The sequence below is a fragment of the Oncorhynchus tshawytscha genome, linkage group LG16, assembly GCF_018296145.1.
Source record: "Oncorhynchus tshawytscha isolate Ot180627B linkage group LG16, Otsh_v2.0, whole genome shotgun sequence".
Lineage (NCBI taxonomy): Eukaryota > Metazoa > Chordata > Actinopteri > Salmoniformes > Salmonidae > Oncorhynchus > Oncorhynchus tshawytscha.
Window position 1 is genome coordinate 55,331,633 of NC_056444.1, and position 72,089 is coordinate 55,403,721.

A 72,089-nucleotide genomic window follows, 5' to 3' on the forward strand; every position below is an offset into this window, starting at 1 on the left:
CAAAACTCTCTGCCCATAAACGTTCAACGCTACACTCTTGAAATACTAAACAAAAATCTAAATGTAACATGCAATATATTCAACAATTTGACTGAGTTACAGTTCATATAAGGAAATCAGTCTATTGAAATGAATTAAATAGGTCCTAATCTATGGAATTCACCTGACTGGGCTGGGGCGCAGCCATAGATGGGCCTGGGAGGGCATAGGCTCACCCACTGAGGAGCCAGTGTAACAGTATAACTTTAGACCGTCCCCTCACCCATACCCGGGTGCGAACCACGGACCCTCTGCACACATCAACAACAGTCACCCACGAAGCATCGTTACCCATCGCTCCACAAAAGCCACGGCCCTTGCAGAGCAAGGGGAACTACTACTTCAAGGTCTCAGAGCAAGTGACGTCACCGATTGAAACACTATTTAGCGCGCACCACCGCTAACTAAGCTAGCCGTTTCACATCCGTTACACCAGGCACAGCCAATCAGAATGATTGTGGTTACACGTGGTCTACAGTTGTGAGGCCAGTTGGATGTACTGCCAAATTCTCTAAAACAACATTGGAGGCAGTTTACGGTAGAGAAATTAACATTCAATTCTCTGGCAAAAGATCTCGTGGACATTCCTGCAGTCAACATGCTAATTGCACTCTCCCTCAAAACTTGAGACATCTGTGGCATTGTGTTGTGTGACAAAACTGCACATTTTAAAATGCCTTTTATTGTCCACAGCACAAGGTGCTCCTGTTTAATTGTCATGCTGTTTAATCAGCTTCTTGATATGCCACACCAGTCAGGTGGATGGATTTTCTCAGCAAAGGAGAAATGCTCACTAACAGGGATGTAAACAAATTTGTGCACAACATTTGTAGATTTGAAATGGATCTAAACTGGCATAATTGTCCTGTGTATTAAACTGTATTATAATATTGCAGCGACCTTAACACAACATCTAGCGACCTCATTAAGCGGTTCCTACCTGATGGCGTAATGGTTAAGGTGTTGGCTTGACAATTGATGGACCCAGGTTTGAGTCCCAGTCAGAGCTACCCCTGAATTCGCCACAATATAGTAACAGATTAAAGAGTTAGCTGCACTGACAACATGTGGGAGGTATTGTAAATCTATCTTTGAGGTTTATAGTCCAATCTCTGTCTGCCAAGCATATTTAAATGACTCAATTACTTCCTCTTGATCCTTTCAAATAATAGCCTAGATCTGCCATTCAGTTGCTCTGTACACAGAAAATCTGGTCTACATTTGTGCTCACAAGTGGAATTACACATTTTAATAGATCAGCAGATGTGGTGTTTTGTGCAGGTAACTAATTGAAACCCATAAGCAAACTGAGGTCGTGTTCCCCTGCTCAGACGTTGCATCCATCAACCAATGGCTGCATGCCACTTCATCAACTGTGTCGTCAACTGACAGATTGCTATAACATTTGATGAGGTTAGCTGATACAATGTCTGGATAGGTATTTTAAGATCTGTCAGGCGTCAGCCACGACTGAGCAGAGGAACGCACCCTGAGTCATGTGCTATGACTCACGCATGGGAGGCTTGGCTTCTCTGAATCTATGAAGGAGGGGCTGCCTCAGCCAGCAACACCCACTCTACCTGAGTCACACCATATATGGAGCGAGACGGGAGAAAATAGAGCTGTATCACATTAGTGGAAACCAAGACTGTTCTCAGGGCAGGTCTGCCGGTTTTGACTTTTTGTAGCAGGTTAGGAGAACTGACACAGCAGGTTAGGGGAATTAACGTGGCAGGTTAGGAGAATTAGGTTAAGAAAAAGATTAAGGCTAGATAAAATGCTAAAATTTTCCCTGACTCGACTCAAACATACAGTATCTAGCTACAACCAGGCCTGCCCTGAGAACAGTCTTTGTTTCAACTAATGCAATGCAGCAAGAAATAGAGAGGATTTCCGCCAGAGGAAAGGGAGATGGGAGGAAAGATCAAAGCTCTCAATACCATGGTATCAAAATCACTGTTGGATGAAAAAGGAATTTAGCCATTATGACAAAAAAGCAAGGAAGTCTTGAAATGTAAAAGCTTAGTAACAGCTTATATAACATATTTAATTAAATGACAGTGATTGTCATTTAAACCATCTCTAAGTGCACCACAAATAGATGAACAAACAAGTATAAGTACTGATTAAGCAAACAGGGATGAATACTATCAATACATTGCAATAATAATAGTGATACTAAATGGAAAAACGATAATCATAAATCAACTGAATTAAAAAATGGATCCAAGTACCACAAGCAAATCTAGTATGCATACTGTATTCTCCATGACCCAGTGCAATAACAAACATTATTTTATTTCAAACAGTAAAGTAAAAACTAGACACAGTCATTGATGAACACAACAGGCTGTGCATGTTCCTATATCTTTTGTCTAACAAAGCCTTTTCCATTCCTTATGTCCAACAACACTGCACTGGCACTCCCCAAAATCAATAATATCAAGGCACAGAGGAGCAACATGTTCAAACAAATGAATGTAGGAGATTCTTTTCTGCAGAGTACATTACACTCTTAGAAGTAAAGAAGCCTGGAAGAACATTTTGGGGTTCTAAAAATTGCCACACAGAGGCAACCTTTCCGATTCAAAAAGGTTATTTGAGGAATACCTGTGTAAATGTTCAAACCGGAACCTTTTTGTGATGGGAGGGGTTAAATGTTGTACCTTTTTACACTGAACAAATATATAAATGCAACATTAAATCATTTCAAAGGTCTTACTGAGTTACAGTTCATATAAGGAAATCAGTCAATTGAAATAAATAAATTAGGCTCTAATTTATGGATTTCACATGACTGGGAATACAAATATGCATCTGTTGGTCATAGATACTTTAAAACAAAGATAGGGGCGTGGATCAGAAAACCAGTCAGTATCTGGGGTGACCACCATTTGCCTCAAGCAGCAGATTAGCATAGAGTTGATCTGGCTGTTGATTTTGGCCTTTGGAATGTTTCCCCACTTGTCTTCAATGCTGTGCGAAGTTGCTGGATATTGGCGTTAACTGGAACACGCCTTCATACACGCTCAATGGTTTGCTATAATTTGCTATGTCTGGTGAGTATGCAAGTCATGGAAGAACTGGGACATTTTCAGCTTCCAGGAATTCTGATACCGATTCTTGCGACATGGGGCCATGCATTATCATGCTAAAACATGTGGTGATGGCATCGGATGAATGGCACGACAATAGGCCTCAGGATCTCGTCACGGTATCTCTGTGCATTCATATCGCCATCGCTAAAATGCAATTGTGTTCGTTGCCCGTAGCTTATGCCTGCCCATACCATAACCCCACCGCTACCATGGGGCTCTCTGTTCACATCGTTGACATCAGCAAATCGCTCGCCCACACGATACGCTGTCTGCCATCTGCCCAGTACAATTGACACTGCGATTCATCCGTGAAGAGCACACTTTTCTAGTGTGCCAGTGGCCATCGAAGGTGAGCATTTTCCCACTGAAGTCAGTTACGACGCCAAACTGCTGTCCCTGGTGAGGACAATGAGCACGCAGGTGAGCTTCCCTGAGACAGTTTCTGACAGTTTGTGCAGAAATTCTTTGGTTGTGCAAATCCACAGTTTCATTAGCTGTCTGGGTGGCTGGTCTCAGACAATCCCAAAGGTGAAGAAGCCAGATGTGGAGGTCCTGGGCTAGAGTGGTCACACGTGGTCCGTGGTTGCGAGGCTGGCGGGACGTACTGCCAAATTCTCTAAAATGATGTTGGATGCGGCTTATGGTAGAGAAATTAACATTCAATTCTCTGGCAACAGCTCTGATGGACATTCCTGCAGTCAACATGACAATTACACGCTCCCTCAAAACTTGAGACATCTGTGGCAGCTTCTTGATATGCCATACCTGTCAGGTGGATGGATTATCTTGGCAAAGGGGAAATTGTCACTAACAGGGATGTAAACAAATACATTTTATTTTAGCTCATGAAACATGGGACCAACACTTTACATGTTGCATATATATTTTTGTTCAGTGTAATAATATATTGTTGAAGTGGCTACTTATCAGAAAATACTGTCATATGTATACTTTATACTTATTTATACTGTCAGATGTAGGTCAACTGAACCTCAATGCTTTTACAAACTCTGTGTGAATGAATCTCAACACAGATAGCCTACATTATAATAAAACAAAACAGAATAGTCTTTAAGTAAATGACCAGTGAGGAGAGGTCAAGCTTGACTCAGCATTGCTAATGGAAGCCACTGAGACTGTGGCTGAGCTAGCTGTTTGCGAAGGCAATGGTGCGAACCAGGGGCACTCTGCTGATTATAAAAAGATGAAAGACAAAATCTGGTGTTAAGTTTCAGCCCAAACAGTAGCATTGTGACTGAGCTGAGGGATGGGAGCTGTAGAAATGCAACCACTGCCAACTTCATCGGCGCAGCTACGAATGTAAGGACTAAACAGGCCATAAAATGTTTAAGTTATATTCCTCAAGAACAAGATAATGAATTGATTTTACCATTGAACAGCAGGAAATATCCCAGATTGTGCCTTTAAGGAACATGCTGGAATCTGCACAGTGCCAATTAGCTGGTTGTGTCCACTCAGAAGGGGCTGACTGAGGAGGAGCAGTAATTGCTGAGGTCAACACATATAATTAGCAACAACTCAACACAGCGCTGTGGACTGCCAGCTGAAATCAAAGGCATACCAATGCCAGTGAGTGACAAGCTCATGTTAAAAACACACATAATTGATCCTGATTAATGAAAGCAGACAAACTATAATGGCGTCTGGAGATGAATCAGTGGTTTGTCTGTGATGGTCCAGACAATAAAAACAAAAGTGCATAGAGTGACAAACATCTCTGAAAGACACCGAAACAAGTAGTAATGCATTGGGGTGAAGTTATACTGATGCACATGGCCATAGAGGTAGGTAGACCATAACAAACATCAGAGAGGAGCAATGATGACAGACTGATGCAGCCTTTTGCCTGGAGGCAACAAAGAAACATTGTACCATCAAAAAAATTGCACCATCTGCTTGTATGCACTAAAATACCAAATCTGGGTCAGTGAGTGAGGAAGACAAGAAGCTTTTTTAGGAGTAGCCCTCATTATCTCTTACGACAGGGATCATCAACTAGATTCAGCTGCGGGACAATATTTTCTCGAGCAGACGGTCAGAGGCCCGGAACATAATAATTTGAAATAATAATAGAAATAATTTGTAGACTGCAAATTGATCGCAAAAAAACCCAAACAGATATCATATTTCACAAAAGCATAATCATTTCAAACCTATATTTGTATACGATAACATATATTTCTCCATTATGCGTGAGATTACTTTGGAACAGATTTCCAAAATTAAAATGACTTTGAGCTGATTTACTGGTGTTTTTACAGTCTTAAATGTCTAACAATTAAAATAAAAAAATAATAATTATAAACCTTTTTTATTTTTATTGCTGAGAAAACTTGGGGGGCCAAATAAAATCACTTGGTAGGCTGCCAGTTTGGGAACCTTGCCTTATGGGAATTGAGTCAAACAAATAGAGAGAGAAACCAAACCATATACTGGGTCTATTATCTGTGGCATCTGCTTTATGTAGAACAATGGAGGATTAATATCCTGAATAATAGATTTTGCACATGCACACATACACAATCACATGCACAACCCGACAGACTCACACATAGGCCTACTCACTCACACACGTCATGAACACTGCCACACGTCACAAACACGCACTCAAAACAACACACTGATGCGCATGCTCGCTCACGCTTGACCCTTTCACACCTTCCCACATACACATACGCACCTATACACACAAACCACTCTCTCTCATCCTATGCTCACGTGACTGTGACGGTATGTGCTGCTGTGAGCAAGAAAAGGCTCTGATGATGAATAAATGAATCAGCTTTTCTCTCTGCCCACTGCGATAACGGACCACAACAACCTCGAGGCATAGCGAGGAGGGCGGGAGTGGGGGAGGAGGTCTACTGCAGATAGGAGGAATAACAGACTCCTTTTTTCTTTGTATCTGCGGTTCAGGGGCATATTCCTGTCATTAGCACTCACACTCCCGAAATAGCCGCTCAAATGGACGCCTTGGCCATTTTTTTTTTATTGCTGAGATATCGCAATGACGTGTCAACCAAAATATTATACTGTATCGGCAGAAATGTCTGCAGAAGAACGCATTTGTATTGTCGTGCATAAAGATGGCCTCATTTTCCGTGGTGAATGAATGAACAAGAGCGGTGAAGTGTTCCGGCTAAAATAATATAGCTGTGGCAGATATAGCCCGACAGACTTTTTACATTCAAAGCTCAGAGGGAAGCTGAGAAAAGCTGCCTTTGAAACACACATCATTAGCACCCACATGCTCATGCATTGACTATTCCATCATCTCTATAGGGGCATTCACTCATTACGATGTGGTACAAAGCTATACAGTATATAGAACAAATGGCTCTGATGTGTGGTAGTATACAGCCACCAGCAGAAACTTCCTCATGGCCAGAAGCAGCGGTACAGTACGTGTGAAGCAATGAAATAGACTGATGCTGACTTGAATGGGACGGTGAGTTCTAGTAGACCTGCTGTGCTATATTTCTAATTCTATGGTGTGACGCACACTAGCAGTGTTCACTAGTCTCGTAGTAATGAGTGTCCTCCGCTGTTCAAGTCAAAAAGGACCCTTGAGCCGGTCTCCTTGCCCCTGGTGTCCAGTCACTCCAGTGTAGGGCAGGATTACAGTTCATTAGGAGGGCTCTGTCAGTGGTGGGGCCTGTTGAGGCAGCTGCTGTACAATGGCCAGCTCCAGCTTGGAGGCCATCTTGCCAAACTCCTTCTTCCCCAGCTGCCTCTTCAGGGTCTCCACCTCGTACTCCCTCTTCTTCAGCCTCTCCAGCAGGCTGGATGTCTTCGCTGTCGCCTGTTCAGAAGAAGAGTACTTAATTATCAATTTTCTATACAGTCCATGGAAATGTGTTTTTGGCAGAGGAAGACAGGGGCCCTGTTGGAATGTCTTCAAAATGTAGCCTCCGTTCCCCTCTTCCTTGAGGTAACCATTCATCTGATTTGATAAGTGAAGGTATGGTTTTCACCCTACTGATTTCTCCAATCCAACCATATCAGATACTCTGAACTAGCCTCCCCCTTATTAGCATTAGCCGCTATAATTAACACTTCTGGGGACTGCAATGGTAGTGTGTGTTTGTGTGTGTGTGTTATGTGTGTGCGGGCGTGCAGTAACACGCAAGCAGAGAGAAAAATGTGCAGTTTTATAGCTAATCTCCTGCTATTCTATACATTTTGCCATGAGGCTGAGAGAAAATGTAGCAGTTTTAAAGATCATTTATTGGTATTCTATACATTTTGCCCTCAGGCTGAGAGAAAATGTTGCAGTTTTAAAGCTGATAACGGGGGCTGCGGGGGTGTGTGTTACACCTCTGTGTGCATGTGAATTATTAATAGGTGACAGTGACATTTCTATTGATCTTTAGATTATGCTAGTGTGGTAGACAGACTCACGCAGCCAGTGGTTGAGGTAATGAGGATCATGAAAAGAGATAGCCTACTGGAGGTACAGTTAGATGGGTATGTTTACTTCAAACAACAAACTGTGATTTTTGTGTGGAGTAGCGGCAAGTCAGAATCACCAATTTTTTGTTGTTGTTGGTAGGACTGGAGAGGAGAGACAATATAGGATGACTATACTATGTTAAAAAATCATTCATTAAATATCACAAAGTTCATCTGGAAGCCACTTCCTTGGAACAGAACCAAGCAGACAAGCAACTTACGCTAGTATATTGTAAATCTAGGATGTTAACGGTTTGTGGACTAAAACAGTGACATCACTGCGTGTAGAGTGAGGGAAAGTGTGCTGGGTGGAACAGTATCTGTCGGGAGAAGGATAGGAGACCAGGATACAGCTGTTTTATAACACCATTGGGTTTCATCTAATGGGTTTTCACAAAGTTCCACAACGCAAACGTGTCTTTCTGTATTGTGTTCATACTGTCAAATAAAAAATGGAATAAAAAAACAAACAGTTGATACGAGCAGCAGAGGAATCGTGTGTCTGTTTGTCTATCCAGCTGTGGCTCTGGCTCACCTTGTCGCCGGCCTCAGTACGGACACAGCTGTGAGAGGCAGTCTTCCCACTCCTCCTCTGGACTTTCTCCACACTCACTGCCTGTGGAGGGAAGAGAGAGAGGAAAGGGAGGTATGAGACGGAGGGGAGGAGAGATGAGAGGGAGGGAGGGAAGAGAGGGGTTTGAGAGGGAGAAAGGAGGGAGGGAGGTTAAGAAGGAATGAGGGAATAGAGGAGAAGACAGGGGAGGGTGAAAATGGAGGAAAGCAAATAAAGGCTGCGTTTAGACAGGCAGCCCAACTCTGATCTTTTTTCCACTAATTGGTCTTTTGATCAATCAGATCAGATCTTTTCACATCAGATCTTGCCATAAAAATAGTGCTATTAATATGAAGCGTTTTACGCTTAATTAAGGTTATGCTGAATACTTGCTATATTATGCTGAAAACATGCTGCTGATACCAATCCTCACCCTGATTCATAGACACATTATGCTGAGTCCATCTTAATCATGGATATGAGATATTAAGCTTAAACACATAGTGAGACAGAGGGGCCCGGGGGCCACAGTATACCTTTCAATTACTGATCTGTTAACTTACAGTCAATTTACATGAATGGCACTATGCTACAAACAACCAGAGAATGGCCACTATGATGACTGTAATCAAGGTAGTTTTGTTAACATGACTGTGGAAAATAAAAGTTTGGCCACTCTAAAATTCACTGTAAAAGCATATTGCCTTTTGGCACACACAGTATCTGCTGTTGAATAAAATGTCTGTTTTAAACGTCAGTTCACAATCACACTGGATTAGGCCATGTCCCATACTACTCATACACAGAGTATAAAGCCTTTTTAAAGTGTCAAGTTATGACACCCTACCCTACCCTAAGACATGGCAAGACAGACATTTATTCAACAGCAGATACTGTGTGTGCCAAAAGGCAATAGGCAGTATTAATAAACTAACTAGGCACATTTGGGCAGTCTTGATACAACATTTTGAACAGAAATGCAATGGTTCATTTAATCAGTCTAAAACTTTGCACATACACTGCTAGTGGCCAAAATCGAAATTGCGCCAAATCTGGAATATTACATTTTGCCTCCCTCTTCCATTTCAAAGATGTAAAAAACACAAGTTTCTTATTTGTATTATATTTGACCAGATATGTGTTATATTCTCCAACATTAATTCACATTTCCACAAACATCAAAGTGTTTCCTTTCAAATGGTATCACGAATATGCATATCATTGCTTCAGGTCCTGAGCTACAGGCAGTTAGCTTTGGGAATGTAATTTTAGGCGAAAATGGGGAAAAAAGGGTCCAATCCTGAAGAGGATGGCTGTGTTACATATTCTATAAGCGCCTTCGGAAAGCATTTAGACGCCTGGACTTTTCCCACATTTTGTTACGTTACAGCCTTATTCCAAAAAGGATTCTTTTTTTTTTCTCAGCAATCTACACACAATACCCTATAATGAACAAAGCAAAAACAGGTTTTTAGAATTTATTCCTTTGCTATGAGAAAATTGAGCTCAGATGCATCATGTTTCCATTGATCCTACTTGAGATGTTTCAACGACTTGACTGGAGTCCACCTGTAGTAAATTCAATTGATTGGACATGATTTGGAAAGGCACACACCTGCCTATATAAGGTCCCACAGTGCATGTCAGAGTAAACACCAAGCCATGAGGTCGAATGAATTGTCCGTAGAGCTCAGAGACAGGATTGTGTCGAGGCACAATTTTTATGCAGCATTGAAGGTCCCCAAGAACACAGTGGCCTCCATCATTCTTACATGGAAGAAGTTTGGAACCACCAAGTCATTATGGGGTATTGTGTCTAGATTGATAATGGGAAAAAAATGATTTAATACATTTTAGAATAATACTGTAATGTAAGAAAATGTGGAAAAAGTCAAGGGGTCTGAATATTTTCCGAATGCACTGTATATACTTGTATGAACACTGGTACTGTAGATGCTATTGACTCATACTGTATGTAATAATGAGCCTTAGGTTATAGGTTCAGCCCTATGGTCAATTGCCATTCTGCATCCCAATGAGACACCATCAGCATTTCATAAGATTGTTCCAAGTTAGTTATCTATCTACTTGATATTACTGTAGATGGAGGAAATTTACCTTACTTAAGCACTTACTTGATTTTTGATCAATCCATACATGCTTGAACAGCACAACAAAGCCTGAGGAAGGGTCTGTCTGTCTGTCTGTCTGTCTGTCTGTCTGTCTGTCTGTCTGTCTGTCTGTCTGTCTGTCTGTCTGTCTGTCTGTCTGTCTGTCTGTCTGTCTGTCTGTCTGTCTGTCTGTCTGTCTGTCTGTCTGTCTGTCTGTGTCGTGTGAGTTGTGTGAGTCGTGTGTGTCGACTTGCTTAGTGGACAATCGACTAGTCATGTCCATTTTCAATGGACTCAGCATAGCTTGTCTGAGGGTGGGCAAATTACCTGGAACAAAAGTATGAGGTTCTTGTGTCTGTTCTGTTAATAATGGCCCCAGGTAAATTACACAATTCCTACCATACCATGACTGGGATTCAACGGCACGGTCTGTAAGAATTTTACCACAGCTGTTGTTTTCCAAATACTACCTACCCATGCATACCTGGAAGTAGTAACATTGATGAAGCAGAAACAGTCAGGTACCCAGCAAAGTTTAACTAGCTGGACTAGACACATTTTAGGTGTTACAAAGCAAATCACCCCATGGGTTGGACTGTTGAACTCCGTTCTACCAGGCTCCTTTCTATACCTTACGGCTCTTTACGGCCCTGGTGCTAAGGCCGATCTCCTGGTCCAGCCTATTGTACATCAAGGTGAATATGTGTTACAAAACAAATAGGCCTCTGGGTTCGTTGAGTGTTTCACTCCGCTCTACTACTTTCTATACCTTACGGCTCTTTACGGCCCTGGTGTTTAGGTCTATCTCATGTTCCAGACGACTCTGGGTGTGGCGCAAGGCCTCGCGGAGCAGGCAGCTCTCTTGGCTCTCCGTCTCCAGCTCGGTCCTCAGCATATCCAGCCTGGACTGGAGTTGCTGGCCCGCCGCCTGGCTCTCCCTGGGCGGGGGAGGGGAGGGAAGCAGAGGGGGAGGACAGATGTAATAGACACGTATCAATGATCAAATCAACCTAACTACAATCCTGTTTCAAGTCACTTGAGGCAGGTGGGTTTTCTACTCATCAATCAAATGTGTTGACACATTACGTAAACACCAACCAATAAAAGTAGGTAAAATAAATAGTTGACTCTTGTGTTGCTCCTACGGTAGGCAGCTAGCGGGTGATTGGTTGATAAGAGTGTGGTGCTAGCAATTCCAAGTTATATTTGGTAAAATTTCTGCAGGGATTACAAACAAATTATAAAAATGTATGCACTCACTGTACTGTATATTGCTTTGGATAAAAGTGGCATTGTCACGATCGTTATAATGAATGTCGAACCAAGGCTCAGCGTACATAGAGTTCCACATTAATTAAAATGAAACTCACAAAAAAACAATAAACAGCAAAACGAAACGTGAAGTCATAGCGTGCTCACAGGCCAATACACAGAAACAAAATCCCACAAAACACTGGGGGAAATGGCTGCCTAAATATGATCCCAAATCAGAGACAACGATAAACAGCTGCCTCTGATTGGGAACCATACCAGGCCAACATAGACATACAATAACCTAGATAACCCACCCTAGTCACACCCTGACCTAACCAACATAGAGAATAAAAGGTTCTCTATGGTCAGGGCGTGACAGGCATATTTGTAGTAATTTCATGAAAATTCACTATTGAGGAAAGGGATCTAGTTCATGGCCCTGTATTCCATTCTTTTACTTCCCTACCTGAGAGTAGTCATTTCTCTATGCTGCTGCTGCAGTAGGGTTTCACTTCGCTGGGCCTGGCTGTGCTGTAGGGCCATGCAGCTCCGGAGCAGCTCCAGGTCTGCGTGACGCAAAGAAGCCAGACTGGCCCTCTCCTCCTGGGGCAGGTGCTGCAGGGACACACACCCCTGCAGCTGGCCCTCGCTCAACTCCAGAGCCTCGCACAGCGCCCGTGCCAGATCCAGGTACTGAGAGAGAGAGAGAGAGAGAGAGAGAGAGAGAGAGAGAGAGAGAGAGAGAGAGAGAGAGAGAGAGAGAGACAAATAGAGACAAATAGAGAGAGAGACAAATAGAGAGAGAGACAAATAGAGAGAGAGACAAATAGAGAGAGAGAGAGAGAGACAAATAGAGAGAGAGACAAATAGAGAGAGAGAGAGAGAAATAGAGAGAGAGAGAGAGACAAATAGAGAGAGACAGAGAGACAAATAGAGAAATAGAGAGAGAAACAAATAGAGAGAGAGACAAAGACAGAATGAGAGGAGTAATTAATGATTAGTTGAATCAAGTAGGTGCTGGGCTAGGACAAATATCTGCACACCCTGTAGCTCTCTTGGGTTAGAATTGAAGAATAGTGTCATAGCCACCCACACTCTACCCCTGAGAGCATCCTTCCACTCACTGTCCTCTCGCTGAGGTCCAGGGCGTCTGATAGGTCCAGTCTGGCTGTGCGCTCCAGGGTCTCCTCCCCCAATGCTCCATGGAGTGGCCAGGCACTCTAGATTGAAATGATCATGTAACATATGACATTACACAATACTAAGTTGATAATCATAGTCATAGGCTTTAAGATGAATTTCTCAGCAGAGTGAGTATTGGGACGTGTTCATCGGGTGCATTTAATTAAGAACTTTTAATACATTTTGCAATGGAAAAAAAAGTAACCATCTGTCTTATGTAACCATACCAAACGTAACATATCATACTAATTTGAGTTCCCGGATTCATGTTTACTATGTTACGGTTAGTCTATGAGACCAGGCTGGGTCAGGTGCTTACCACTGCAGACCTCGGTGTGCTGAGTTTGCTCGTCTCACTCCCTGCTTGTTTCTTAGGTGCCCCCTGCTGGGTGAAGCGCTCTGAGGGAACAAACCGTTACCCAAATATCAGAGAAGAGGAACACTTTGGAGGACACAAAGTTTTATAGTCTCCTAAGTCATTTAAATAAAATATATAGACAATGTACAATGACATTGACCAAGGCATAGAGATAGGGAGCAGCACATAGCAGCATATTTAAGCATTTTTTTAAAAGTATTTTCCCTACTTAAAAAAAAAACGTTATCTGAGATAATCTGATATGGGGTCTTAGGGCCCCTGGTCCCTGCCCTAATTAATCCTGCAATAGCCTTTGCCGTGTTCAATTATATCACATGGGAGCAAAACATGCTGTGTGCATGCTTTCTTTCTATATTCATAGAGTTTTGACTTTGCTTACTCAGGGGCCATGTTTGCTCCAAGGCTCCGATCCTGGCCCTCATCTCTGACAGAGCCTCCCTCTGATGCTGAATCACCTCCTTGTGTCGATAACCTCTGGACTTGGACCCCTGCTTGGCATACTCCCCAGGAGCAGTGACAGTGGCCATTTCCTGGACACAAAGGAAGAAAAAAAAAGACGTTTGAATCAAATCAAATCAAATTTTATTTGTCACATAGACATGGTTAGCAGATGTTAATGTGAGTGTAGCGAAATGCTTGTGCTTCTAGTTCCGACAATGCAGTAATAACCAACAAGTAATCTAGCTAACAATTCCAAAACTACTACCTTATAGACACAAGTGTAAGGGGATAAAGAATATGTACATAAAGATATATGAATGAGTGATGGTACAGAGCGGCATAGGCAAGATACAGTAGATGGTATTGAGTACAGTATATACATATGAGATGAGTATGTAAACAAAGTGGCATAGTTAAAGTGGCTAGTGATACATATATTACATAAAGATGCAGTAGATGACATAGAGTACAGTATATACGTATACATATGAGATGAATAATGTAGGGTATGTAAACATTATATTAGGTAGCATTGTTTAAGGTGGCTAGTGATATATTTTACATCATTTCCCATCAATTCCCATTATTAAAGTGGCTGGAGTTGAGTCAGTGTGTTGGCAGCCGCCACTCAATGTTAGTGGTGGCTGTTTAACAGTCTGATGGCCTTGAGATAGAAGCTGTTTTTCAGTCTCTCGGTCCCAGCTTGATGCACCTGTACTGACCTCGCCTTCTGGATGATAGGGGGGTGAACAGGGAGTGGCTCGGGTGGTTGTTGTCCTTGATGATCTTTATGGCCTTCCAGTGACATCGGGTGGTGTAGGTGTCCTGGAGGGCAGGTAGTTTGCCCCCGGTGATGCGTTGTGCAGACCTCACTACCCTCTGGAGAGCCTTACGGTTGTGGGCGGTGCAGTTGCCGTACCAGGCGGTGATACAGCCCGACAGGATGCTCTCGATTGTGCATCTGTAGAAGTTTGTGAGTGCTTTTGGTGACAAGCCGAATTTCTTCAGCCTCCTGAAGTTGAAGAGGCGCTGCTGCGCCTTCTTCACGATGCTGTCTGTGTGGGTGGACCAATTCCGTTTGTCTGTGATGTGTACGCCGAGGAACTTAAAACTTACTACCCTCTCCACTACTGTCCCATCGATGTGGATAGGGGGTGTTCCCTCTGCTGTTTCCTGAAATCCACAATCATCTCCTTAGTTTTGTTGACGTTGAGTGTGAGGTTATTTTCCTGACACCACACTCCGAGGACCCTCACCTCCTCCCTGTAGGCCGTCTCGTCGTTGTTGGTAATCAAGCCTACCACTGTTGTGTCGTCCGCAAACTTGATGATTGAGTTGGAGGCGTGCGTGGCCACGCAGTCGTGGGTGAACAGGGAGTACAGGAGAGGGCTCAGAACGCACCCTTGTGGGGCCCCAGTGTTGAGGATCAGCGGGGTGGAGATGTTGTTGCCTACCCTCACCACCTGGGGGCGGTCCCGTCAGGAAGTCCAGTACCCAGTTGCACAGGGCGGGGTCAAGACCCAGGGTCTCGAGCTTGATGACGAGCTTGGAGGGCACTATGGTGTTATATGCCGAGCTGTAGTCGATGAACAGCATTCTCACATAGGTATTCCTCTTGTCCAGATGGGTTAGGGCAGTGTGCAGTGTGGTTGAGATTGCATCGTCTGTGGACCTATTTGGGCGGTAAGCAAATTGGAGTGGGTCTAGGGTGTCAGGTAGGGTGGAGGTGATATGGTCCTTGACTAGTCTCTCAAAGCACTTCATGATGACGGAAGTGAGTGCTACGGGGCGGTAGTTTTTCCTCTGAGAGGTTCAGCTCAGGATTTCACAACTCAGAAGTAGAGGTGGGGGACAACACTAAGTGGACTATGGTTGTAGACAAAAAGTAAATTGACAGGAAGGAAGAGCTGGATGCATCACCAAATGATTGAGTATGTGTATAATGCTGAAGAGTGGTAAGTACAAAGTAGGAAGACGAGTTGAGCCTCTCACACTAAAAAGAAGACCCCAAAGGTTTAGAATGCAGCTGGACACATATTCAATCTCTCCCTATCCCAGTCTGTTATCCCCACATGCTTCAAGGTGGCCACCATTGTTCCTGTACCCAAGAATGCAAAGGTAACTGAACTAAATGACCATCGCCCCGTAGCACTCACTTCTGTCATCATGAAGTGCTTTGAGAGACTAGTCAAGGATCATATCACCTCCAGCTTACCTGTCACCCTAGACCCATTTCAATTTGCTTACCGCCCCAATAGGTCCACAGATGATGCAATCGCCATCACACTACACTGCCCTAGCTCATCTGGACAAGAGGAATACCTATGCAAGAATGCTGTTCATTGACTACAGCTCAGCATTCAACACCATAGTTCCCTTCAAGCTCATCATTAAGCTTGAGGCCCTGGGTCTCAACCCCACCCTGTGCAATTGCGTCCTGGACTTCCTGATGGTCTAACCCAGGTGGTGAAGGTAGGAAACAATATCTCTACTTCGCTGATCCTCAACACTGGGGCCCCACAAGGGTGCGTGCTCAGCCCCCTCCTGTACTCCCTGTTCACCCATGACTGTGTGGCCATGAATACCTCCAACTCAATCATCATCAAGTTTGCAGACAACACAACAGTAGTAGGCTTGATTACCAACAATGACGAGACAGCCTCCAGGGAGGAGGTGAGGGCTCTCGGAGAGTGTTGTCAGGAAAATAACCTCTCACTCAACGTCAACAAAACAAAGGAGATGATTGTGGACTTCCGGAAACGGCAGAGGGAGCACCGCCCTCTCCACATCAATGGGACAGCGTGGAGAAGGTGGAAAGTTTTAAGCTCCTTGGTGTACACATCACGGACAAACTGAAATGGTCCACCCACACAGACAGTGTGGTGAAGAAGGCAACAGCGCCTCTTCAACCTCAGGAGGCTGAAGACATTTGGCTTTCCACCTTAAACCCTCACAAACTTTTACAGATGCACAATTGAGAGCATCCTGTCGGGCTGTATCACCGTCTGGTATGGCAACTGCACCACCCACAACCACAGGGATCTCCAGAGGACGGTGCGGTCTGCACAAAGCATCACCGGGGGCAAACTACCTGCCCTCCAGGTTACCTACAGCACCAGATGTCACAGGAAGACCAAAAAGATCATCAATGACAACAACCACCCAAGCTACAGCCTGTTCACCCCGCTAGCATCCAGAAGGCGAGGTCAGTACAGGTGCATCAAAGCTGGTACAGAGAGACAGACAAACAACTTATATCTCAAGGCCATCAGACTGTTCAACAGCCATCACTAGCACAGAGGGGCTGCTGTCCATATACAGACTTGAAATCACTGGCTATTTTTATAAATGGAACACTAGTCACTTTAATAATGCCACTTTAATAATGTTTACATATCTTGCATTACTCATGTATATACTGTATTCTATACTATATATTGCATCTTAACCGATGCCGATCTCTGTCATTGCTCATCTATATATTATATTTATATATTCTTATTCCATTCCTATACTTAGATTTGTGCGTATTTGGTATCTGTTGTGGAATTGCTAGATATTACTTGTTAGATATTGCTGCACTGTCGGAACTAAAGTGGCAAGAAAAAGTATGTGAACCCTTAGGAAATATCTGTATTTCTGCATAAATTGGTCATAAAATTAGATCTGATCTTCATCTAAGTCACAACAACAGACAAACTAATAACACAAATTATTGTATTTTTCTTGTCTATATTGAATATATAATTTAAACATTCACAGTGTAGGTTGGAAAAAGTATGTGAACCCCTAGGCTAATGACTTCTCCAAAAGCTAATTGGAGTCAGGAGTCAGCTAACTTGGAGTACAATCATTGAGATGAGATTGGAGATGTTGGTTAGAGCTGCCCTGCCCTATAAAAACCACTCGCAAAATTTGAGTTTGCTATTCACAAGAACCATTGCCTGATGTGAACCATGCCTTGAACAAAATAGATCTCATAAGACCCAAGATTAAGAATAGTTGACTTGCATAAAGCTGGAAAGGGTTACAAAAGTATCTCTAAAAGCCTTGATGCTCACCAGTCCATGGTAAGACAAATATGTCTATGTCTATAAATGGAGAAAGTTTAGCACTGTTGCTACTCTCCCTAGGAGTGCCTGTAAAGATGACTGCAAGAATGCTCAATGAGGTTAAGAAGAATCCTAGAGTATCAGCTAAAGACTTTTAGATATCTCTGGAACATGCTAAAATCTCTGTTGAAGAGTCCATGATACGTAAAACACTAAACAAGAATGGTGTTCATGGGAGGACAACACGGAAGAAGACACTGCTGTCCAAAAAAAACATTGCTGCATGTCTGAAATTCGCAAAAGAGCATCTGGATGTTCGACAGCGCTACTGGCAAAATATTCTGTGGACAGATGAAACTAAAGATGAGTAGTTTGGAAGGAACACACAAAACTATCTGTGTAGAAAAAAAGGCACAGCACAGCACACCAAAACCTCATCCCAACTGTAAAGTATGGTGAAGGGAGCATCATGGTTTGGAGCTGCTTTGCTGCCTCAGGGCCTGAACAGCTTGCTATCATCGACAGAAAAATGAATTCCCAAGTTTATCAAGACATGTTGTCCGCCAATTGAAGCTCAACAGAAGTTGGGTGATGCAACAGGACAATACATACAGAATGGATTCAACAGAAGAAAATACGCCTTCTGGAGTGGCCCAGTCAGTGACCTGACCTCAACCTGATTGAGATGCTGTGGTATGACCTCAAGAGAGCAGTTCACACCAGACACCCCAAGAATATTGCTGAACTGAAACAGTTTTGTAAAGAGGAATGGTCCAAAATTCCTCCTAACCGTCGTGCAGGTCTGATCTGCACCTACAGAAAACGTTTGGATGAGGTTATTGCTGTCAAAGGAGGGTCAACCAGTTAATAAATCCAAGGGTTCACATACTTTTCCCACCCTGCACTGTGAATGTCTAAACGGTGTGTTCAATAAAGACAGGAAAACGTATAATTGTTTGTGTGTTATTAGTTTAAGCAGACTGTTTGTCTATTGTTGTGAATTAGATGATCAGATCAAATTGTACGACCAATTCATACAGAAGTCCAGGAAATGCCAAAGGGTTCACATACTTTTCCTTGCCATTGTAGGAGCACAAGCATTTCGCTACACTCGCAATAACATCTGCTAACCATGTGTATGTGACCAATAAAATTGGATTTGAATTGACTACGACAGTAGTCAGGGAGGTGTCCTTCTATGACCCCAAAGATATGACACACATCTACACCCTGTTACAATTGATCACTAGCTTTTAGATAAAGCGATTCATATACGGGTCGCGAACACATCTCACTAACAAATTATTCATTTAGAAAAATGTAAATGTATATTTTAATCTATTATATTTCATTCTCCATTCTCTGGTATCATGGCTATACATCCACTAATATTCCTTTATACAATTAAGGTTTCAGATTTGTGTTTTTGACTCATATCAAACAATGGCACTTCTATTAATCCGCAAATCATTTGACTGGTGGCATCTTGCAGGTTGAGATTCTTTTTGGCTGTGCTTTATGAAAAGATCCAAGCTGTTACTAGACTATGATGTGTGATTTCTTTGTGTTGCTATGAGTGAAATCGAAGGGAATTATATTGACTTGTCAAAAATACATAGAAATGCACCTCCATTGAGTTCAATGACTCTGTGGATGTTGACTTGAGCTCCTTTCCAGCCAAGTGTCCTTGACTGCAGATCTGTGGCTGATCGTATGAAACACACTCAGGGACACAACGCCTGTCATTGTGGTCTGTTGTGTGAGTCAGCAAGTTCGAATGCATCACCTACTGACACGATGCAATGTTCCCGATCCTCACTACACTGTAGTGGGCCGATTGACTTTAACATGGGTACTAAAACAAGAGTCTGAATGGCTATATTGTAGAAGTGAGTGAGTGACACACACACACACACACACACACACACACACACACACACACACACACACACACACACACACACAAATACAGTTTGTGTAACAAACACAAGCCTAAATCATGTCTGGGCAGTACGAAGCTGTTGAGGCCCTCTATTTTCCATTCAGAGAGACAAACAGCAGATAAATGAGTTCCCTGGGGAACACAGAGGAGTCGTGTCATGTTGTACTGTACAGTTGTTATGGTTTACGACAAGGTGCTGCGAGTGTGTTGTCAGGATGCGAGGCACATGCCATTAAACATAGTGATGCACAATGTCATATAATGTATCTCCTGCTTCTCCAGTGTCCTGATAGGAGGGGGAATAGGAGATGGTCTCTTCCTCTGAGTGTTGATTGTACTGAGTTAGAGGCGTGGCACCACAGCACAAGATCATTATCAGCAGAACCTGTTCAAGCTGGCTTTTCTCTGAGGAAACAGAGGCACCCTCCAGCGTTTACTGAACCAGACAGCTAAATATCAGACCTCTTTTTTTCAGTAACGTATTCATGTGTATGTGTGGTGGACCTATGATGCTGCAGATTTTTTCCATATTGTTGTGTGCCTTGTGCTTCATTTGATTCCTCTCTTACCTTCAGTTGATCAATGCGGTTGGAGAGTGCAATCCTCTTAGCCTGGCCCCAGATATGTTTGTCCTTTATAGCATAGTCTACTCCTATGGTTGTTGTCTGGCATGATAACCACCGTATGAGTCGATGAGACAGCACATACACATCTGGGACCAGGCTACAAACACCTGGTGTCCCTGGTCTAAATCTAAATCAACCAGTTCACCAAAAGCCAGGAGACAAGGCGGCCCTCGAGGACCAGAGGTGTACACCACTGGCCCTGTATTTCTAAAGTGTCTCAGAGTAGGGAGTACAAGGATCAGGTTCCCCCTTGGGTTTACTCATTATAATCTAAAAGTCAAAGCTGATCCTAAATCAGCACTCCTACTCTGAGACTCTTTGTGAATATGGGCCTTTATGTTATTCCACTTGCCTTTGTGTGTGGTGGTATGCAGGAGACAACAGAGTAGTGGACAGGCTGGGTCTGCTCTGGGTTTGTCCTCTGTTCCTTCATCTCATTCTCTGCCCTGAGACTCTTCTCCAGGTCCACCTGACAAAGCCTGGTAGGACACAACACATTAGATCAAATCAAATCAAATCATAAAATATATGATAGGACACAACGCATCAGCCCTTCACTACATGCTGGCTGGCTGCTTGCTATCTTAATGACCCTAATATAGCTACTACATTACTTTGTACTTGTGCCATTTCAAGGTAAATATATATTTTTTGCAAAAATTTCATTATATCGTGGAGAAAACCATGAGAGAGTTTAAATGTATTGGTTCTTCACATTTGTACACATATGATATTACATTTGAGGATTCCACATTACAAATCCAATGTAACCGATGGGGGTTGGTAACCTCACTCCTCAGCTTTGAATGTCTCCCCCCCCGCACCTACCTCAGACCTACCTCAATTCATCCCTCACTTTCTCAAGCTCCTCCCCTTTCTGCTCCACGAGTTGTGACATCAGCATTAGCTTCTGAGTGAGAGTGCTCAGTTGGACCCTCTGATCGACGACCAGAGCCTTAAGCTGCTCCAACTGTAATTTCTGCTGCTCACTGAGCTCCCCTGCAGAATATACACAGTTAAGCATTCACACACACACAAGCGCACAAAATGCGAGGCTGCTATGTTAATGTGATCTGAATGTGATCTGACATGTCCAGGTAACTGCCAAAATAAAGGAAACACCAACATAAAGTGTCTTAATAGAGCGTTGGGCCACCACGAGACAGAACATAATTTGGTCTTTTGTTGACGGTGAAAAATAATGTCTCAGGCGCCACTCCAGAATCTCCCATAAGTGTTCAATTGGGTTGAGATCTGGTGACTGAGGCAGCCATGGCATTTGGTTTACATTGTTTTTAAGCTCATCAAATCATTCTGTGAACACTTGTGCCCAGTGGATGGGGGCATTGTCATTCTATGGGGGCATAGCCACGGTAGCCAATATAATGGCCGGCCCAGCATTTTTATACATGACTCTAAGCATGACGGGATCTTCATTGTTTAATTAACTAAGGAACCACACCTGTGTGGAAGCACTTGCTTTCAATATTCTTTGTATCATTGTATCATTATATAATTTACATACTACCATAATATACTGAAGGGATGGATCAACATGTGAGATTGCACCTGTCATGTCTGTTATCCTGGCATTGGCTGCAGCCAGGTCACGACTCAAAGCCACGATGAGGTCACCCTGGCTACATGTTTCCAGCTGAGACTGGGCCAAGTCTGCCCTGGAGAGATGAGAACAAGTAAAACAAGAGGAGGGTATTTTAGTTAACAAACTAGAAATATGGAATGGTTGAACAAAAAGTAAATCTGCACACGTTTCGACCCCAAACTGGGGCTTCGTCAGTAGAATGTTCGACCATGTTTAGCCTGATTAATCCACTTACTCATAATTCCACAGCTTCACTACAGACACATGCACATGCAGCCGCACGCACACACATGCAGTCCCTAACCCCTAACCCTAAACCTAACCCGTACCCTAACCCGTAGCCTAACCCTAACCATAAAACTAACCCTAGTTCCTAACCCTTAACCTAACACTAATTCTAACCTTAACCCTAAACCCCTAGAAATAGCATTTGACCGTGTGGGGACTAACAAAAAGTCCCCAGTTTGTCAAAATGTTGTTAGTTTATTATTCATGTGGGGACTTCTGGTCCCCACAAGTATAGTTAAACACATCCACACACACACACACACACACACACGCACACAGACACACACAGACACACACATACACACACAGACACACACAGACTGAAACAGGGCGTACTATCACCATATTTGAAAGAGATAACTGTGGTAATATGACCACCTAAATTAGCTGTAAAAAATAAGTCTGCATGATCATTAATCTAAGATTTAAAAGACACATTCTGCACTGTAGCTGTACTATACAGTGTGTTCAGAAATGGACACCAGGGACTCTCATAGGCTTATCTTTAACTGGAATGCAGTGGCACACATGGGATGGGATAAGAAGACCTCAGATTACATTTAGGAATCAGTGCCTTCAGAAGTAATCCTCCGCTTGGTTTGAGACAAGAGGGTAGTTTCACAGACTGATCCCTATAAGGATCATATATATCAGAGTCATTATATAAGAAAAGCATGAGTCATGACTCACGCATATATTTCTGGCCTCATGAATTATTCATGAGGAAAGCACAGTGTGAGCATGGGGATGTTTGCTGAGTGATGATGTCACTCCTTTGTGCAAGATGGCAAGAAATACCATGGTGTGAATACACAGAGACGGCAGGTGAATAGCCTTACATTAAAACATTTGGAGGTTGCATACATTATGATTTACAATCAAAACTGTTGACGTATTGCATCAAATTTACTATAAAATGTGGTAAGGTCCCTCTAGTTAAATTTCAGTAATAGTCTGTGCCTATTGGGGAATGTTTCCACTATTTAGTCTCATCAATAATGAGGCCATCTAATAAGTTGAAAGAAAAACCAAAAAACCCTCTTTACCTGAGTGAAGTGATATTACCCTCCAGGACTGCTACCTCTGAGGCCTGTTTAGTCTGTGTCTCCAGGGGACTGGTACTCATCACAGGCCTACTACTCTCCAGATTCCCCTCCAACGCTGTGGAGAGTTAGAAGACATTATAAAGGCTCATACATGGTTAAAACAAGTTATAAAGCATTATATCTGCACCCTGTAAATATTTAAGTATCAGATTCTCTGGATCCTTCCTGAAAAATAGACACCAGCTGGTCAGATTCAATGTTCACTTCAGCCCTTCCAGAACCACATGTACAGGATCCCCACAAGGCTCTGTCATCTTGCCGATGCTATTCACCCTGTACACAGACGACTGTAGGAGCTCGGACCCAGAGATTACGTTCATTAAGCACTTTGATGACACAGTAATAATAGACAGGCAATCCAGAGGGGCACCTCCAGGCTGAAATCGACAGGTTTTCACTGTAGTGTAACCAGAACTACATGGACCTCAATGCAACCAAAACCAAAGACCTGGTCATTGACTTTAGAAGAGACCAACCTACCATCCCAGCGCTGGAGGTTAACGGACGCATCATTAAACAAGGGGAAGACTACAAACACCTAGGAATCATCATCAACAACGAGTTCTTCTCCAAAAGAAGCACTGAACAAATTCACTCAAAATTTCAACAACGCCTGTTCTTTCTACAGAAATTGAGGAAGTTTAATGTACACCAATCAATCCTCCAAGCATTTTATAACTTCTTTATAGAATCCATCATAGCTTTTAATGTTGTAGGGTGGTTTGGTGCTCTAGGGAACACAAGCCTGAACCCACTGAACAGGGTAATATGAATCAGTGGGAATGTCATTGGAGCAAGCCAGGACCCCTCAGTGACATTTACAAAAAAAGAGGGAGGAAGAAGGGGGAACAAATAGCTTTTGACCTGACACACACAGGTGTAGAGCTCTCCCATACAAACTGAAGAGATCAACTTCTAGTTTTGCGCCAAAAACCAGGGAGCAACCTCTGTCTGGTGGAGTCCACAAAGCATATTGCATGTAACAAACAGTTACATGACCTACAACATAGTCAAGCAAGTTCATGTTTACGACATTTTCGGACCACTAATCAACTATTGATTTAGAACCACGGAGAGTTACCGAGAGTAGCAAAGAAAACAGGAGCTGCCTTCACTATTCCAGCACCATTTCAATTTCAGTATTTCAACATCATCAAATCACCTATGCTTATTCTAGTACAGTGGCAACTGAAAGATACCAAAACAATTTAGTCCAATCAACTTAAACTAAATAGGATGTGGCTGTCGATGGTTCTGATTTCTGTGTGTCTGTGTGCGTGCAAGTAGAACAAACATGTTGAGTCACCAATGTCTTCCTCCTCTCTTTCATGTTGACGAAACGGTCTATTTCTCTTTTTGGTTGTCCTAGGCTACCTGGCTAAAAATAGCTTAAACCTCTACGGGATCGGTTCCCCCCCGCGGGACGGTTGAGCTAATGTTGGCTAATGTGATTAGCATGAGGTTGTAGGTAACAAGAACATTTCCCAGGACATAGACATATCTGATATGGGCAGAAAGCTTAAATTCTTGTTAATCTAACTGCACTGTCCAATTTACAGTAGCTATTACAGTGAAATAATACCATGCTATTGTCTGAGGAGAGTGAAAATGTATTAATAAACCAATTCAGCACATTTGGGCAGTCTTGATACAACATTTTGAACAGAAATGCAGTGGTTAATTGAATCAGTCTAAAACTGTGCACATACACTACTGCCATCTAGTGGCCAAAATCTAAATTGTGCCTAACCTGGAATATAACATTTTGGCCTTTCTCTTGCATTTCAAAGATTTAAAAAAATGGGGAAAAAACTAATGTTTTTTCTTTGTATTATCTTTTACCATATCTAATGTGTTATATTCTCCTACATTAATTTCACATTTTCACAAACTTCAAAGTGTTTCCTTTCAAATGGTATCAAGAATATGCATATCCTTGCTTCAGGTCCTGAGCTACAGGCAGTTAAAATTGGGTATGTCATTTTAGGCGAAAATTTTAAAAAAAGGATCCGATCCTTCCTTTCATGGGCAACATTAGCCTTCTACTGTACATCTAGCTACATATTGAATGTCCATCCTCTCAGGCCAGGGGCACAATGTATGAATTAATGGCTGGATCAGTATCACTGTTATAATCATTGGCCAGTACCCCTATCTCTATCTCCATCCATTTAATTTAGGAAAGGGCTATTTTTTTGCTAGCTAGCTAGCCAATGGAGGACAACAACACAACGAGATGCAACAATTCAAGTTGTTCCTGTCAGTGACACATGCTCTCAATGTGATTTGATAGGAGTGAAGCCAAACCAAACTGGCTTCCATTGGCACTTTTTTTTGGTGTGCCAGGACCCTTTACACTTGAGCTCACTCAGTTTAGCTCAACGCTGATTGGCCAAATGCTCATTGGCTTCCCCTGCATTCAATGCTACGGGCAGCAACAATGTAATGATCTTTTGGACCAGACAGAATCAGATAGATGGTCTACACATACAGAGACAGAGGGGCACTGTTTCGCTCGCTTGGATGCTTTCCGGTGAGATACATTAATTGAAGGGAAATTATTAAACACAGAGACAAAAGAGAAATTATTATTTAAAAAAAAATCCTGGTCAAATATTTGGGGAAGCCTGGCTTCCCTTGGCATCCATGAATACACACCACTGTGTGTGTCTTGTATGTACCAATTCGTCACCACACATGAAGCTCCCTCCCAGGAAATAAAAGTTATTTGCATTGAATTTTGAATAGGTAAAGTGTTACTGAGTTTATTTCGCACCCAGTAACACCAAGTGTAACTATGCATTAATTGAGGAAAATATGTGCTTCTAGCATTGCCCTTTAGTGTTGCATTACACGTGACTGTCATCTAGTGACATAAAATGGCACTACCTTGCATCAAGCACACTACTGTGTCCAGTGCTGTTTAATTTAGACTTGTGGGAACTGACCAACAGTGCCTTCAGAAAGTATTCATACCACTTGACTTATTCCACATTTTGTTATGTTACAGCCTGAATTCAAATTTGATTGAATGTATTATTTTCTCACCCATCTACACACAATAAACCATGATGACAGAGTGAACAAATGTTTTTAGAAATTGTAGCAAATTTATTGAAAATGAAATACAGAAATGTACATAAGTATTCACCTCCCTACAATGCTTTGTAGAAGCATGTTTGGTAGTGATTACAGCTGTGAGTCTTTCTGGGTAAGTCTCTAAGAGCTTTGCACACCTGGATTGTAAAATATTTGCACCTTATTCTTTGTATATTCAGTGTATATTTGGTCTTGTGTTTAAGGTTATTGTCCTACTGAAAAATTCATTTGTATCCCAGTGTCTGAGGGAAAGCAGACTGAACCAGGTTTCCTATAGGATTTTGCCTGTTGCTTAGCTCTATTCCGTTTCTTTTTATCCCCCGAAACTCCCTAGTCCTTGCCGATGACAAGCATAACCATAACATGATGCAGCCACCACCATGCTTGAAAATATGAAGAGTGGTACTCAGTGATGTGTTGTATTGGATTTGCCCCAAACATAACACATTGTATTCAGGACATGAAGTTCATTTCTTTGCCACATTTTTTGCAGTTTTAATTTAGTGCTTTCGTGCAAACAGGATGCATGTTTTGGAACATTTTTTTATTCTGTACAGGCTTCCTTCTTTTCACTCTGTGATTTAGCTAAGAATTGTGGAGTAACAGTTTTCTCCTATCACAGCCATTAAACTCTGTAACTGTTTTAAAGTCCCCATTGGCCTCATGGTGAAGTCCCTGAGTGGTTTCCTTCCTCTATGGCAACTTAGTTAGGAAGGACGCCTGCATCTTTTTAGTGACTGGGTGTATTGATACACCATCCAAAGTGTAATTAATAACTTCACCATGCTCAAAGGAACATTCAATATCTGCATAATTTTTGTATAATTAAAAAAAAATCTTATTTAACACTATTATTGCACACAGACTGAGTCCATGTAAATTATAATGTGACTTGTTAAGCACGCTTTTACTCCTGAACTTATTTAGGCTTGCCAAAAAAAAAAGTGGTTGAATACTTATTAGCTTTACATTTTTATTCATTTGTAAACATTTCTAAAAACATAATTCCACTTTGATATTATGGGGTATAGTGTAGGTCAGTGACACAAAATCTCAGCTGTAACACAACAAAATGTGGAAATGTCAAGGGGTGTGAATACTTTCTGAAAGCACTATATATGGATAGGGCTAAATTGAAATGTTTCTTTCAGAAGAAATATGAAAAGCAAATGCATAACCATGGTAGCAATTGAAAGGGAACCGTTTGGAGATTATGGGAAAATTATTAGACCAAAAGGTGAGGACACAACAATTCACCTAACACATCCAAACATTACACTGGTGATTTTATGTGCATTTTTACACTTACTACACTTTACGCCGCATTTGTAGATAATGAAATCTGAAAATACTCTGGATACATTCAGTAACATGATACGAGTATTTCTGGAAAATGTGGGGTAGGTGCAACGTAAGGCAAAAAAACTACTATGGGTTTGAGTGAGAGGGCTAACTGGCGTCTCCAAGTGGCCACACACCTCTCCAAAGTGTGCACAGTTCCTAAGCAATTTCAATGCACTTTTATGACTCATAGAAGAGTCTGAAATATCAGTACACTGGTAGTTGTTTCATTTGGAACACAACCCTGCCATCACACAATTACTGTTGTTGTTTACACAATCCTAAAACAGACCATTATAAATCTCAGTCTGCGTCAGGTGGGCATCAGGTAGGCATCAAGCTATTCTGTTGTCAACATCCCTAGCTAAGTTATAAAATACAATCTTACAGTGCTAGACTTTCACAGGGCAATTCAGAGAAACAGATCTTAATTTTGGTGCGCATAGAAAGGATTCATGCGTGCATTCGTTCGTGTTCAGTGGCACATTTTCTTTACAATACACAAAAATAGGCTCATTCTGTTCAGAACAACCCAGGGTATGAGGCCAAGTCATCTTGTAAAGGTACATCAAAACATAGTGATCCTAAACGTTGACACTGTATCTGACATGAGTTTTATGATATGGAAATGTGAAGTGCACATTTGGACTCACAGGTGTTTGGCTTGCTTGTAAGGACATAAAAAGGTATTTATTATAATCCTCAATGTCTCATCTTTCAAAATACAGTCCTCTTAATTTACAGCATTTCCCTCACTCGAGACATTTTTTGGTGCAAAAGTTGGCCAATTATTTGCTGTTAAAGATGCCCTGTATCCAGACGCCAATCCCCCCCCCAGGCTTCTAGGGTTCTCCTAGAAGAACAAGACCAACCAGACAGTCCACTCCTTTGACCCCCCCCTAACCTCACCTCTCAGCTGTCCAATCAGCGCTTCCCTCTCCTCCTCCAGCTCCTGGGCTCTCTGTCTGCTCTGGACACAGCGCTGCTCCAGGGCCACAATGGTGTGTGCGTGCTGCCGCACCTGCTCCCTGTACTCGGCCTCCCAGACCCTGTAGTGCTCCTTCTCCTCCTCCAAGACCTCCTTCACCTTATCCTGCCGCTCCTCCTCCCTCCTGCCTGCCTCCTCCAGCCTGGTGCACCACTCGGCCTCCTGGGTCTGTGCCTCCTGCTGCAGTTTAGTCTGGGAAGCGAGAGAAACATGTAGAGAGTCGGTGGATTGTAACGTCTGTTTCCTGGTGGACACTGTGCATGCTAGTTATCAGTTTCAGGTGTTCTCCTTGTAGATGCATCTTTATGTAGCTTTATCACCGGCTATTTACAAAACAAACAGACTGACGGAACCAGCATCCACAGTGTTCTCGAAGGACCTGGACTAGGGGAAATTGGTCAAAACCATCTCAGCACCTAGCCCCCCTCACCTGGGCTTGTCTGAGTGCCTCCAACTCCTCCTTTAGCTCCTCCAACTCCTTCTTCCTGGCTTCTTCTTCATGCTGTGCCACAGTCATCTACAATTGAAGTAAGGGGACATAAAGATGTGCGTCTTTTCGTGGATGTCAACAAAGCATTGCTATTGAATCCACTTTCCCAGTCATGTACATGCATTTTTATGTCAGTTGTTAATAGATATGGAGTGTGTGTGTGTGTGTTTTTGAGTGTGTTTGTGTGTGTGTGTGTGTGTGTGTGTATGTGTGTGTGTGAGTGCCCGCAAGTATTCATGTGTGTGTGGGAGCCAACCTGCTGTCTCTGCTGCACCAGCTCCTCTCTGGTAATGCTCAGAAGCTCCTGCAGCTCTCTGGAATTTGCTTCTCTCTCCTGGAGCTCCTCCAGGTCTATCTGCACCCCAGAAAAGACACAGTGACCCTATGACAACTAAACAACCCTATCAGCCACATCATATGTGCAATCTCTCTATACATCACATTAAAATCACTGATGAGAAAATGAGGCCTTAGATAGGAAAACCTACCACTCAAACTCACTGGAAGCTTATTGATAATGAGAGTGATCTTTCATTGGGTTACAAATACATCAATGATTATCCCATTTGTATACGGGTTTTGGGCCTATTTTCAAACAGTCTCAGAGTAGGAGTGCTGATATAAGATCAGTTGTGCCTTTTCAGAAGACATGTAAGATTATACATACAGGGATATCCTGATCCCAGAGCTCTGAGATGCTTTGTGTATACAGGGCCTGATGTCTATTCTTACTGAATATTCTTATTTGATTATCTACTCCAGTTCTGTGTATGTGGCTTACAGAGCAGAACATTCACCAACATTTTTGAGTCAGTGCAGAGCAAAGTGACAGCACACCAATTCTACCTACCTTCAAATGCTGAAGCTCCACTGTGTAACCCTGATGCTCATTGACCAGGGTTCTGATGCCACTCAGGACTCCTGTGGGGAAACAAAAGGATATTAGATCATATGGACCCCTTTGTGATTTTAACCCATATATGGACCATAGAATTACTCCAGTCCCCTAGTACCCATGTGTGTGTGTGTGTGTTAGTTAGATAAATATCTCTTAATTTAAGATAAGGAAACGACTTTGCATTATTCCATTACTACAGTGTTTTTCATGCCTTGTCCTGTGACTTTCCAGGAACACTGGAACACTGCTTTACCACATAAATACATAATTGACTACGTAAAGAAGTACAAATACAACAGCCAAACAAAATGTAAATAGCTAGATTTAAATCACCTTCAGTGAGATGTGAAGCATCTATCCCAGCTTCCAGTAGTGCCTGGGTGGCACTCTGAAGCAGTGGGAGCTGGGTAGCCATTATGGAGAGGACTGAAGCCTTGACCCAGGCCAGAGCTGGAGACACACTATCCTCCTGTAGTGAGGTCATGGCCTTTTCCAGTGCATTTGCCGAGCATGCCTCCTGTAATTGACTCTGAGTGAGGGGACAATAGACATACCAGCTGTATCTTGTTTGGTCAAGTGTGTGTGTGTGTGTGTGTGTGTGTGTGTGTGTGTGTGTGTGTGTGTGTGTGTGTGTGTGTGTGTGTGTGTGTGTGTGTGTGTGTGTGTGTGTGTGTGTGTGTTTGTGTGTGTGTGTGTGTGTGTGTGTGTGTGTGTGTGTGTGTGTGCGTGCGCTATTTAGGATGTTAGGGTGAAAGTATCAAAGCAGCATTTCCATTTGCTAGGGGAACACTTGAGACAGACAAGTTTCTTGACTGTCTGGTTGAGAGTTGATTTGTGTCACATTGTAGGCTATGTGTTGCATTTACCCTCATTTGTAAGCCACTTTGGATTTGAGCATATTATAATTGACAGATACACACTGTATGACAGTATATCCATGTGTAGGACTATTCAAATGTGAGGGAGTGAATACCTGACAGGTCTCCAGCCTACTCTTCAGTCTCTCTGTGTCCTCTGCTGCCCCCTCCTGTTCAGTCATGAGCTCCTTCAGTTGTCCTTCCAGCTCCTCTATTTTACTCATCAGGCTCTCTCTCTCTCCTAGCAGCTCTGCCACCTGCTCTAATACCTACAAGGAGCAAAGGTCACAGGCAGTGGTTCAATTATGGATGACCACATTCCTTTGGCTAGCATAGCCATTTAACACCCCAAGTAAATTGCGGATCTGTTTCCCCAGGTTTTTGGTCGTCACAAACCATCATGGCCCAACCCAATGCTTTTCAATGAGAAAAAAATGGAATTGGAATTCCAGTTTACTTCCTTGACTGAATTGAAATGTACTCTAACCCTGCAAACCTTCACAATACGTAGCTCTCTGGGACATTTGATATACTTTTATGTTTTTAATCAGTCTCTTTTCTATACTGTCAATGAAGAGGTCCCAGTAACCTGCTGGTCTGACAAGGCATCATGGGAAGTGGAGTCAGAGGGTTCAGTGGGTAACATCATCAGCAGCTGGTCACGAAGGTGCTCAATCTGAGACAAAAAAAACAGTATTTAATTCACTCACTTCGCGCCATTTCAGTTTAAGTCAATCATACTCATGATGTCACACTTTAATTTCTATGAGGAAGGATATTTCAATTGATTTGCGTAATTATCTGGAACTATAGTTAGAGAGGCACTAGAATTCTTTGAACTTACCTGTGCCTGCACCAGATCCAGCTCAGCTTTGCTCTTCTTTTGTTGTGTGTGCCTCTCTGCCTCAGACTCCGTGAACATAGAAGCTTGCTCCTGGAGCACACCATCGTAGGAGTCAACCTAGAGCTTTGGAACTACACTGTATTCCAATTTCACAAAAACTATCCCACTAGGTCTAACTACATCATATCCTCCATATCATACATCATATAACTCAAAATTCACACTGACGCATCAACATGATATACTGAATGTGAAACTCTGAAACTCTAATCTCACGTTAGGATTTGCCTCTGTAAAAGCATCACATTTCTATACACTCTAATAAAAAAGACTTCTAAATAGAACAATAGAGGCTTCTTCTCGAAGATAGAACCCTCAAAATGCCGTAATTTTCCTAAACATAAAACCATGACATGAAGTTCTAACCCCAATCTTCTTCTCCAGTCTGTTTTTTAGCAAGTCCCTCTCTGTTGTTTGGAGCTCCAGGAGCCTCTGCTTATCCCCCAAAGCAACCTCCAGCCTCTCAACGCTCTGCAGATAACATGAGAGAATGAAACAGGGAGGTATGTAGTGAAACAGGGAGGCATGCGTTCTTTATCTATTTACGTTGAAGAGTCAGACATGGTCAGAGAAATGGATATCTACCTTCTTCAGTGTCATCACCTCATTTTCATGGTTGAGTAACTCCTCCTGGTGCTTCTTGCTCATTTTGGAGAACTGGGGGACAGAAAGACAAGAGAGAGGAGAGAGAAAAGCTGAAATGAGCCTCAAAGGGCAAGTGGTTGATAGGAAAAGTGGTCGACAGGAAACCTTGAGGCAGATGAATGTCTGTGGCCTAAATATGGCAGATAGAACAGCAACACCTGCATAGCTACAGCACAGTATTTCTCAGTTCAAGTAGTTGGGCCTCACAAAAGATTCTGGTTTCGACACTAAATCATCTCTGCAATCATTCTCAAAGGACATGGATATCATTCAGCCGTAGTAAAGTCTTCAAATAAAATAATTTTAGTCTATAAAAGTTATTACATTTAATTACTTTATTAAAGTCAAAGGAAAATGAAGAATCTGGACAGAAAGAACTGATTATATGACTAGATTCTGAGAAATATACTCAAAAACAATGGAGACCTTGGTGGCAGTAGCCCCCAGTTGGATGTCCTTGTGTCGGATGTCCTGCCGGAGTCTGTCCACCTCAGACGCCAGTTTCAGAGCCTGCTTCTCCCTCGAACTCAGGTCTCTCTGTAAGCTTCTTACCAGACCTAAATGGATACCATGTAGTCAGACTGACACTGAAATCCATGGGCACACAGGCATGCATGCACATGCCACAAGTGCACACACACACACACACACACACACACACACACACACACACACACACACACACACACACACACACACACACACACACACACACACACACACACACACACACACACACACACACACACACACACACAAACCTGAGGCAGTGCTGCTTTCCCTCTTCAGTCTCTCCATCTGACCTCTTAGATTGGAAATCTTTAGGTCTCGCTCGGTGACCGAATGCCTAAACACCTCACTGGAGCCCCTCTGCAGCTCTACCATCTTAACAAAGTATAGGTTATAATCAAACAGACAGTCACTAGTACAAACTCTCTATACATCAATGATAACATTGAGGGAAAACTATTTTAGAATGGCACTTTAAGAGACTCCCAGAAACAAAACAAAAATAATGGACATTGTCTGGTGTTTGGGGCGGGTACAGAGTATGAAAATAAACTGCAAAAGGGACATTATTTCCTCGAGACAGAGAGAGATTTTTAAAGTGAGAATTTGACAGAAAATGCCACAAATCTCTCTAATTCAGATACCAGGATACCGTCCGTCTGTCTGGGACATGGGCTCAGGGAGAGAGTGGAAGGGTCAGAGAGAAAGACATCACTCAACATGGTCACAGCGATGGGCGCGAGAGCAGGGCCATTGAGATTGAGATTGCAAGCCCGAAAGACTGAAGCTACGGATACCACCTACAAACAGACAAGCGGCCAGACCACCACCACCCCTGACATCTAGACTGAGCTGACGGATCTGAGAGACATTGTGCACAACATGGGAGCCCTCGTGGTGGAACAGAAGACTGAATTGCAATGCCAAAAAACAAAGTAGACAACCTAGAGAGAGAAAATGCAGGTAATGTCAGAAAATACCCCATAATGATCAATGTGAAATAAATAATTTATGTAAATTGCACTTCCAAGTTTGTTAAGAGATACCAATAGTAATATGTATATTGATAGTTTAGACTGTTGAATGAACTGATATTCCTGTCCTTTCATGTTATTTCAGACCAGAGTGACAGCCAGTGAGAGTGACAGCCAGTGAGAGTGGGAACACAGGCAATAAAAAGAGGACATTGATACAATAATACTATATTATTTTTGAACTGACACAAGCCTTCAGGTCCCAGTCAAAGTCATCACAACATGAGCGGTTTAACTCAATTAAAGTGTCTGTTACCACAGCTTTGGAGGCCAGACTGAGTGTCAGCGAGAAGGAGGTGGAAGAACTGAAGAGAGAGAATGTAGGTGACGAAAAAAATGACACGCAGCAGCCAAAAGCACAAATGTTAGTTTAGGCCGACTCAATAGGTTGATATTCATTCAGTACAATGCACCATTTTGTAGAACTAATATTGAATCCCCTTTTAATTACAGTTCAAATTAGCCACTTGATGATTGAGTGATGCTGATCCAATATCCAGACGTGAATATACTGTTGGGTGGTGCTCCCGTTAAAATGAGATAGCCTTCCACCGCATTGTCCTTGCTGTTACTGGATCATTCCACGAACAGAGTACATTTTGGGGACTGTAACTTGGTCAAAAATAAACTATTCATTTCACCTCCTTTTAACATTCCGTCACAAAGAGCACATGTTCAACTTCATAAAGAACATGTTCTCCCATCTCAAGGTGTAAAAGAATAGCTATAGTAATAGCTATAGTAATGCCATTAAAGTAGCAGGGTTGACAGTAACAGGGCTATGTTTTGGGCATAGAATAGTTTGCTTGTTTTAAACGGTAAAACTTAAAACTGTATCAGTGTGTTTTAGCCTTGGAGGCCAGACTGAGTGCCAGTGAGAGGGGAGTGGAAGAGCTGAAGAGAGAGAATGCAGGTAAACAGCAGGGTTGGGGTCAGTTAGGAATTTCCTCATTTAATTAAATTCATCCCAACTCAAAGACATCCCAATTCAAAGAAATTCAACTGAGACATGAAATGTGAAAGTCTCATTCCTTTGACCCACTGGGCACAGACAACATTTATTTTTAGTCTAGTTTTGATTTACATTTGGTTGAGTTGTCAATTAACGTGAATTCAATGTCAAATCAACAAAACATTTCACCATGTCATTGGATTTATGTTTAAAGTTGGGTAAAAAAATATGAAACTATTTTACGTTGATTGCTTCTTTCAAATCCAGTCAGTTTTCCACATTGATTCAACATCATTACATTGAATTGTTTGGTTGAAAATACAAAGATACAGGTGTCCTTCCTAACTCAGTTGCCAGAGAGGAAAGAAAGAGTTTAATGTATGTTGATTGGAGAAAACTGAGGATGGATCCACATTGTAGTTTCTCCACAATTACTAACCTAATTGACAAAGTGAAAAAAAGGAAGCCTGTTCACAATAAAAATTATTCTAAAAATATGCATCCTGTTTGCAACAAGGCACTAAAGTAATACTGCAAAATATTTGGCAAAGCAATTCACTTTTGTCCTGAATACAAAGTGTTATGTTTGGGGCAATAACAATACACCATATTACTAATGTTCAAGCATAGTGGTGGCTGCATCATGTTATGGGTATGCTAATCGTTAAGGATGAGGGATTTTTTCAGGATAAAAAAGAAACAGAATAGAGCAAAACACAGGCAAAATCCTAAAGGAAAACCTGGTTCAGTCTGCTTTCCACCAGACACTGGGAGATTAATTCACCTTTCAGCAGGACAATAACCTAAAACACAAGGCCAAATCTACATTGGAGTTGCTTACCACGAAGACAGTAAATGTTCCTGACTGGCCGAGTTACAGTTTTTACTTAAATCTAGTTGGAAATATGTCAAGACCTGAAAATGGTTGTCTTGCAATAATCAACAACCAATTTCACAGAGCTTGAAGAATATTGAAAATAATAATGAGAAAACATTGCACAATCCAGGTGTGGAATGCTCTTCGAGACTTAGCCAGAAAGCTGTAATTGCTGCCATCGGTGCTTCTACAAAGCATTTACTCAGGGGTGTGAAAACTTATGTAAATAAGATATTTCTGTATTTCATTTTTAATACATTTGCAAATATGTCTAAAAACATGCTTTCACTTTTTCATTATGAGTATTGTGTGTAGATGGGTGAGAAAAAAATAAATATTTGATCCATTTTGAATTCAGGCTGAAACACAGCAAAATGTGGAATAAGCCAAGGGGTCTGAATACTTTCTGAAGGTACTGTACCTGCTCCTTCATCCTTTGGATCTGCTCCCTCTTGTCATTGATGTCCCTCTCCAGACTGAGCAGCCTGTGTTTGATCTCCTGGTCGGTCTGCTGGCTCTGGGTCAGCTGGTGTCTCAGAGCTGACACCTCATCCCTCAGCCCTGCAATAACCCTGTCCTTCCTCTGGGACTCACTCTCAAACACAGCCAGCCTGCTGATCTCGTCTCCTATCCGCAGCAGCCTCTCCTCCTAGCCAGAGCAAAGGGAAAAAAATATTTGCTAGTGGGTAACCTGCTCTGGGTGTATGTTCTTAACTTTTTATTTTACATAATGTCTCCACCATAATTTCCTATGACCGATTTGGATGAAGACTTCTACTTTAACAAGTCAGCAGCTCTGGACATTCTGCTTACTCCAGATCAGGCCCTAATCCCAGGGACTCGAAAGAGGAAGCAGCGGCGAGAAAGAGACAGGTATGGTAGCCTCCTAACGTGATTACGTCGACCAACAAATATACCACAATTTCCCCTGTTCTTTTGGCGAGAACCAACCGGATGAACTCCATTCGAGACTATCCTATTAACAGGACCTGAAGAACTGTAATATGCTATGTTTCTCTGAGTCTTGGCTGAACAATGACATTGATAATATACACTCACCAGCCAGTTTATTAGGTACACCCATCAAGTACTGGGTTGGAACCCCCTTTGCCTCCAGAACAGCTTGAATTATTTGGGGTGTGGACATCGGAAACGTTCCACAGGGATTTTGATCTATGCAGATGCAATGGCCTCATGCAGTTGCTGCAGATTGGACTGCCACCAGTGGTGTAAAGTACTTAAGTAAAAATACTTTAAAGTACTACTTAAGAATCTGTACTTTACTTCACTATTTATATTTTTGACTACTTTTACTTTTACTCCACTACATTCCAAAATAAAATAATGTACTTTTTACTCCTGACACCCAAAAGTTACATTTTGAATGCTTAGCAGGACAGGAAAATTGTCTAATTCACACACTTATCAAGAGAACATCCCTGGTCATCCCTACTGCCTCTGATCTGGCAGACTCACTAAACACAAATGCTTAGTTTGTAAATTATGTCTGACTGTTGAACTGTGCCCCTGGCTTTCCATAAATAAATAAAAACAAGAAAATCATGCAGTCTGGGTTGCTTAATATAAGGAATTTGAAATATTTTACTTTTACTTTTGATACTTAAGTATAATTTAGTGATTACCTTTACTTTTGATACTTAAGTATATTTAAAACAAAATACTTTTAGACTTTTACTCATGTAGTACTTTGCTGGAGGACTTTCACTTTTACTTGAGTCATTTTCTTTTACTCAAGTATGACAATTGGTTACTTTTTCCACCACTGACCGCAACCAGGCAGGATGGGTCCATGGACTCATGCTGCTTATGCCAAATTCTGACTCTGCCATCAGCATGTTGCAACAGCGACTGGGATTCTTCAAACCAGGCAATGCGTTTCCATTCCTCAATTGTCCAGTCTTGGTGATTGCATGCCCACTGGAGCCATTTGTTTTTAGCTGATATAAGTGGAACCCAATGTGGTCGTCTGCTGCAATAGCCCATCCGTGACAAGAATCGATGAGTTGTGCGTTCCGAGAGGCCGTTCGGCACACCACTGCTGTACTGTGCCGTTATTTGTCTGTTTGTGGCCTGCTTGTTTCACGATTCTTGCCATTCTCATTCGATCTCTCTCATCAATCAAATAACATTTAGCTCAGACACCCCACAAGAAATGCCATCAGGGGTCTCTTCACAGTCCCCAAGTCCAAAATGAATAGACGGCAACACAGTTTTATACAGAGCCATAATCTTATGGAACTCCATTCCATCTCCAATCACTCAAGCCAACAGCAAAGTCATAGACTGTTCTCTCTCATTTTTCCATTTTCCTCTCTGTATTTTACTGATAGTCTACACTTGTTGTTTACAAAGCATGTGACAAATTATATTTGATTTGATTTTGTTAGTCTTCTGTTGGGAGAGTTATTCAACATGTTTTGTTAGTACAAGGCAAACAGGGAAGGGACTGGATGTAAAGCAGAGACACATTTCTATTTTCACTGGGGGAACAAAGGCATGGGTTTACTTCCAGATTGGTATTTTATATAGCGGTTACACAATCACAAGACCACCACAAGACCACCAAAAAGACTACCAATAAGACCACTAACAAGACAGATGCCCACCTTCTCCTGTAAGAGGTGCTGCATGGTCTGAGAACTTTCAGATGCTATTGCTCCGGTTCTCTGAGGGGGCCCGCTTCCTGTGTGTCCAGTCCAACTTCCTGCAAAAACCAAGAGTCTCATGTACAAGTGATGCATTTACACACACCTTCACCTATTGAAACCAATTCAAATGTAAACAGAGGTTCATTCAATAAGGCATACTGTTCGCAAACCTTAGCTAGTATACAGTAGCTAACATGGCATCAAATGATTAGACCATGTACGTTGTGTACACAGTTAGACACAGTATAATTCAGCCACCTGGTCTTCGTGAGGATGTCCCTTGTTGTTCGGAGGGGATGCTCTGCCCAGTCCGTTTGGTCCCAGCACTGGTTGGTCGAGCCCGGCTAGGGGGATGAGGGGTGACAGATGATTGCCCCCATACCCAAGCAACAGGGGCAGAAGTATTGCCAGGTAGGAGAGGGAGCTGGGAGGTGGGGGAGGAGGGAGACTGGGCAAGGGGGGGCTCTTCTATCAGCTGCAGGGAGTTCTGATTGGCTGTCCAGATGCTCTTGGGAGGGCAGGGGAGCTGGAGAGAGTTAGAGAGATACATAAGAGGCACATACAACACCTCAACACCAATGATGCCATGCAGCTTAACAACAGATTAACACCACTGACCAAATATATAGCGAATAGTGATAGGTTCCCTCCTGTTGTGTTCGTTTCATGTTAATTAATTCTGTGTTCCCGGTCCAAAATGACCGCCCCATTATTGCTTATTATAAATCAACAATAATACATATATTATCACCTAATGTTGTGTTAGATCTTTTTATCAACTTAAGTTCTTGTGAACATTACTATTAGCTATTTATGGCCTGTAGGCTTCATTGACCTGAGCTCATACAACTCGTTTTTGAGTAAAAGAAAGCGTAATGTATGGATTATTTTGACTATAACAAATACTCAGATGAAACATATTGTGTTATTTATCAAAGACTAATTTGTGTCAAAGTTTAAGAAGGACTCTCTCCTTCTCACCAGTGTCACGATCAAATATATGATCAAGAGCCTCACATACAGTATATCATTTGGCCATTGTGCTGCCACAGAATGAATTGTGAACGAGGCCCCAAAAAAGCTTTATGTACCAGAGTTGTGAGAAAAGTTCTATATATTATGGAAACAATGTTGCGATTGTTTGTGAGAATGCCAACAGGTGCGGTTCCCGTGGGGGTTGCGATGGAAGCCAACAGGGGTGAGGTGTGTGTGTGTGTGTGTGTGTGTGTGTGTGTGTGTGTGTGTGTGTGTGTGTGTGTGTGTGTGTGTGTGTGTGTGTGTGTGTGTGTGTGTGTGTGTGTGTGTGTACGTGCGCTCAAACACACATGCATGTGGGGGTCTGGGAGAGGAAGTGTGTCCATCTGAGAACGGGCATGTGCCTGAACTCAATTGTATACGCTAATTGTAATCTCACCCATTCATTTCTAATGACCGGTCATTTTGACCGGGAACACCACAGGTGTACCAAAGTTAAATAAAACACGCAGAATTGAATGAAAACCATCCAAATGTATTTTGTGTGTTCAAATGCCCTGTGTGGACAAAGTCATGGAACATTATGACAATCAGATTAAATTAACTACATTTTTCAGAGAGAAAACGTGTAAATTGGTCCAATTCGACCGGAACACAGCAGGAGGGTTAAATCAAGCAAAGAGTGGATAACTTCTTACTGCTGCATTGGGAGATATCTAGTACATTAGACAGTATGGCCTACATGCCAGGTCACAGTTGTAAATGTGAACTTGTTCTCAACTGGCCTACTTGGTTAAATAAAGGTGAAAAAATAATGTAAAAATAAAAATATGCACTACAGACTACATAAATCATACCATAGATGGGCTTTCCACAGCTAGCTGGTAGGTGGAGCCTCCATAGCCAAAGTGCAGTTCATCGCCTGGGGTTAGACGCACGGCTGCATTGTGGATACGACAGTCGTTGACATATGTACCATGGGCAGAGTTCAGGTCACTCAGCACAAAGCATGGCTCTGATTTGCTCCATTCGATCAGGGCGTGATGCTCCTCAACTCCTCCATTCTGTCAATAATGAGCATAAAGCAGTCAATATAATAGTAACTCGGTACAGAAGATCACATTTAAATATTGATAAAGCCAGCACAGGTATTCCAATACCAAGATAAGGACATCTTTACTGTATTGCTCAGTTCTATATTTTTCAATACAGATTACTATTCTTATTATTCTTATTATTCTTACCATCATCTATCTAGTTTTGGCTGATAGGTGTGTGTACCGGTAGCCTATCGTTATATTAAATTATATTATCGTTATATTAAAGAAAATAATAGCATTGTTACCATTTTATCTTTTTGTACAGACATAAATTTGCAGTTTGAGGATGCAGCATCATGATCTTACCTGTAAACATAAATCGCAATCCCTATGTGTTCCTACTGTAGTGGTTTCGGCCTGGAGTTTAAATACCCACCCCGTTGTTTTCAGGTAACCCCTCATATCCACCTGTAAAGCATTACCAAATAAATAATCTTATCATATATGCACGTAATTGCTCCCTAAAAAATTGACATGAGACGTGTCAGCAACTTCAACTTGCCAATGGCACATTATGCTTGATAAGTACTACGACTGCTTAAGTTGAGTTCGTTTTAAGATATAATTTGAATGAATGGTACATTAACATGTTACAATATATATTATTCTCTCATACATTAAAGAGACAAACACGTTTTTGAGGCGTTTTTACAATAAAGTGTAAAGGTTTAAATGGAGTCCACCCAAAACAGTTCTATCCAACTTCAGAAAATATATGATTTTTGGGACAACATTTTTACTTTCCTTAAAACGAGGCAGACAATCCGAAATGTATCCAATTCATTCAACAGCAGAGAGAAAAAAAAAACATTGTAGCCTACAGGTTTGTATATGGAAATCAGCTTGACTTCGGATTGTATATCAGCGCCATGGAAACTATACTAGACTCCGCCCTTGGTGTATTCCGCCCTTGGTGTATTTAACCATTTGTTGCATCTGACGGGTGACTTCCGGGAATCTTTAGTCCATGGAAAAAAATGATTTGCTGGAAATCATGTGGTTCATACGTCGATAATTTCTGGAGAAATGTATAGTAAAATGGTTGACAAAATCAACATTTGATAAATAAAGTAATACATATTTTATACAAATACTGTAACATGAATCAAGAATATAAATATTTGCTCAGTATGATTTATAATACATATATAAAAGTACATACTCTCTGTTGTTATCATCTATGCATAGTCACTTTAATAACGCTGCCTACATGTACATATTACCTCAACTAACCGGTGCCCCCGCACATTGACTCCGTACCTGTACCCCCCTGTACATATTTGACTTTGAGTTTATTTTATTTTTACAGGGACAGTGCACATTTATCAACGTTTCAGTAAAAGTGACGGTTTTAGCCAGCCGGCTAATTTTCAACCGCAGTCCCTGGGCAGGTTATTAAAAACAATTACAATGTAGACAATTATTGAGCAGTGAGCACACGCAGAGCAACATAGAACAAAAAGCAGCAAGACAAAATTCATAAAAGCAACAAAGTGTTTCTACACCTCACAAGCTACAGACAACAGAGAACATGGAAAGCGACAACACACAGCTAGGGATTGTGATCACAAATCTGATTGACCTTTAGCCATATATTCATACATTTTGTGAAAGTGTGATAAGTGATGCAGGTATGTGTGTCTGATGGCAGTGTATTCCAGACATGGGAAGCTCGCACAGAGAAAGCAGATTTACTAAAGGTGCTTTTCCTTAAGGGAACTGTACAGTCACCTCTCATGGCAGACCTTGTGGATCTGCTGCCATATGTTTGGGTTTTCTGTTTAACAAAAGTACTGAGTGGAGGGGGAGCCAGGCCATTTAGGACCTTGAATACAAGACATGTGTCGGTGTATTGCACAAGATTTTCCCAACTCAGGAGCTCATGCTTTCTGAGGATGTAACAGTGATGATGGCTATTGGGCTTCTATCAAACACTTTGAGAGCCTGTTTGTAGACAGACTGAATAGGTTTTAATGTTGTACAGCAAGCTTGGGCCCAACTAGTCAAGCAGTATGTTAAGTGGGGGAGTATCATAGATTTGAAGTACAGTTTTGCTACCTCTGTAGTCAAACAATATTGTATAAATCGTAAATTTGCTAGGTTGAACTTGGTTATCTGAATGACCTTTTTCACATGCTTTTTAAAAGAGAGGTTGGAATCAAGTATATAGTCTCGCTATTGTTATTTTACTGCTGCTCTTTAATTACTTGTTACTTTTATTTATTTTTGTTATCCGTATATTTTTTAACTGCATTGTTGGTTAGGGGCTCGTAAGTAAGCATTTCACTGTAAGGTCTACTACACCTGTTCTAATCGAGCATGTGACTAATATAATTTGAATTTATTTTATTTAATTTGAGAAAAAAAGACTGTAAGAAAACCAGCAAATCAGCTCCAAGTGATTTTGATTTCAAAATCTGTTCCAATGTAATCCCACACGAAATAGAGAGATATATGTGATCTTCTAAAAATATATTGCCAGATTTGAAATGATTATGTTAAAGTCAAATATTATATCTGTTTGTGGCTTATTGTGGTGAATTTGCTGTCTACAAATGATTTGTAATTATGTTCTGGCCCACTTACCATCCGCCCAATAAAAAAATCTGCCCGCGGCTGACTTTAATTGATGATCCCTGTAATAGTGTAACAAAAGTATACATAATTGCCCAATTGTTTCCGTCAAATAATATGTTATAGAGTTATACTGTTGTGTTATTTTATCATCACCTGTCTGTGCATAAGCACTTATCTCATGACTGCCTAGGTAATCCAAAATCTCTCAGAAGCAACAACAACAAAAATGTGAAATAATTTGGTACATTCAAATCAATTCAAAAAGAGCTGGGCAAAATATATAGCAAAGAAAAATTGCAGTCATGTACAGTGCCTTCAAAAAGTATTCCCACCTCTTGACTTTTCCACATTTTGTTGTTTTATAGCCTGAATTTAAAATGGGTTGAATTTAGATTGTTTGGTCACTGGCCTACACACAATACCCCATAATGTCAAAGTGGAATTATGTTTTTCAAAATGTATACAAATGAATAAACAATTAAAATCTGAAATGTCTTGAGTCAATAAGTATGGCAAGCCTAAATATGTTCAGGAGTAGCAATGTGCTTAACAAGTCACATAATAAGATGCATGGACTCACTCTGTGTGCAATAATAGTGTTTAACATGATTTTGAATGACTACCTCATACGTACAGATAATCGTAAGATCCTGCACTCGAGCAGTGAATTTCAAACACAGATTCAACCACAAAGACAAGGGTGGTTTTCCAATGCCTCACAAAGAAGGGCACCAATTGGTAGATGGGTAAAAATGAATGTCCCTTTGAGCCTGTTGAAGTTATTAATTACACTTTGGATGGTGTATCAATACACCCAGTCACTACAAAGTTGCAGGCTTCCTTCGTAGACTCAGTTCCCGGGATTTCACTATGAGGCCAATGGTGGGTTTAATAGCTGTGATAGGAGAAAACTGAGGATGGATTAACAACATCGTAGTTACTCCACAATACTAACCTAATTGACAGAGTGAAAAGAAGGACGCCTGTACAGAATACAAATATTCCAAAACAAGCATCCTGTTTGCAACAAGGCACTAAAGTAATACTGCAAACAATGTGGCAAAGCAATTAACTTTTTGTCCTGAATACAAAGTGTTACGTTTGAGGCAAATCCATTACAACACACTACTGGATACCACTCTCCATTATTTTCAAGCAGTATGGTCAGTGGTGTAAAAATACTTGAATAAAGGAATTTTAAATTATTTATACTTTTACTTTTAATACTAATACTAATACTAATTAGTATATTTGAGCAATTACATTTACTTTTGATACTTAAGTATGTTTAAAACCAAATAATTTTAGACTGTTACTCAAGTAGTATTTTACTGGGTGACTTTTCACTTTTACTTGAGTCATTTTCTATTATCATATTTTTACTTGTACTCAAGTATGACAATTGGTTACTTTTTACACCGCTGAGTGTGGTGGCTGCATCATGTTATGCTTGTAATCGTTAAGGACTGGAGAGTTTTTTAGGATAAAAAATAAAACGGAATGTAGCTAAGCACAGGCACAATCCTGGAGGAAAACCTGGTTCAGTCTGCTTTCCACCAGACACTGGGAGATTAATTCACCTTTCAGCAGGACAATAACCTAAAACACAAGGCCAAATCTACACTGGAGTTGCTTACCAAGAAGACGGTGAATGCTCCTGACTGGCCGAGTTACAGTTTTGACTCAATATATATTACTTGCAAATCTATGGCAAGACCTGAAAATGTCTAGCAATGATCAACAACCAATGTGACAGAGCTTGAAGAATATTGAAACTAATAATGTGTAAATGTTGCACAATCCAGGTGTGAAAAGCTCTTTGAGGCTTACCCAGAAAGACTCACAGCTGTAATCACTGCCAAATGTGCTTCTACAAAGTATTGACTCAGGGATGTGAATACTTATGTAAATGAGATATTTCTGTATTTCATTTTCAATAAACTTGCAAAAATCTCCGAAAACATGTTTTCACTTTGTCATTATGGGATATTGTGTGTAGATGGGTGAGATAACATTTTAATTGCATCAATTTTGAATTCAGGCTGAAACACAACAAAATGTGTAATAAGTCAAGGTATATGAATATTTTCTGAAGGCACTGTATATGGAGCCATTAATGCAAGTGAGTAAATTCCCTGCAAAATCTTGATACAGTAACTAAGATACAGTAATACAGTAATTTACCCAGATACAGATGCTAAAGTTTTTTTCCCAAGTGATCATAATTTTGATGACAATGGATACAATTTGATAGAAAACATTATGCAGACTTTTCAATGTTTTTGAAAATATTTGTGTTTATAAAATCTGAAAGTCCATACATGTATGGACATCTCTTTATGGTACCCGAAACTATTCTACTAACGTTTCACATAAACTTAGATTCATTTGGAAAACCATTGGGTTTTGAAAAAAGGAAACCAAAGAATGAGATATTTGCAATACATGTATTTATTTAATGACAGCTGCCCACCACGATACAACCAGATCCATCATTTAGTTGCTGGTCATCACCTGAAAAATAGAAAAATAAAAAAGAGACAAAAAATGACTTCATATGCCAATAGGGAGTATACTTGCAGATACTCCAAGGTGATCATTAAACATTACAATAGTTTTTTTTCCATGGATAGGCTGTTCCAATATTCACACCAGCATACCACTTAAAATGCATACCCAATACATTACTTCATTATAAATGTATATCTAGCTTGGTTTGGATACCACTTAAAACGCACAATACATTGCTTCAATCTAAGCAGTATGTAGTATTGATATTTTAGCCCTTGTGTGGCGGGAAGGGAATACGTGTGAAAGTATGGTGGGAAGGGATATAGTGTTGAAGTGTTGGGTGTGCACTCACGTTGTTGATCCAGGAAATGTAGGCACTGACGCGGGTGAAGACGGAGGGCTTCTTGGGGTAGTTGCAGCCCATGCTGGAGCCGAAGCTCACCACACCGTGAACGTCCCAGGAGCCATCAGAGTTCTGGCAGTTCAGGGGGCCACCGGAGTCTCCCTGCAGGGAAACAGAGGTACACATAGCAGTGGTAAGCTCAGGACCACCGCGTATGACTGTGTCAAATATAAAGTTGACAATAATCTTGTTAAACTTTCATTTGTGGAATTTCTTAGTAATGATAGACTGTCATTTCTCTTTGCTTATTCGAGCTGTTCTTGCCATAATATGGACTTGTTTTTTTACCAAATAGGGATATCTTCTGTATACTACCTTGTCACAACACAACTGATTGGTTCAAACGCATTAAGAACGAAATAAATCCCACAAATTAACTTTTAAGAAGGTACACCTGTTAATTGAAATGCATTCCAGGTGACTACCTCATGAAGCTGGTTTAAAGAATGCCAAGAGTGCACAAAGCTATAATCAAGGCAAAAGGTGGCTGCTTTGAATTTGTTGAAGAATTTGTTGAACACTTTTTTAGTTACTACATGATTCCATATGTGTTATTTCATAGTTTTGATGTCTTCACTATTATTCTACAATGATGAAAACAGTCAAAATAAAGAAAAACCCTTGAATGAGTAGGTGTGTCCAAACTTTTGACTGGTACTGTACATCAGCTATTCCGAAACAATTCCTTTCACAAAATAAAGTATCATTCTTTTTCCTCAAGTGGCATTTCTTAGATCTAGGTCTGTTCATCACTCCATGATCGTGAAATGACAAAACATCAACAAGCTGTAGTAGCATGACTCACGTTGCAGCTAGCAAGGTCTCCATCACCACCAGCACAGACCATGCTGCTGGTAACAAGGCTGCCCCACCAGTCGGGCTTGGTGCAGTTGGCATGGCTGACCACGGGCAGGAGGGCCTGCTGCAGTACATCAGCGATGGGGCCTCCGGCTGAAGAGATTAACAAATTCAACAGTCCAATTAGTGCCTCTATTGAATCTCATGAAATGTCAATAGTATCTTGAAGGATATGTTGAATGCTCAACGCTCATTAACAAACACTATATATTCAAAATAACTATATTTTAAATATACTCACAATAACTACCATAATAATTAGCAATTGGTTTGTCATCATTACATTTGTTTATATAAAGTTATTGGTAGTATGTCTGAGTTTTTGGACATTCATATCACCAGCAAATGAGGGTGAAAAGATGAAATAATACACATTGATATGAGAGAAAAGTGCAAGGGAAACTGATTCATGGTCAATATGACCTACTCCAGAGGCGTCCCCAGCCAGTGACGTAGCAGGGAGCATTGTGGGGCAGGACGATGCCGGAGTCGGGCAGACAGGCCGCCATGACAGAGTCAGAGAAGGTGACAGGGCTCTGAAGCTTGATCAGGGCAATGTCGTTACTGCAGAAGACATGATGAGCGACTGTATTACAGATTAGTACAGTCATGAATCAATCAAATGCATTAAAAAAGCCCTTTTTTACATCAGCAGATGTCACAAAGTTTAGGAAATATTACTAATCTCATTCACTGATGAAAAGGCAGCACTACTTCACTATCTCCAATTTCCAGTTAGATCACATCATGCATCCCGTCTGTACAAAAAACTTTGGCCAATGCATAGCTATGAGAATTGATCATTCATCCATAAATTATCTAACGGAAAATAGTTCAAACATATAAGTATTTGAATGTAAACAGACATGGGGCCCACAAGGATAGATATCATTTGGGGTTGAAAAAAGTGAAAACCCCACCGGATTCTGTAGGAATCCCAGTTCTCATGGACGATGATCTTGGCGGGAGTAAGAGCCATGGAACCCTCCTCGTTGTTGCTCTTCAGGTTGTGCTTGCCCAGGTATACCCTGTAGGTGTTGCGGCTGCTGTAAGCCCACAAGAGAACCCACACACAAAGGGTCAGGTCATAACACTAACAAAATGTTAAAAGTCCATAGATAATACAGTAAGTGAAGCAGTGACGGCTGGTGCCTTTTAGATCATGGAGGAAATTTAATAAAATAAAAAGTTCATGGGATGACAATCTTGGACCCATTTGTTATACTTGATGCAGTGAGCAGCGGTCATGACCCACTGGCTGGAGATCAGAGTAGCGCCACAGGTGTGGTGGAAGCTGCTACCAGATTGGTACTGAAGAGACACCTGGAGAGAACAAAGAAACAAGCATCAATGTATTTAAATTCAACACAATTCAAATAAGATTTGGTAAAGTCAATTTGAAGAAAAATACTACTTTACTACAACTTTAGGACACCCAGGGCTTGTTAATAGAGGGCTTGTTATTAGAGAAGGGCTTGTGAATAGAGGGCGTGTTATTAGAGAAGGGCTTGTGAATAGAGGGCGTGTTATTAGAGAAGGGCTTGTTAATAGAGAAGGGCTTGTGAATAGAGAAGGGCTTGTGAATAGAGAAGGGCTTGTTATTAGAGAAGGGCTTGTGAATAGAGGGCGTGTTATTAGAGAAGGGCTTGTGAATAGAGAAGGGCTTGTGAATAGAGAAGGGCTTGTTAATAGAGAAGGGCTTGTTAATAGAGAAGGGCTTGTGAATAGAGGGCTTATTATTAGAGAAGGGCTTGTTAATAGAGAAGGGCTTGTGAATAGAGAAGGGGTGATAATACATGTAAACATGTAAAGTGGAACCTACCTGCCAGGGCCAGCTGTTCTCACGGACATCCTCTCCTCCGACCACCCTGGTGATGATAGGGGGGAAGGTGGGCAGCCCACATCCGTAGGCTGGGAAAAAACGAGAAACACACACACTATACAATTACACTTTTGCATCACTGACTTACTCTTCCCAGAACATCATATTGTATGTCTAAGGTTAATTTTGAAATAGCACATTTCTACCAAAATGTGAACTCGTAACTTCTGCATTTCATGTACATGATACCTGATATACCCAATATATTTCAACTTAAATCTGAGAGAATTTCTAAATTAAAACAAATAGGTGGTAATTTAAGATGGCATACGAAGTGGAATTACGTGTTCCCCGAAAGTAAGATAAGGCAGACCAACATATTGTCAAATGTGCAGCAAAATCTCAAATCTGGTCAGGATAGCTTACCACCAGCAACAAACAAAGCCAAGATCACAAACTTCATGATGACAGTTTAAGTGAATGTCAGCTGAACCTGCTCCCTTATATAGCTGGAGAGTAGTAGAAAAAAACTGCCAGGGACATGTTGCACAACAAGGTGTCTAAAACCAGACAGTAAAACCTGGAAAAAACTGTGTTACCCAGGTTCTGTGAAATTCACAGTGTTGGAAAAGCTACTCTGAAATATAGTTTACCAAGCTACCAATTACTTCATACTGGAAGAAGTTAAGCTATACACTAAATCTTACCCTTAAGAAAAATAAAGCTACTTAGAGGAAAAAAAGTGATCTACTTCCATACTACTTAATGAAAACATATATCTAAATCTGAAATGTCATAGACTACAGATCAGTCTGGGGTCAGACGGTAACAGCAAGAACAGATCACTCTGGAGTCAGACGTTAACAGAAATTGGGATTTAGCCTATTAAACACAAAAAGTGAGAATTACGCAGACAAAGTGTTTGAAGTGAGATTTAGGCAGGTCTGATGAAAAAGAAAGGAAATTCTTGTGTACTTCACCCATATTCTATTTTCTTTAGGCAAAAGAAAGTAGTGTGTAGTTTAGTCATCGACCATGAAATAAAACATAGTACTAATATAACCCTATAATAATGAACAATGCAAAAAAAACGAACTAATATAGACTATAGACCTTATTCATTTAGTCAGGTTAGTTAGTCATGCAATGGCATACTAAAATGTATGAAACATACTTGTACTTTAAAAGTGCGATATGGGGAAACAGATATTTAGAGAATGTTCTTAAATGATTAGAAAACACATATGTACACGTACATATGCAATCAATATTTTCTACAATGGTTTGCGATTTTCCAATGAATTTCAAAGTTACGGGCATTTCAGTATTTCAAACGACCTCCATTACTGACATGTTAGTACCTCTGAGGTCCTCTTACTGTATACGATCATGGAAAATGGCACAAATTGCATTGGCGATTAACTAGAAGAAAAAGAAACGCACACCTATTTAGGCGTGGTGCTGGCTAGCGGAGTAGAAAACTTGAAAATAACAGAGAGCCGCACACTCTAGGAACTCGGATGCAAAAATGTAATTACCAACGTTTCGACAGCCAAGCTGTCTTCATCAGGGGATATTGGCTATTAACCAACATTCTTTTAATTATTAATAACATGTACATTTCATTACGGTGGGCCCCATTCAACTATTTATCAGAGTGTCTAGCATTATAAACTCATTATCATATGCCTTTGTTCTGAAAAAACTAAGGCAACGCCAAAAAAAGTGATACTGGTCTAGAGATTTAATGTAATAATATGCCATTTAGCAGACACTTTTATCCAAAGCAACAGTGAGTGCATACATATCGGTCCGTATTGGTGGCCCCAGCAGGAATCAAACCCATGAGCTTGGCATTGCTAGAACCATGAGATAAAGTGGTGTTGAACTTGTTTGTTGATCTGGTTTTGTTATGACCCAGGGTGACCATGGTGTCCCCCTGAACCATCAGACTGCTGATGGAACTGGGAGATCCACACTGTGCTGAGCTTTTTCGATTTAAGTGGTCACTGCACCTACAACTGCAAAAGGCCCTCAGTCTTAACCCAAGTCAGTGCCTACATTGACTGGATCAACACTGTCAGTGTGTAACGATGTGCGCTGAGAGTCGGGAAGCAAGTTCAGGGAGTGAGTGTTTTAATAAATAAGCGCAACATAAAACAAAACACGAACGCACAGAACACTGGAACAGAAATGATGACGCTTGGGGAAGGAACCAAAGCGAGTGACATATATAGGGAAGGTAATCAGGGAGGTGATGGAGTCCAGGTGAGTCTGATGATGTGCAGGTGCGTGTAATGATGGTGACAGGTGTACGCCATAACGAGCAGCCTGATGACCTAGAGGCCGGAGAGGGAGCACGTGACAGTACCCCCTCCCTGACGTGCGGCTCCAGCTGCAGGATGCCGACTAAAAAGACGATCCCGGGGATCAGGAGCGGACCGGTCACCTCTGCTGAGGCGCTGGAAGCCTGTCAATCCGGCTGAGACGCAGGAGCATGGCGACATAGACTTCGGCTCCAGCTGCAGGATGCCAACCCAAGGGATGATCCCGGGGATCAGGAGCAGACCGGTCACCCCTGCTGATGCGCGGGAACATGTCATTGGCTGAGACCCGGGAACCTGACAGACCAGCTGAGGCAGGGGAGCCTGCCGATCCAGCGAAGGCATGAAAGCCCAATGAGCCGGCGGAGAAAGGGAAGCCTGGCGATCTGGCTGAGGCATGAAAGCCTGTAGCGGCTCCAGGACCCAAAGTCATTCTACCTGACACAAAAAAAACAGGACCTGATGTTTCCCTTAGGTGAGGTGTTTTTCTGTAATGATGTACTGAGAGTCGGGAAGCAAGTTCAGGGAGTGATTTAATAAATAAACGCAACAAACCACAAACGCACAGAACACTGGAACAGAAATGATAACGTCTGGGGAAGGAACCAAAGGGAGTGACATATATAGGGAAGGTAATCAGGGAGGTGATGGAGTCTGTTACGAGAACTATGGCCGAACGCTACCTCAAGTTCACCATGATTTAGAGATGAAAATCACATCTATCACGTTGAAGGGAAGAGTCATCCATTTCCCACAGATCTTGGCGAACAACTAATGCAACACAGCTACCTATTGGGAGACCAATGTTTCTATATGGACGTTTGCTCATAAATACAATTCTAAGATAAGAATGCTGCCGCTCTTTCCTTTATGCCTTGAAGCATTTTTAAATTAACCAGCATACCCATAGCATAGGCCTACACTCATACCATAAGCATGTCTCTGATTAATGAGAAGAACCTTTCCACAGTTAAGTTGTCTGGATGTCCTTTGGGTGATGGACTGCTCTTGATACACACAGGAAACTGTTGAGTGTGGAAAATATACTACTGTGCCATACCCTGATCAAAGGCACTTAAATCTTTTGTCTCGCCCATTCACCCTCTGAATGGCACACACGCACAACCCATGTCTCAAGGCGTAAAAATCCTTCTTTAACCTGTCTCCTCCCCTTCATCGAGACGGATTGAAATGGATTTAACAAGTGACATCAATAAGGGATCATAGCTTTCACCTGGATTCCCCTGGTCAGTCTATGTCATGGAAAGAGCAGTTGTTCCTAATATTTTACATATAATGTACAGCCATTTTATTATTATTAGATATGTGGACATGTTTTGGTGAATTAAGTAGTGATGGGCAAAATCTAGTCTTCAAGTATTTTTCATTAGAATGTGTTGAACCATTTCACATGGCATTCTTGTTTGAACCTTTTCTACTATTCTTTACTGTAAGACAAAGGACACTGTTTTAGTCAAGTATCCAACAACCTTCCAATTCCTCCATGCCCATGAATGTATAGCTGGAGAGTGATATAGAAAAACCCTTTGGACATGTTGCATAACAACCTGCCTGGAAGCAGTTAGGAAAACTTTTTTTTTTAAATCAACCTTGCAGATAACCTTCTTGTCAACTGTGTTACCCAGGTTCTGTGAAATCCACAGGTGTCATGGAATAACTCTGGTTGCCTAAGTTGACTCCTAAGGAACAGTTGGCTACTGAAACAGATTTGTTGAAACCAATATTAACCAACATTATTAATTACTATCATGAACTATATATTTGTGTCTTGACCATTAAAAGTGTGGACAAAGAGAGATAAAACATATGATCTAAGTCAGAAGCAGTACCTCGGAATCTGCATCTGAAACTAAAATGTCAAGTGAAAGGCTATTGGTCATGTCACGGGATTCTTCTGTTGAAGGAGAGGCGGACCAAAACGCAGCGTGGTTATTTTGATACATCTTTAATAAAGATGACAATAGAACAATACACAAAAACAAGAAACGTGAAAAACCGAAAACAGCCCTATCTGGTGTAACAAAGACAGGAACAATCACCCACAAAACCCAACACAAAACAGGCTACCTAAATATGGCTACCTAAAACATATGTGGCTACCTAAAACAGGCTACCTAAATATGGCTACCTAAAACATATGTGGCTACCTAAAACAGGCTACCTAAAAATGACTTAACACCTGCCTCTGATTGAGAACCATATCAGGCCCAAACACAGAAACAGACAAATAAGACATCCAACATAGAATGCCCACTCAGATCACACCCTGACCAAACAAAACATAGAACATACAAAGCAAACTATGGTCAGGGTGTGACAGGTCATTGGAAACAGCTTTCAGAAGTTTTGGACCGTAACGTAGCTTTTCAATCAAGTATCAACTCTTTAAAGGTGTAGTCCGGGAATAAAGTAAACAACATCCTCACATTAGCACACAGTACGATTCCATGACATACAGTGGGGCAAAAAAGTATTTAGTCAGCCACCAATTGTGCAAGTTCTCCCACTTAAAAAGATGAGAGAGGCCTGTAATTTTCATCATAGGTACACTTCAACTATGACAGACAAAATGAGAAAAAAAAATCCACAAAATCACATTGTAGGATTTTTAATGAATTTATTTGCAAATTATGGTGGAAAATAAGTATTTGGTCAATAACAAAAGTTTATCTCAATACTTTGTTATATACCCTTTGTTGGCAATGACAGAGGTCAAACGTTTTCTGTAAGTCTTCCCAAGGTTTTCACACACTGTTGCTGGTATTTTGGCCCATTCCTCCATGCAGATCTCCTCTAGAGCAGTGATGTTTTGGGGCTGTTGCTGGGCAACACGGACTTTCAACTCCCTCCAAAGATTTTCTATGGGGTTGAGATCTGGAGACTGGCTAGGCCACTCCAGGACCTTGAAATGCTTCTTACGAAGCCACTCCTTCGTTGCCCGGGCGGTGTGTTTGGGATCATTGTCATGCTGAAAGACCCAGCCATGTTTCATCTTCAATGCCCTTGCTGATGGAAGGTGGTTTTCACTCAAAATCTCACGATACATGGCCCCATTCATTCTTTCCTTTACACAGATTAGTCGTCCTGGTCCCTTTGCAGAAAAACAGCCCCAAAACATGATGTTTCCACCCCCATGCTTCACAGTAGGTATGGTGTTCTTTGGATGCAACTCAGCATTCTTTGTCCTCCAAACACGACGAGGTGTGTTTTTACCAAAAAATTATATTTTGGTTTCATCTGACCATATGACATTCTCCCAATCTTCTTCTGGATCATCCAAATGCTCTCTAGCAAACTTCAGACGGGCCTGGACATGTACTGGCTTAAGCAGGGGGACACGTCTGGCACTGCAGGATTTGAGTGCCTGGCGGCGTAGTGTGTTACTGATGGTAGGCTTTGTTACTTTGGTCCCAGCTCTCTGCAGGTCATTCACTAGGTCCCCCCGTGTGGTTCTGTGATTTTTGCTCACCGTTCTTGTGATCATTTTGACCCCACGGGGTGAGATCTTGCGTGGAGCCCCAGACCGAGGGAGATTATCAGTGGTCTTGAATGTCTTCCATTTCCTAATAATTGCTCCCACAGTTGATTTCTTCAAACCAAGCTGCTTACCTATTGCAGATTCAGTCTTCCCAGCCTGGTGCAGGTCTACAATTTTGTTTCTGGTGTCCTTTGACAGCTCTTTGGTCTTGGCCATAGTGGAGTTTGGAGTGTGACTGTTTGAGGTTGTGGACAGGTGTCTAACAAGTTCAAACAGGTGCCATTAATACAGGTAACGAGTGGAGGACAGAGGAGCCTCTTAAAGAAGAAGTTACAGGTCTGTGAGAGCCAGAAATCTTGCTTGTTTGTAGGTGACCAAATATTTATTTTCCACCATAATTTGCAAATAAATTCATTAAAAATCCTACAATGTGATTTTCTGGATTTTTCCCCCCTCATTTTGTCTGTCATAGTTGAAGTGTACCTATGATGAAAATTACAGGCCTCTCTCATCTTTTTAAGTGGGAGAACATGCACAATTAGTGGCTGACTAAATAATTTTTTTGCGGTACCGTACTAACTTTATTTGATCTAGGTAATCATGCATTGGTAATCTACAATACATGAAACATGCTGCTTCGAGAAGCTGTGAGAATAGCTTGCCACTACACATATGTTCAAATCCAAATCTTTTTGTGTTAATATTATACTTCAAGGGGAGTGGAAAAAAGGGGGGCGGGCAATTTTATCAGTGTGGCTGGGCTAGCTGTCCTTAGCTTCACCCCCAGCTTGGTTTTCAGAGTGGGCTGACCGATGAAACATTTCCCAGAATCTGTTGGATTCTTGTCTTACCTGTCAAACGTCATATACAGTAGCCTACAGTATAAAGGCATCCCTGGTGTGAAGACACATTTTGAAGATACAAACATGATGAAGTTTGTAGTCCTTGCTTGTCTGGTTGCTGCTGGTAAGGATTCTACTTATTTGTTTTACTAATAAGAACAGAACACTATACAGTAGCCTATTTTTCTTCCCATCTTCAGTTAGAATATTGACAGAATGCTACATTGCTAAACCTATTGAAAGATTTTTATAAAGTGGCATTGCAAATGAAATACATAAATGTGGATAGTGTATTCATTAAAAAAAAGATTCATTTCTAACATAATCAAAATGATTTAAACTCTAAATGTGTCTCAACAGTGTATTGATACTATAGTAATGTATGCTAGCTAACACCAGTAGACTGAGGTTATATAAGAGAGTTTTGAGTGTGTTTGTGTCCAACAGTCTACGGGTGTGGCATGCCCACCTTCCCTCCTGTGGTGACACGAGTGGTGGGAGGGGAAGACGTCAGGCCCAACAGCTGGCCCTGGCAGGTACTTTACATTAAGTCAATGCAGAAGATGCATAGTGACTGTGACAAAGCTATCCGGTCTTCGCAGATCTGCATGAAGTACATAGGGGGAAGAGGCTAGGCATTGATTTGGAATTGGGTAGATTTAAACAATGCAATGCATCAATACTAATCGTTGCTTGTCAGTCATCAACAGTTGTTATCAAGCATGTATCACAACCATGTTATATCTTCTGCAATCATTTATTCTGAATTCTTATATCAGTGAGATCGAGATTTTACCACAGTTAAACCTTCAAGTGTAGGGGGCTTCAAAATGGAGAAATACTCATTATTCTCTACTTTCTTGTGTCTTTCAGATCTCTCTCCAGTACGACAGAGATGGTGAGTGGAGACACACCTGTGGTGGAACTCTGATTTCAAGCGAGTGGGTCCTCACCGCTGCTCACTGCATCAGGTGAGAGGACAGTAGAATAATCATGTTTAAGAGAGGGGGCACTTGGGGGCAGTCATGATGAGCAGGAAACATCAAATAGGCCACAGTTCAGAAATTCAACCTACAATAATAATGTAAAAGGAAGAACAAGGGAAAGGGAGATACCTAGTCAGTTGTACAACTGCATGCAATCAACTGAAATGTGTCTTCCGCATTGAACACAACCCCTCTGATTCAGTAAGGTGTGGGGGGCTGCATTAATCGACATCCACGTCATTGGTGCCCGGGGAACAGTGGGTTAACTGCCTTGCTCAGGGGCAGTAGTGCTTCAATTGAATATATATATATTTTTAGTCTTTTCAACAGATAACAAGAGCATGCTAGAGAATCAAAGTTTGACAGATTATTTGAATTTTGTGAATTGGATATTCAGTGTCACTCCCTCATACTGTGTTCTGTATCTGTTCTCCTCTGTTATTCTTGAGTAGTAGCAGGACCTACAGAGTGAACCTGGGAAAGCACAACCTGGCTGAGACTGAGGAGGGTTCTCTGGCTGTTGGTGTTGCCAAGATCGTCGTCCACGAGAAATGGAATCCCCTCTTCATCCGGTAGAACCAATGCTAACTTTTCTTTACAGTGGTACAGCCTAATTAGACACAAGGATGGTGAACAAGAGTAACACAGCAAAAATGGTAGTCTGTGACTGAATAGACAGCATTCCAAAAGTTTGAACTATCTTATGTAGGACGGTCGGGATTACATTTCACAATTTTGATTTGTAATACAGTGCAAAAATGTACACTACAACCTTAATAACTGATTGAACTTTTCAGTTAGCATACTTATGCTAACTGATAATTAGAAGTCTACATACAGTGCATTCGGAAAGTATTGAGACCCCTTGACTGGCTCCAGATTTTGTTACATTACAGCCTTATTCTAAAATGGATTTAAAAAAAAATGTCCCTCATCAATAGACACACAAAACCCCATAATGACAAAGTAAAAACTGAAATATCACATTTACATATGTATTCAGACCCTTTACTCCGTACTTTGTTGAAGCACCTTTGGTAGCGATTACAGCCTTGAGTCTTCTTGGGTATGGCTCAATTTCAAGTCTCATAGCAAATGGTCTGAATACATATATAAATAAGTATTGCCCAAATTTCTAAAAACCTGTTTTCGCTTTGTCATTATAGGGTATTGTGAGTAGATTGATGAAGAAAAATTATTAAAAAAATATTAGAATAAGGATGTTACGTAACAAAATGTGTAAGAAGTCAAGGGGTCTGAATACTTTCCGAATGCACTGTACGTCATGTTGACTGGTGTCTGTGTGTCTTCTGCAGTAATGACATTGCCCTTATCAAACTGGAGACTCCCGTCACCTTCACTGACTCCATCATGGCTGCCTGTCTTCCCGAGGCTGGCTTCATCCTGCCCCACAACGAGTCCTGCTATGTCACTGGCTGGGGACGCACCGTCAGTGAGTGACTGCACCTCTTGCACCATCCTCTCATCATGCTAATTCAAATGCAAACTTCAAATGAAGTGTTTGATGAAGACAGACATTGGGTTGCAAAACATCATTTCCTGGGTGACGAGTGATGAGTGCTCTAATTCTCTCTACTTAAAGAGTCGGACTTTAAAGAGAATATCTTTACCAGAGGTAACATGTTGTGTCGTGTTTCCCTCTCCTTAACAGCCGGAGGTGCCCTCCCTGACATTCTGCAGCAGGCCCTCTTGCCTGTTGTTGACCACGCCACCTGCTCCCAGAATGACTGGTGGGGCTTCCAGGTGAAGGACACCATGGTGTGTGCTGGAGGAGATGGCATTGTGTCCGGATGCAACGTAAGTTCCATAGCGGACCTTTGCAACAGTGCCCCATAACTATGTGACTATGCAAGGCACTAGCACATAATTGCAGAAATCACAATAATGAGTGTTTAAAAGTGACACTGGGCCATCCAACATGAAGAGAGGGCCACAAATGGCCCTAGGGCCACATTTTTCAGACCCCTACTATAGTGGAAGATGGAGCTGTACTGAACCTTTTTCATTTCTGGTTTTGTCCTTTGACACAGGGTGACTCCGGTGGCCCCCTGAACTGCCAAAATGCTGATGGAGCCTGGGAGGTCCACGGTATTGTGAGCTTTGGCTCTGGGCTGAGCTGCAACTTCCGCAAGAAGCCCACTGTCTTCACCCAAGTCAGCTCCTACATGGACTGGATCAACACTGTAAGTGCATTCAGCTACACATTGGGACACTGACTAGAACTGTTATTACATAACCAAACTTTTAGTCGACAACCACATCTTTGTCCACAATGATTTAGATGTAAAAGGTGCCATGGTAAAAATGTTGCTGTAAAAAGTTGAGAGAGAAAGAGAGTTTGACAATTTTGTTGATATTTCAAGTCAAGCTGCATGATAACAATTAAAATACTTTTAATCTTTGTTTGACAGTATCTACAGTATAACTACAGATGTTGTACAGTACACACGCATCATGATGAGGGCACATCTGTTTTTCATTCTCATATTTTCCACAGGCCATGATGAGCAACTAAGGCAACAGAGCTACTTTTTGGGAATCCAATGTCACCATGTGGAAGGTCTGCTCATAAATAAAACATTGAAAATAAGAACTGTGCTGTTGCTTCATTTAGTGAACAATGCTCAAATGTCATACATTGGGAAGTTACAAAATAATAAGTACTACCACACTTGATACTGAGCCACAACTTTTAAAGAAGTAACCTGAATCACACACTCAAACATAAACACATTTTTGATCAGCTGATGCAGATTTTTACCAATGAGCAATAATGGCTAAGAAACATCTTGATACAATAGAAAATAGCTCAACTATAATCTTTGAAAGGAATGACTGTTATCGCCCTGTAGCCTATAACAAGAGACAATAACAGGGGGGGGGGCATATCTGCCTATGTTAATAACTGAGCAACAAGTTAGTATAAGACTCTGTATTCAAGAAGAAAAGTTATCAAATTGTGAAAGATTCTGCTTTGAGTAGCAATAGGAAAGTTCTGTCACTGAAAATATGTTGTGTCCCTTGCCCCTTACATTTGTGGCCAGCTGTTGTGCCTGGTGTCCTTTCCCACCACAACTCATGTCACCACCATAGGAAAGGTGGCAAGGCCATACCCGTAGACTATTCCCCGGTAGGCCGTCATTGTAAATAATAATTAGTTCTTAACTGACTTGCCTAGTTAAATTAAGGTTGAATGTGGTTTCCCAAATTGTCTGGTTGAGTTTTCCAACTTGTTAACTCTGGGTGATGCACCGAACACACATTACAGTATAAATACAGCCTTGATGTGAATATAAAGGGGGAAGATACAGGCATGATGAAGTTTGTCATTCTTGCAGACCTAGTTGCTAGTGCTAACGATTGTTTTACATTTCTGTTTTACATGCAATACAAAACAATTGGAATATGGGTCAACTACATTCAACTGAAGCAATAATACAGCTGAAGTCAGAAGTTTACAGACACATTAGCCAAATACATTTTACCTCAGTTTTTCACAATTCCTGACATTTAATCTAGGTAAAAATTCCGTTTTAGGTCAGCTGGATCACCACTTTATTTTAAGGATGTGAAATGTCAGAATAATAGTGAGAGAATGATTTATTTCAGCTTTTATTTTTCATCATGTTCCCAGTAGGTCAGAAGTTTACATACACTCAATTACTATTTGGTAGCACTGCCTTTAAATTGTTTAACTTCGGTCAAACATTTCGGGTAGCCTTCCACAAGCCTCCCACAATAAGTTAGGTGAATTTTGGCCCATTCCTCCTGACAGAGCTGGTGTAACTAAGTCAGGTTTGTAGACATCCTTGCACACACATGCTTTTTCAGTTCTGCCTACAGATTTTCTATGGGATTGAGGTCAGGGCTTTGTGATGGCCACTCCCAATACCTTGACTTTGTTGTCCTTAAGCCATTTTGCCACAACTTTGGAAGTATGCTTGGGGTCATTGTTCATCAGATGTTGCTTCAATATATCCTCATAAATTTCCTCCCTCATGATGCCATCTATTTTGTGAAGTGCACCTGTCCCTCCTGCAGCAAAGCACCCCCACAACATGATACTGCCACCCCCGTACTTCACGGTTTGGATGGTGTTCTTCAGCTTGCAAGCCTCCCCCTTTTTCCTCCAAATATAAAGATTGTCATTATGGCCAAACAGTTCTATATCGTTTCATCAGACCAGAGGACATTTCTCCAAAAAGTACAATCTTTGTCCCCATGTGCAGTTGCAAACCGTAGTCTGGCTTTTTTATGGCGGTTTTGGAGCAGTGGCTTCTTCCTTACTGAGTGGCATTTCAGGTTATGTCAATATAGGACTTGTTTTACTGTGGATATAGATACTTTTGTACCTGTTTCCTCCAGCATCTTCACAAGGTTATTTGCTGTTGTTCTGGGATTGATTTGCACTTTTCGCACCAAAGTACGTTCATCTCTAGGAGACAGAACGCGTCTCCTTCCTGAGTGGTATGACGGCTGCATGGTCCCATGGTGTTTATACTTCCATACTATTATTTGTACAGATGAACGTGGTACCTTCAGGCATTTGGAAATTGCTCCCAAGGATGAACCAGACTTGTGGAGGTCTACAATTTATTTTCTGAGGTCTTGGCTGATTTCTTTTGATTTTCCCATGATGTCAAGCAAAGAGGCACTGAGTTTGAAGGTAGGCCTTGAAATACATCCACAGGTACACCCCCAATTGACTAAAATGATGTCCATTAGCCTATCAGAAGCTTCTAAAGCCATGACAGAATTTCTGGAATTTTCCAAGCTGTTTAAATGCACAGTCAACTTAGTGTATGTAAACTTCTGACCCACTGGAATTGTGATACAGTGAATTATAAGTGAAACAATCTGTCTGTAAACAATTGATGGAAAAATTACTTGTGTCATGCACAAAGTAGATGTCCTAACCGACTTGCCAAAACTATTGTTTGTTAACAAGAAATATGTGGAGTGGTTGAAAAACGAGTTTTAATGACTCCAACCTAAGTGTATGTAAACTTCCGACAAATTTACCAAATGTTACAGTAGTTTTGAACAAATCCTAACCAATACAGATGCATGCCTTAAAGTGAACTAAAATGTCAGAATATGTCAGAAGTAATAGTGAGACCAATTCCCAATTTCATGTGTGGCATTTAGCAAATACATTTTACTGGATAATACATCATGTATCCTTAAATCCACAATAGTAGTTGTAATTCTCGAACTTTAGACAAAATGGTTGTGCTACACCCTGTCCTTGAGGTGGACTGAAACGCCAGTGAATCCACAGCTGTATTATAGCCATTAATGATAGGCTTTACTTTCTTACAATGTGAAAGTACCTGTATCTTGTAATTGGGTGATTTTTTTTATTTGGCTGCCTTATCAGACCACCCCATGCAATTCAAAATACCTGTACCTTCTGTTTATAAGAACATTACCTCCACTCTCTTTGTATTTACTGTTCCACAGCCTACGGGTAAGGCCTTGCCACCTTTCCTCTGCCACCTGTCCTCTGGTGGTGACACGAGTTGTGGCGGGAAAGGACACCAGACACAACAGCTGGCGCTAGCAGGTGAAACCAAGGCTAGATTTAATTCAGAAAGCTGACATCCTTTCCTCATCCAGTTGAGGAATTAAAAACAAAAAACACTTCCCCTTGCTTGGTAGGTGTTTAATCTGTATTCCTGTAGTGTTTAAACTCTTATTACTTTATGGATATCATAAGGAAGACTCCAAATACAAGGATGTGAACTTGAGTTATACATTTACTGAAGTAGCTAGTTAGCAATACAAGAATAACGTGGTGCAACACTACGCATGACCAAGGGCGCTCGCTACTTAAAGGGGACATCAGTAATTAACAAAACATTTTCTCCTTGTAAAATCAGAGTTCACTTGTACCAAACCATAACCCAACACATTTCACAAAACTTGATTTGAACTTGAACGGATGTGGAAGGGCTTGCAAACCATTACAGACTACAAAGGGAAGCACAGCTGAGAGCTGCCCAGTGACACAAGCCTACCAGACGAGCTAAACTCCTTCTATGCTCACTTCGAGGCATATAACACTGAAACATGCATGAGAAAACCAGCTGTTCTGGAAGACTGTTTGATCACGATCTCTGCAGCTGATGTGAGTAAGACCTTTAAACAGGCCAACATTCACAAGGCCACAGGGTCAGACGGATTACCAGGACGTGTACTGTGAGCATGCGCTGACCAACTGGCAAGTGTCTTCACTGACATTTTCAACCTCTCCGAGTCTGTAATACTAACATATTTCAAGCAGACCATCATAGTGCCTGTGCTCAAGAACACTAAGGTAACCTGCCTAAATGACAACCGGCCTGTAGCACTCACATCTGTAGCCATGAAGTGCTTCGAAAGGCTGGTCATGGCTCACATCAACACCATTATCCCAGAACCCCTAGACCCACTCCAATGTGCATACTGTCCCAACAGATCCACAGATGATGCAATCTCTATTGCACTCCACACTGCCCTTTCCCACTTGGACAAAAGGAACACCTACGTGAGAATGCTATTCATTGACTACAGCTCAGCGTTCAACACCATAGTGCCCTCAAAGCTCATCGATATGCTATGGACCCTGGGACTAAGCACCTCCATCTGCAACTGGATCCTGGACTTCCTGATGAGCTGCCCCCCAGGTGTTAAGGGTAGGTAACAACACATCCGCCATGTTGATCCTCAACACAGGGGTCCCTCAGGGGTGCGTGCTCAGTCCCCTCCTGTACTCCCTGTTCACTCATGACTGCACGGCCAGGCACGACTCCAACACCATCATTAAGTTTACCGATGACACAACAGTGGTAGGCCTGATCACCGACAATGATGAGACAGCCTATAGGGAGGAGGTCAGAGACCTGGCCGTGTGGTGCCAGGTCAATAACCTTTCCCTCAACGTGATCAAGACAAAGGAGATGATTGTGGACTACAGGAAAAGGAGGACCGAGCACGCCCCCATTCTCATTGATGGGGCTGCAGTGGAGCTGGTTGAGATCTTCAAGTTCCTTGGTGTCCACATCACCAACAAACTAACATAGTCCAAGCACACCAAGACAGTCGTAAGGAGGGCACGACAAAAGCTATTCCCCCTCAGGAGACTGAAAATATTTGGCATTGGTCCTCAGATCATCAAAAGGTTCTACAGCTGCACCATCAAGAGCATCCTAACTTGCATCACTGCCTGGTATGGCAACTGTTCGGCCACCGACCACAAGGCATTAAGAGATGGTAGTGCAAACGGCCCAGTACATCACTGGGGTCCCTGTACCACCCCACTGTCCTCTCCAGCTGTGCCACTTCCAGGAGTTCTCTGTGCCTGTTCTCTCTCAGATGTTGTCCTGTTTCCTTTGGAATGCAGTTGGTTAATGTGACGCCGCCACATAATGTTGTGGCTCACTTGAACCTGGTAAGTTCTTTGTTCCGTGTGTGTGTGTACGGTCCCGCTTGTTCATTTCCCTCCTCTTCAAGAGCGGCAGATAGCCTCGAGGTTAGAGCGTTGGTCCAGTAACCAAAAGGTCACTGGTTTGAATACCGGAGCCCGCAAGGTAAAAAATCTGTTGCTGTGCCCTTGAATTAGTCCAGGGTTGCTGTACAATGGTGACCCTGGCTGTGACCCCACTCTCTGCAGGTGTCTCAGGGGGAGTTGGGATATGCAATAAACACCTTTCCATTACAAACTTGTGTGTAGAAGGACAAATATAAGCGCCCCCCAAATTAGTCTGTAGTCTCGCACCATCACTCCCTATCCTGTTTGGAGATTGGGCTCACAGCCGCCGCAGAGCATCTTTGCTCAGCACTTCATTGCACCGGTTTGGCTTCACAATGTCCAGCCCTGTGTGGACAAGGCAGGGGGTATTGGTCCACATCCAACATTGAATTCACAGGGACCTTGAAGTCCCCACACTTTCAAACAGACCGTCTTTCTTTACAATGGGAGCAATGGGTGTGGCACATTCACTTCTGTCCACTTTCGTCAGGTTCCCGGTATCCTGCAAGCAATAGATTTCTGCTTCCACCTTTGGTCTCAAGGACTATGGAACGGATGTGGCTTTGCAGAATTTTGGGGTTGCATCATCTCTCAGTACGAGTTTGGCTGTTAAGCCTTTTAATGTTCCCATCTGATCACTGAAAACGGTGCTGTAATTCTTCAGCAAATGTTCCAGTGTTTGGTCTGTGCCTTTCTCTTCAAGCTGGGATGTCTGAAGCATTTTCAAGTCACACCAGTTTAGCTATAATTTGAACAGCCATTCACTGCCAAATAATGGGGGACCAGTTCCAGGCACCACATACAGCTGCAACTGCTATGTTCCCCATAACGTACTTTGACCTGCAATGCCCCCATTGATCTCAATCTCTCTCCTGAGTATGTCTTCAGCAACAGATTTGTTTTCTTCAGCTTGATGGCCTCGATGTGCTCATTGTAGACAGTCATGGAAATTACAGACACTGCATTTTGAATGGTATGCCTTCAATTTCTGGTGTCACCCATATTATGTTACTGCTGGGAGAAGTCACTGTGTTAAGTCCATTGTACCATGAATTGTTCATCTGAATCACTGCCACTCTGCTCTGCTAGTGCACAGACCATTTCATGTTCTCAATTTCCCTGTTGCGACTATATTTTGCTCTACATGCTCTTTTAATGTGCCTCTTCTATTGCATTTTGTACAGATTTAGTTTCTGAAACAGAAGTCCTCTGCCTTGTGGCCATCTCTGGCACCCCTGTTGCATTTTTTCAGCCACAGGGGACGCTGTCGGCTGCGAGACAATTTGTGCAGGAACGTTTTGAAAGGAGGTCAGTGTTTATTTTGCAACTCAATTGCATCTTTGGTCAGGATTTCCAAAGCTACAGTGAGATCTGTCTCTGTGAGCAAACTGTCTCTGTGGTTTTTAATCTCTATTCCTGTAGTGTTTTCTTCTTCTAAATGGAATCAAGCCCCTGCACTTTGCACTTCAACTTAAACTTGGTACCCTGAACTAACTGTCAAAAGAGACTAACTTCAACCTGACAGCAGAGATGCTAACTATCCGTCCCGTCCTCTGGATCCCAGATCTCTCTCCAGTACAATGACATTGGTGCATGGAAACAGGTGTTTAGTGGCACTCTGATCAACACTGACTGGGTTGTCACGGCTGCCCTCTGCATTATGTACTGAACACATCAACACAAGCCATACAACACTTTGGTGGTCTTACCTTACGTAAACACAATATCGTTTGCACGTGTAACAGCCCTCAATAACATTTGGTGCCAGTAGATGTTTGACTATTCAGTAGCTTAGCTGTGGTTGGTTACACATGCAGCAGTAGCAGGAACCTACAGAGTAGAGTTGGGCAAGCACAACCTGAAAGAGACTGAGGAGGCCTCAGCCTGTAAAGTAACTGCTTCCCCTTGGGAATTGGATGTGTGACTCAATACACACAACCATCAAGCTACAGTACACATCAGGTCTATCTATGACCATATGACTATTTCAATATGAAGCAACAACAGTAATTCCAACCAAATACCAGCAGCAGTAGTTAGCTCACTGCACCAGGAAACACCGACAGTAACAATACAATCACAGCTAGCACACTCAATTACCAGACTTACTAAACCTACCGTTAATTTTGGAAGATCACTGTCAGACTATACGTCTTTGTGTGTGTATTGGGAGCTCATTGGGGGTTATAACCGTGTGTCTTCTGCAGTAATGACATTGCCCTGATCAAGTTGGAGACAATGTGACCGTCACTGACTCCATCATGGCTGCCTGTCTTCCTGAGGCTGGCTTCATCCTGCCCCACGAGCCCTGCTACGTCAACGTCTGGGGACGTCTCTACAGTGTCTGCACCTCTTCCGCATTTTGTCTGTGTGGAAACCTAGTTATGTGTTTCCCGGTCCAAAACTCTTACCAGGGTAAGGGTCAATTCCATTTCAATTCAGTCAATTCAGGAAGTAAACAGAAATTTCAAATCCACATTTTCCTCATTGAAACGCATTGAAGAAAATGTGCATTTCAGTTTACTTCCTGAATTGAAATGGAACCGACCCAAGTCCTGGCTCTTACCTGATTCTGTTGTAATCCTCAGCTGGAGGCCCCTTCACCGACATCCTGCAGCAGGCCCTAGTGCCTGTCGTTGACCATGCAAGCTGTACACAGCCTAAATGGTGCAGCGTCCTGACCACTGACATGATGGTCTGCACTGGAGGAGATGGCATTGTGGCCCGGTGCAACAGGAGTCATAACAAACCCGTGTTCACCTTGAAAAATGTTTATGTCAAAAACATTTGAGAATAATTACATTGGGGCAAAAAAGTATTTAGTCAGCCACCAATTGTGCAGGTTATCCAACTTAAAAAGATGAGAGAGGCCTGTAATTTTCATCATAGGTATACTTCAACTATGACAGACAAAATGAGAAAAATAAAATCCAGAAAATCACATTGTAGGATTTTTAATGAATTTATTAAAAATCCTACAATGTGAATTTCTGGATTTTTTTCTTCTCATTTTGTCTGTCATAGTTGAAGTGTACCTATGATGAAAATTACAGGCCTCTCTCATCTTTTTAAGTGGGAGAACTTGCACAATTGGTGGCTGACAAAATAATTTTTTGCCCCACTGTATACAGTGGCAAGATAATGTATGTGAACCCTTTGGAATTACCTAGATTTCTGCATAAATTGGTCATCAATTTTGATCTGATCTTCATCTAAGTCACAACAATAGACAAATATAGTGTGCTTAAACAATAACACAAATTATTGTATTTTTCTTGTCTATATTGAATACATCACTTAAACATTCACAGTATAGGTTGGAAAAAGTATGTGAACCCCAAGGCTAATGGCTTCGCCAAAAGCTAATTGGAGTCAGGAGTCAGCTAACCTGGAATTCAATCAATGAGACGAGATTGGAGATGTTGGTTAGAGCTGCCTTGCCCTATAAAAAGCACTCACAAAATCGAAGTTTGCTATTCACAAGAGGCATTGCCTGATGTGAACCATGCAAAGATGACTGCAAGAGCACAGTGCAGGCTGCTCAATGAGGTTAAGAAGAATCCTTGAGTGTCAGCGAAAGACTTAAAGAATTCTCTGGAACATGCTTACATCTCTGTTGATGATTCTATGATACGTAAAACACTAAACAAGAATGGTGTTCATGAGAGGACACCACGGAAAAAACATTGCTGCACATCTGAAGTTTGCAAAAGTCCACATGGATGTTCCACAGCACTACTGGCAAAATATTCTGTGGACAGATGAAACTACAGTTGAGATGTTTGGAAGGAACACACAACACTATGTGTGGAGAAAAAAAGGTAAAAAAGTATGGTGGAGGGAGCACCATGGTTTGGGGCTGCTTTGCTGCCTCAGGGCCTGGACAGCTTGCTATCATTGACGGAAAAATGAATTCCCAAGTTTATCAAAACATTTTGCAGTAAAATGTAAGGCTATCTGTTCGCCAATTGAAGCTCAACAGAAGTTGGGTGATGCAACAGGACAACGACCCAAAACACAGAAGTAAATCAACAACAGAATGGCTTCAACAGTAGAAAATACGCCTTCTGGAGTGGCCCAGTCAGAGTCCTGACCTCAACCCGATTGAGATGCTGTGGCATGACCTCAAGAGAGAAGTACACACCAGACATCCCAAGAATATTGCTGAACTGAAACAGTTTTGTCAAATAGGAAGGTTCCAAAATTCCTCCTGATCGCTGTGCAGGTCTGATCCGCAACTACAGAAAACATTTGGTTGAGGTTATTGCTGCCAAAGGAGGGTCAACCAGTTATTAAATCCAAGGGTTCACATACTTTTCCTACCCTGCACTGTGAATGTTTACATGGTGTGTTCAATAAAGACATGAACACTTAGAATTGTCTGTGTGTTATTAATTTAGGCAGACTGTGTTTGTCTATTGTTGTGACCTAGATGAAGATCAGATCAAATGTTATGACCAATTTATGCAGAAATCCAGGTATTTCCAAAGGGTTCACATACTTTTTCTTGCCACTGTATAAACACATTTAACAATCAACAAAACTAACAACTAACAAATTCACAACATGCAGATTCATTATCATTGCACAAGAATTCTGAACAAAACTCTAATCTATTGTAACTGCAGATACTCAGTGTCGGCCGTGTCAGCTCGCAAGGCATTTTACTATATTGATACCACATTTCGAATGTACACAGTAGTAATCATTAACAATGTTATTCAAAAGCTATAGGGAAGTAGTGTGTCACTTACAGTCTTTTGTTTGACATTTTCTCAATGAATGTGACGACATATTAAAAGGGATGCCAATAGCACCAGGAGTCCACTGCCTGATCAAGAAATACTATGTTCCATAATTATCAAGTGTATTAACATCACTCTACCACTAGAGGGAAGCAAGGTCAACTCTTTAAATGTAAAAGCCAAACAGAAATCCTTATATTGAGTTAAAAGGCTCCCAAACACAAAAGTAATTATGTTAACAGCATTTAAGTACAGTAATGACTAACAGAGTTTTATGGAACTTTTTAAAAGCCAGCGCTTTGAAAATGAGTGTCTTTCTCACAGAGAATGACCTTGAGAACACAACAATGATTCAACACTGACAAGAGAAGAAGCCAACATTCTCAGGCGTTGTCTTCATCCAGCTTTTCAGGAACCAAGATAAGGTGAATAACATAGTGGAAAAACACAAATATCACCAAGCCTGGTCCACGATCTGTTTGTGCCTCATTGTCAATTCATATAGGAGTTGGCAAGACGGCACAAAAATATCTGTGACCAGGCTAAATACAGTGCCTTCAGAAAGTATTCAAACCCCTTGACTTATTCTGCATTTTGTTGTGTTACAGCCGGAATTAAAAATATTTGAAATAAAAATGTTTGTCACAATACCCCATAATAACAAAGCGACATTTTTAGAAATGTTTGCAAATGTACTGAAAATTAAATACATATATATCTAATTTACATAAGTAATCACATCCCCGAGTCAATACCTTGTAGAAGCACATTTGGCAGCGATTACAGCTGTGGGATTTTCTGGGTAAGTCTCTAAGAGCTTTGCACACCTGGATTGTGCCAAATTTGCCTATTATTCTTTTCAGAATTCATCATGTTCTGTCAAATTGGTTGTTGATCATTGCTAGAAAACCATTTTCACATCTTGCCATAGATTTGCGTGTAGATTTATGCCAAAACTGTAACTCGGCCACTCGGGAACATTCACTGTCTTCTAGGTAAGCAACACCAGTGTAGATTTGGCCTTGTGTTTCATGGTATTGTCCTGCTGAAAGGGGAATTAATCTCCCTGTGTCTGGTGGAAAGCAGACTGAACCAGGTTTTCCTCTAGGATTTTGCCTGAGTTTAGCTCCATTCCGTTTCTTTTTTATTCTTAAATACTCCCCAGTTCTTAATGATTACAAGCATACCCATAACATGATGCAGCCATCACTATAGTTGAAAATAAGGCGAGCAGTACTCAGTAATGTGTTGTATGATTTGCCCCAAACGTAACACAGTACTCAGGACAAAAAGTTGCTTGCCACATTTGCTGCAGTATTACTTTAGTGCCTTGTTGCAAACAGGATGCATTATTCAGAATATTTTTATTCTATACAGGCTTCCTTATTTTCACTGTCAATTAGGTTAGTATTGTGGAGTAACTACAATGTTGTTGGATCCATCCTCAGTTCTCCCATCTCAGTCATTAAACTCAAACTGTTTTAAAGTCATCATTGGCCTCATGGTGAAATCCCAGAAATTCATCTTTGGCAACGGAGTTAGGAAAGACGCCTGTATCTTTGTAGTTACTGGGTGTATTGATACACCATCCAACATGTAATTAATACCTTTACCATGCTCAAAGGGATATACGATGTCCACTTTTTTATTTGTAGCCATCTACCAATAGGTGCCCTTCTTTGCGAGACATTGGAAATAATCCCTTGGTGGAATCGGTGTTTGAAATTCACTGCTCGACAGAGGGACCTAACAGATAATTGTATGTGTGGGGTACACAGATGTGGTAGTCATTAAAACAATCATGTTATACACTATTATTGCACCCAGAGTGAGTCCACGCAAGTTATTATGCGACTTGTTAAGCACATTTTTACGCCTGAAATTAATTTAGGCTTGCCATAGCAAAAAGAGTTGAATACTTGACCCCAGACATTTCAGCTTTTCATTTTTAATTAATTTGTAAAAATGTCTTAAAACATGATTCCTTTTTGACATTATGGGATATTGCGTGTGTAGGCCAGTGACACCTTTTTATTACACACATTTCAAATTCAGGCTGTAACAAACAAAATGTGAAAAGAGTCAAGGGGAGTGAATACATTCTGAAGGCACTATATCACCTACAATATCTCAACCATACTGTATACAGTGTATTCGGAAAGTATTCAGACCCTTTGACTTTTTACACATCGTTACGTTACAGCCTTGTACTAAAAATGATAAAATTGTGTTCCCTCTTTATCAATCTACACACAATACCCCATAACGAGAGAGGAAAACCAGGTTTTTAAACATATTTGCAAATTTATTTAAAAAAAATGTAAAACTGAAATATGACATTTACATAAGTATTCAGACCCTTTACTCAGTACTTTGTTGATGCACCTTTGGCAGCCTCGAGTCTTCTTTGGTATGATGCTACAAGCTTGGCACACCTGTATTTGGAGAGTTTCTCACATTCTTCTCTGCAGATCCTCTCAAGCTGTCAGGTTGGTTGGGGAGCATTGATGCACAGCTGTTTTCAGGTCTCTCCAGAGATGTCGATCGGGTTCAAGTCCGGGCCACTCAAGGACATTGAGTCCCAAAGTCACTCCTGCGATGTCTAGGCTGTGTGCTTAGGGTCGTTGTCCCGTTGGAAGGTTAACCTTCGCCCCAACCTGTACCAGGTTTTCATCAAGGATCTCTCTGTACTTCGCTCCATTCATCTTTCCCTCGAGCCTGACTGGTCTCCCTGTCCCTGCTGCTGAAAAACATCCCCACAGCATGATGCTGCCACCATCATGCTTCACCATAGGGATGGTGCCAGTTTTCCTCCAGACGTGACGCATGTTTCATCAGACCAGAGAATCTTGTTTCTCATGGTCCGAGAGTCTTTAGGTGCCTTTTGGCAAACTCCAAGCTGGCTGTCATGTGCCTTTTACTGAGGAGTGGTTTCTGTCTAGCCAGTCTACCATAAAGGCCTGATTGGTGGAGTGCTGCAGCGGTGATTGTCCTTCTGGAATGTTCTCCCATCTCCACAGAGGAACTCTGGAGCTCTATAAGAGTGACCATCGGGTTCTTGGTCACCTCCCTGACCAAGGAACTTCTCCTCCAATTGCTCAGTATTGGCCAGGTGGCCAGCTCTAGGAAGAGTCTTGGTGGTTCCAAACTTCTTCCATTTAAGAATGATGGAGGTGACTGTGTTCTTAAGGAATCTTCAATGCTGCAGAAATGTGTTGGTACCCTTCCCCAGATCTGTACATCGACACAATCCTGTCTCGGAGCTCTATGGGCAATTCCTTCGACCTCATGGCTTGGTTTTTTCTCTGACATGCAGTGTCAACTGTGGGACCTTATATAGACAGGTGTGTGCCTTTCCAAATCATGTCCAATCAATCGTATTTTCCACAGGTGGACAACAATCAAGTTCAAGAAACATCTCAATGATGATCAATGGAAACAGGATGCACCTGAGCTCAATTGAGTATCATAGCAAAAGGTCTGAATACTTACATAAAGTATT

General features: G+C 41.6%; 3 protein-coding genes across 3 annotated transcripts; 1 reads left to right on the top strand and 2 right to left on the bottom strand.

Moving 5' to 3' along the window:
• Positions 1–3,939: 3,939 nt before the first annotated feature.
• fhad1 (forkhead-associated (FHA) phosphopeptide binding domain 1) lies at positions 3,940–40,895 on the bottom strand. The gene is made up of 30 exons (XM_042299918.1): positions 40,793–40,895; positions 40,244–40,450; positions 38,670–38,937; positions 38,370–38,467; positions 36,164–36,391; positions 33,131–33,254; positions 32,796–32,926; positions 32,310–32,381; positions 32,091–32,195; positions 31,665–31,754; positions 31,410–31,496; positions 30,937–31,089; positions 30,297–30,492; positions 29,916–29,986; positions 29,322–29,420; positions 29,006–29,092; positions 28,497–28,767; positions 23,088–23,202; positions 21,720–21,826; positions 20,990–21,149; positions 20,499–20,629; positions 20,296–20,357; positions 20,094–20,189; positions 13,469–13,619; positions 13,030–13,109; positions 12,653–12,748; positions 11,995–12,221; positions 11,044–11,212; positions 8,146–8,226; positions 3,940–6,960 (listed from the first exon to the last, which is right to left on the bottom strand). The coding sequence occupies exons 1-30, from the start codon at positions 40,886–40,888 to the stop codon at positions 6,787–6,789; spliced, it is 4,032 nt and encodes a 1,343-aa protein (XP_042155852.1). The 5' UTR covers positions 40,889–40,895; the 3' UTR covers positions 3,940–6,786.
• A 4,601-nt stretch (positions 40,896–45,496) lies between these two features.
• On the bottom strand, positions 45,497–49,193 carry ela2 (elastase 2). The gene is made up of 8 exons (XM_024375467.1): positions 49,084–49,193; positions 48,658–48,746; positions 48,061–48,158; positions 47,756–47,881; positions 47,263–47,399; positions 46,783–46,928; positions 45,927–46,079; positions 45,497–45,577 (listed from the first exon to the last, which is right to left on the bottom strand). The coding sequence occupies exons 1-8, from the start codon at positions 49,118–49,120 to the stop codon at positions 45,560–45,562; spliced, it is 804 nt and encodes a 267-aa protein (XP_024231235.1). The 5' UTR covers positions 49,121–49,193; the 3' UTR covers positions 45,497–45,559.
• Positions 49,194–55,295: 6,102 nt separating this feature from the next.
• ela2l (elastase 2 like) lies at positions 55,296–58,919 on the top strand. Its single transcript, XM_024375470.2, has 8 exons — positions 55,296–55,446; positions 55,770–55,858; positions 56,196–56,293; positions 56,761–56,880; positions 57,625–57,761; positions 57,981–58,126; positions 58,360–58,512; positions 58,827–58,919. The coding sequence occupies exons 1-8, from the start codon at positions 55,407–55,409 to the stop codon at positions 58,842–58,844; spliced, it is 801 nt and encodes a 266-aa protein (XP_024231238.2). The 5' UTR covers positions 55,296–55,406; the 3' UTR covers positions 58,845–58,919.
• The last annotated feature ends 13,170 nt before the right edge of the window (positions 58,920–72,089 follow it).

Coding starts and splice junctions, on each gene's coding strand:
- fhad1 (XM_042299918.1), bottom strand. CDS start 40,888: ATGAGGGGTTACCTGAAAACAACGGGGTGGGTATTTAAACTCCAGGCC. Junction 32,927..33,130: donor GGAAAGCAGCACTGCCTCAG/GTTTGTGTGTGT, acceptor GTATCCATTTAG/GTCTGGTAAGAAGCTTACAG. Junction 29,093..29,321: donor TGGTGCAGCAGAGACAGCAG/GTTGGCTCCCAC, acceptor CTTCAATTGTAG/ATGACTGTGGCACAGCATGA.
- ela2 (XM_024375467.1), bottom strand. CDS start 49,120: ATGAAGTTTGTGATCTTGGCTTTGTTTGTTGCTGGTG. Junction 48,159..48,657: donor AGAACAGCTGGCCCTGGCAG/GTAGGTTCCACT, acceptor TGTTCTCTCCAG/GTGTCTCTTCAGTACCAATC. Junction 46,929..47,262: donor TGGCTGGGGACGCCTCTGGA/GTAGGTCATATT, acceptor TAATCTCTTCAG/CCGGAGGCCCCATCGCTGAT.
- ela2l (XM_024375470.2), top strand. CDS start 55,407: ATGATGAAGTTTGTAGTCCTTGCTTGTCTGGTTGCTGCTG. Junction 55,859..56,195: donor CCAACAGCTGGCCCTGGCAG/GTACTTTACATT, acceptor TGTGTCTTTCAG/ATCTCTCTCCAGTACGACAG. Junction 56,881..57,624: donor TGGAATCCCCTCTTCATCCG/GTAGAACCAATG, acceptor TGTCTTCTGCAG/TAATGACATTGCCCTTATCA.